The sequence below is a fragment of the Myripristis murdjan genome, chromosome 15 (genome assembly GCF_902150065.1).
Source record: "Myripristis murdjan chromosome 15, fMyrMur1.1, whole genome shotgun sequence".
NCBI lineage: Eukaryota > Metazoa > Chordata > Actinopteri > Holocentriformes > Holocentridae > Myripristis > Myripristis murdjan.
The window spans coordinates 7,848,970-7,919,629 of record NC_043994.1 but is presented as its reverse complement, the minus strand read 5'-3'; the positions used below and the strand labels follow the sequence as shown (position 1 = coordinate 7,919,629).

Genomic DNA, 70,660 nt, shown 5'->3' with positions numbered 1-70,660 from the left:
AACACATCTGCAAACCTATCGGTTTTAAAAACATTCTCACAGTGGCAGCAGTTGCCGCAGGGAAAGCAGCCCATAGGATTATGTTTTTGAAGCCATGTAGTGTTAGGTGTTAAATAGCTGGGGACCAGTTTGTCTTGTAAAGTGGAGGCCCTTTTAGAGACAAAAGCAGGAAGTTCGTGGAACAGAGTTTTCAGAGATGAGTCTGAACAATATACTCAGTATAAATTATCATCAATTAGATTATTCATTTTGTTTTGGGCACCTATATTAGCAAATTAAACCTTTATGTTCTCCAGCAAGACCTTCTTTATTACTTGTTTATTATAACAGTAAAATAACTGTAGCCATCTGTGGAATAATCTCTGGAAGCTATGTGCAGAAAACAAGTCAGTACAACACACTACATCAGGACATTATCATTATCATTTTAAAAAGAGGAAATTAAAAAAGAGTAACAACGACAACAACTACAACAACAATGATATGATACTGAAGTATACACTACTTAAATATTTAGAAATCACACATTTTTTTTTTTTTTTTTTAATTTTAGCCCTCCTTTTAGTTGTAAGTTTAAAATCAATAAAAGTTGAAAACTGTCTTATACTGTTAGCTGTTGTGTTCCACATGAATGTGGCTTCAGTAGAGAAGGCTGAGCAGCCAAATTCAGTAGATCTGTGCTGCACCACACAGCTGTCCCTGGTGGAGGCCCTTGTTTGCCTAATGTGTTCTGAGGACAGCAATAGTCTTTCAGTGGTGGAGGAGCAAATCTGTGGCTAATTTTGTACATCAGAGAAATATTTGCAAGACAGATATGAGCAAAAATCAGAAGATTATAATTTGATATTATTTTGCAGTGGTGACAGTTTGTTGGCTTCCACTGTAAGTGTAATTTTTGACAAACTACACAGAGGCCTAAGTATAGTCTTTCCTGCTTGAGTGCAACAAAATCATAAATAACTTAGCAGTATCAGCTGACAACTGTTTTCTAATGAATTTTAAAGTTTGGGGATTAAACTGGACTGTCTAAGCGACCTTTTCCACGTTTTTTAAATATCAATTGTGAATCACTGATTACCCAATAATGATTCATGATATAATTTCAAGTCTTTCACCCTTAATGAGTATATGAGGCTTAATATAGAAATACATGCACTTGGTCTTGCTGATATTTACGGTAAGACAGTGTTGTGTAAGCCAGTCAGATATACCAACCATAATGTTAGCATATGTGAACCTTCTGTTTTGTGTTGCCATGTAACAGTGTCATCCACATACATCTGAGTTTCCACTTCAGGACAAAGGGTGGTGAGATCATTAACATATAAACAAAAGGATAGGGTTCCCAGAACATATCCCTGGGGTACTCCAGTAGAGCAGTCAATTAATGAGAAATTTGATCCAATTCTCATACACTGCTGTCTCTTAGATAGGGCTCCATCCAATTTAAGCAACTTTCCAAAAAGTTAAATCATAATAGTCTGTAGAGAAGTAAATAGATGTGTAATGTATTTTCCCTTCCTCATGTCTCAGGTTCCTTCCACAAAAAAACTTTATTTGAAAATGCAGATACCACCGAGCTTCCAAGTCCCTCTCTTCTGCAGCTTTTTTAAAAACTACATTATTTAATGATGGGCAATAGATAATGTTTGCGACATCTGGAGCACACTATGTCTCTGGCAGCAGTAGCAGTGTTGGTGGTAGTAAGAAAAATTTAGAGTAGAGGCTAAGAAATGTTTCTCCTTTCTGTGACATCCTATCCCAACAGGTCTCGCTCTAAACAATGGATTTGTATAACATCTCCTTTGACATGGAAGATTTCCACAACATCTCCATTGAGAACGACACTGATGGACTGGAACCTTACTTGTCAACCACCTTTTTTGTGACATCATGTATTGTCAGCTCCATCGGCCTTCCTTTGACCTTACTCGCCATCTACGCTCTGTATTCCCTGGTGTGTGAATTATGATTGAGGTCTATGTTTTTATGTGTTTGCCTGTCTATGATATCTGATGTTTGTAGGATCAGCAAACACAGAAAATGAATGCCTTTAGTTCCACCTCAGCTATCTCCCAAAGTTAACAGAACTACCTTTTTACATCTCAATTTCCTGCAGGTGCAAGAGAACAATGTTGCTCCTGTCTACGTCATCAACCTCCTCATCTCTGACCTTATCCAGATGTGCTGCTTTGTCATCTGGGTGGCACAACCCAAGAATCTCATCATGTTTGTTGTCTCTGGAATTATCCACAGCATTGGATTAATGGCCAGTGTTGGCTTCATGGTGTGTGTAGCCATGGAAAGGTAAATATCTATCTCTGAGTGCAAGAAAGCCAGTGTGTGTACCTATTTATTTATTTTTTAATGTATTTTTTCAAGAATATGTGATGGATCCTCATGCTATGTATCTATTTATCTATTATAGGTATTTGGTCATCACCTGCCCACTGTGGTACCGCTTCAGACGAAACATCAAGATCACGCTAGTGGTCTGTTTCACGGTTTGGGTTTTGCCCTTGATCCTGGGGTTTCTCAGTTACTTTATACTAAAATTTTTGCAACCACATATCCTCCTGTCCATCTACCTCCTTGTGCCCTTTCCCCTGCTCATCTTCTTCCTGGCTGGGACCCTCAAAGCCCTGTCCTCCTCCATTTCTGTCCCCCTTGAGGAAAAACGGCGAATTGTGGGAACCTTGGTTCTGGTGCTGCTTAACTACACACTACTGTTCCTGCCCACAATCATTTGGTACATGTCTGCAGCAATAACTGAAAATTCCGCCTTTGATCACACCCTGCAAATAATTTTTGTTCAGTTCAGTCCCCTTATGGACTTGGTTCTATACATTTTCATGAAGAAAGGGGCTGTAGACAAGCTGTTGGCCTGCCTGTGTCGATGCAGGATGACCACAGAGCAAGAGCAGGGATAGATCACCACTCTGAACAGCAACACTCCACAAATGGTCAGCTCCATGTAGGCAGAGGAGGACAGGGAGAGGGAGAAGAAAGATGGAGTGAAGAGAAAAGAAGCAAATGGAGTGACCGGAGTGACAACCTCCTTCATTATTGACAAATGACAGTGTTACATCTGAAAGCTGAGATGAACATTTTTTGTTGAGGTGGTGTGAAGTTTGAATGTTTTTTTTTCTTGAGCATTTGCTATTTCTTATTCTTTTTACTCCCAATATTTTTATTTAATCTTGAAATGATGTATAATTCCATTTGTAATTCCGTTTCTATTAGGGTTGTCCCGATCCGATCATGTGATCGGAAATCAGGGCCGATCACATGACTGAAGACTCGATCGGGACTCGGATAAATAATATATATACATATGTATATTTATTGTTATTAATTAATTATTAATTATTAATTATTAATTAATCACATTTCAATATATGGGCTATTAGTGATAAAAAAAATAAATGAGAATAAAATACCAACGTTTACAGGCCGGGTCTGTCTGTGACAGACACCACTGACCAGCGCATGCGCGGAACACGACAGCACGCAGCAGTTTGTTTTGAAGCTGAGGCGCGTGATATCAGAGAAGCTCTAATACAGTAGACGGGCTCTGGTGATATGCTGCTACTATCACAGACGGAATCGCGGAATTAGCCAAATAAAACGGAAACCGACTCCAAAAGGCAGATAAACTTTCCAGCTACAGCAGCGCACTGACATAGATTGTGAAACAAAGCGAAGAGGTGCCACTCCGCTGTATTTTCGCTGGCTAAAAGCAGCACACTGGCTTAGCTTGTCTATTCAGAGAAGAGGTATCACTTTGGCTTATTTTTCGATCTATGTTATCACATGCATACTACTGCTCATTCATTGGTAGCTGAATTGTTAGGTCTGTTTGATAAGCAATTTACATTGTTAAAACAAATAATAATTTAACATATTGTTACAGCAAAAAGTACTCTGTCAACCCTCAGGTGAAATAATTACTGATACATCCTCCTATCATTTTTGTTCAGTCATTAATAACATATCATTTCCTGGTTTTATAGAAGTATCGGATCGGGACTCGGTATCGGCAGATACTCAAAATCAAATGACTCGGACTCGGACTCGGGGGCAAAAAAACGTGATCGGGACATCCCTAGTTTCTATGGAAACAGCTAATTGTTCTTATTACCATTATTCTTTTTTTGAAAATGAAATCAAGCAAAAAAAAAAAAAAAAAAAACAACTAATAAAAATCCACATGAATTGCTCTTTGTCACAGGAATACTTTCAACATGGTGACAAAAAATTTGTTGAATGGTATGTATGTTATACAATAAGTATGTAAGTAACCAGAGCCCCAGGCTTAAGTCAACCACACAGACACAGAAGGATCAGACTACAGGTTTATTTATGGATAACAAAAAATAGGTACAGAGTTGAGCTGGTCTCCAGAGACAAGGGACGTGGGGGGATTGTAGCCACCAGTCAAAGGGATGTAGAACAGTCAACCGGCTTTATATTTCTGTGCCCCAAAATGGCTTCTATAACACAAGGAAAGTACAATTAGTTATGACAAACAAAACAAAGTCTGTTGAACCTAAAGAGGGAAAAGCCCCAACAGACCTATAGGCAGCACCAAATGCAGGATTGAACAGAGGCAGGGTGGGAGTCCTGGAGGGAGCACCACTCCATTCTTACTCTCCAGCATAGATCCTTCTCATCAGTTTGATCCTTTAAAGCAGGGGTGTCAAACTGGTGCCATGGAGAGGCTGCAGGTTTTCATTACAACCGAAAACTCCACCAGCTGATCACCCCACCTCCAAGCAGAGAGGAGGAACTAATCAGTGAAATCACCTGGTGGAGTTTTCGGTTGGAATGAAATCCTGCAGCTTCTCGGCCCTCCATGGCACCAATTTGACACCCCTGCTTTAAAACAAGTCCTCATAGTCGCAGCAGTCACAGTACTCTCATCCCCAGTAGCGGTTTTAGGCACGGGCGAACCGGGCAGCCGCCCGGGGCGGCATTTTTTCATGTCACGTGGGGGGCGGCATGAGCGCCAAAAAAAAAAAAAAAAAAAAAAATCATCAGTGCTGCAAAGCAGTTTTCTATAACCGTATTCATCTGAATGTAAGACCAGTGGTGGTTCTGCCTATGTTGCCGCCCTAGGCGAAATTACTGGCTTGCACCCTTTCATGTTACTACTCCAACCCCCCCGCCCCCGCGAGCCGGCCGCGGCACCAGCTGGCATCAGGCCGCTCATCTGTCAGATCCAGCAGACCTGACCGGGTGGGCACGGTACCGGCCGGTGCCGCGGCCGGCTCGCGTGATGCCGACTGATGGTGCCGCGGCACATTGCGGGTCAATACGGTAGGCGATTTTTTTTTTCTCGTGCGCCCCCAAGTAGATTGCGCCCTGGGTGGTTGCCCACACTGCCTATAGCAAAAACTGTCCCTGTATAAGACGATATTTTTTCCATTGAAAATGCCCTGAAAAAACACCCTCCTCTAATATTGGGGTTGAAGCAAATACACATGTATTGTTGCATATGTAAACCAGTAAGGCAGCAATTTCGCCCAGGGCGGCAACATGGGCAGAACCGCCACTGCTCATCCCCTGCAAGGAATGAAACAGACAGAGGCCACCTCATGGTCAGAATCCTTAAAACAGACAAGAAAACAATTCTGTCTCATAAAAAATTCACATTCATTTAAAATTCCCTCTCTCTCCCTCCAGCATCAATCGGGAGTCACCACCATCCACCATCTAGTGTTCCCTCCTCTTCCTCTTCAGCTCTCCTTAAATAGGGAGAGCACAATTGCCAGATAGGCTCAATTGAGTTACCTGCATTTTTGCACGTTCAGCATCCCTGTATGGGCCAGTCCAGTTTCTGCCACTCTTGTCACAAACTGGCACTGGCTCTTTTTAGAGAAACCATACCGCTGCACCCACACAAGAAACACACACACACACACACATACACACACAAACACAAAAAAAAAAAAAAAAACAGAGCATACATAACACCACATACCTATTTCACAAAAACAATGCATGCATCAGGCCAGTTGTTCCTTTTGAGCGGCTGTCATCAGCGGCAAAATTTTAACCAGCTTCAATGGACTATTGTAACTTATTGGAACTATGGCTATCCTTACCTTCTGGCCATATCTTGTATTGGAGTTGGATTCTCACGGTGTGGTTGGCCCATGACAATTTGGATTTGCTCCTCCCAGTGCATTGACAATTTGCCCTCTTTGGTTTGGTGAGTTGTATGCACCAGCACTCTTTCCCCTGGGAGCAAGGGCATATGACATGAAGTTTCTCAACACAAACTGCATGTGTTCATAGTCAGAACTTAGCCACAGAAATACAGGTAAGAGCTCTGTCTTACATAGCACCTGCTGCTAATAATATGTAATTCACTGGCAGATTATTTCCAAATTATAGCCAGGTATTAATAAAGCACATTCGTATGATGACTCAAAAGCAGCAGACCCCCCCAAATGTTCAGCTCATTCAGTTTATTTTAATTTACTTTAGTTTACTTCAATTTAGTTATCTTAGCTCATCTTAGATCAGTTTAATTTATCTTAACTTAGTGTAATGTGCTTTTTATAACCTCTGAGTTGGTGAACTTCATTGACAGAGAGGTGCTTGGTAAAGAATGAAGAGCCACTGAAAAAAGCTTCAAACTTTGTGCTTCTTTTCTAAACCATTTTAGATCAAGTATTAGGAAAACTGTAGTAGTAATAGGAGATTGTCCTTTGGCAAAAAATGACCCCATAAGACATTTGTACAGCAGCTTATTATGACCTATAGCTACATTTTAAAGTTAAGTGACCTAGCGGTCCTGTAAAATAACATTGTGGTGTAATATTAAGGGAGCAACAAAGTCTGCATAAGGAGGCTGGTGTGGTGGTCAACACATCTTACACACAGCTGAGTTCAAATCCAAACTAGAGCAGTGTTTGTTTCTAAGTAGCTTAACATTAGTTAATATTTCAGGACCTTCACCCTTACCTTTTCCTTACCTTAACCATGACAACAAACCTTTCCCTAGCCTTAAAAATAACAAGTATTTTTAGTGGCTAATGGCTAGTGGCTTGATGACTGTTAGTTCGCTGTCAGGTTTAGTTAGGAAGGGGACATAAATGCAGACACCGGAGACAACAGCTCAGTTTAAGCAGTTTATTGTTGGTTAGTGGAAAGTGAAGGCTGCAGGAATCAGCAGCAACACAAACACTATGGGAGTACTGTCAGCAAGATGCGTCTCTACCACTGTAGCTGAGGCAACAGTCTGGCAAAGTCTGGGAGTGGGAGCCAGTGCGCTGATGGCAAGCAGGAGCAGGTGTGTTTGTGGAGCAAGGAAGCAGGAAAGAGATAGACAGACACGCCTAAGCCACACTCAAAACACAGACTGGCAGAGGAATGCAAGGGAGGGGAATACACAGGAAAACCACAAGCCAAACCTATGGCCTGGCACAGACCATAACAGCCTGCTGGTCCTTTGGGTTGCTCTGCACCAAAGAGCTCAAACCATGAGTAAGGGTAACTGAAAAATTACAAACAGGACTAACCATCACGCATATCAAACATTAAAGCCAACCAAAAAAGCATTTTACAGTAAGATTTAAGTTAAGTTAAGGTAAAATTTACAATATAGATTAAAGTCAGATTAAACAGTACAATTTTCAGGCACAAATTGCATTTGCATTCACAAGTTGTAAATTAATCTGAAGAGGTGGTTTATATGAGTTATTTAACAATTCTCTCTAAAGACAGGACTCTCAGTAAGGACTTACTCTAGCATACTACTATTAATTGAACCCTTTAATAGGTGCCCAACATTAACAGTGCACCTGTGAATGCTAGGCTGAAGGTCAGACATAAACTCATCTGATCGTCAGTCGTGGCACAAATGTCTTTTTGTTTTGGGCCATCTCCCCACAAAGTGCATCAATCTAAGGTTCACCATTATTATTGTTGGGTTCATGTTTCAGATTATATAGTGAATTAATGAATTTGACTGCATTATTGCTGGATTTAAACTGTTTTGTACATTTGTAGAAAAACTGCGGAGCTATCGATGACTGGGACTAACTTCTTACTGCACTGGAAGTTCCAGCAGTGCCCATAGTTTGAGCCTGACATTAACAGTGGGCTAAAGCTGGGACCTCAGCAGCCAATGATCCACTGAGTAGGCCTCAAGTGTTCACAGTGTTGGGGCCCCACAACAGCACTATCTAAGACCTCTGCATTGACAGAATTCTCAGTAAGCAGCATAAACATTACCCGCGTCTGAAGATAGAGTTCAAGCATTAATGAACCAAATTCTAAGTTAAAACATGCATGGATATTGTGTTGCCTGCACAGTTGACTGAGAAATATAAATATCCTTATTTTTTTGTAATGAAAGAATTCTTTTTTCTTTCTTTTTTTTATCAACCTACTGCTCTTGATTTAATTAAGTGGCTTTTGATATTCATGTCCTGTATAAGACTTCTACTTACTAAAAAACAAGCAATCATGCCAATGGTGCCAACATGGCTGCAGGCAAATGAGTTACTACATTTCCATCGTCATATTATGTTGCTATATGGCAACATATGTATTTATCATGAATCAATTTTCTACTAAATATTTTTCTAAAACTGGATCCAAAATAATAATAACATTAATAATGATGACAACAACAACAACAACAATAATAATATTAATAATAATAACAATTATGTTCCTGTATCCTGCAGCCTCTCAACATATTCATACGCATATAGAGTTCAGAGCCACAGTTCAGCCACGGTGGTTTAAAAGCAACTAATGTTGAAAACAACTTAGCCTGACAAGACACCTGTTGATAAACAAATTATTCTGTAAACTAATTTTCATATTGTATTGAGATGGAGAATGGAGGCTGCTGGGAAATTATTTAGAGTAGCTCCTGAACATCGGCTGCTTGGATGCAGACAAAGAATCGGTGGACTTTGGTGGATGCAACACGATCAGACTTTGGTCCAGCAGCTTTCAAACTGTAAATATATATTTTATTATTCAGCATACATTCAGTTTTATGCAACTTCTTGCAGCATTATCTGGAGGTTTTCTTTTTACCTGTTTACTCCTGTTGTGTATGTCTGTTATTCCTGTTTCTAACTTAATGTCAAACTTCATAGTTATTTATTTATTTATTGTTTTATTTATTATTTGTTACAACAGTAATAACCAGCACAATGGCAATTCAACCTAAGGGGCATCATGCTGAAATTTGTTATTCAGTATCAGTGAAACTGAGCCTTTTTCCATACGTTTGTATATTGTTACTATTTATAATTCACAGATTGTGACTGTAATTGTTTCTCCCTCCACATTTCTTAGAAGTCTCCCACAAGAATGCTGTGCTAGAAAATGCAGATACTGCTTAGGTGCCAAGTCACTTTCTTCTGCAGCTTTATTAACTCCATTATTGCTAAGCATTGTGGGCATGCTTGTATGAGCTTGTGCTGGCAGGTATTGATTAGAGGCAGAGAAACCCTTCTTCTTTCCCTGGCCTGCTACCTGCTAACATCAGATGGCAATTATCTGCCAGTTCCCTTTCTACTGTGTACAGTACACTATATTACTGTGGGCTGTTTGTGTCTCCTTAAAAATGTGGGTACACTATGTCTCTGGTGGTAGTAGTGGTATTGGTAATAGTAAAACAAGTGTTGACTAAAGGCAAAGAAACCCTTCTCCTTTCCCTTTCCTGCTATCTTAATAACAGGTCTCACTGAAGAACACACATCTCCTTAAACATGGGAGATAGGTACCACAGTGATCCGTATGAGTACTATTATTGGTACCACGGTGATCCGTATGAGTACAATTATTGGTACCACAGTGATCCGTATGAGCACGATTATGGGGACAACAGTGATCCGTATGAGCACGATTACCGCCCTGAGCTGGAGCCTTTCATTTCAAACACCGTACGTGTGACATCATGGATTGCCATCTCCATCGGCCTTCCTTTGATCTTGGCGGCCCTCTGCTCTCTGTATTCCATGGTGTGTATAAAATGATTAAGATCCATGTATTTGTTTAATTGTCTGCCTACCTGTGTTCCTATCATTTGTATAATCTCCCACACACACGTTAGTCCATGTCGTTCCACCTCAGGCTCCTCCTAAACCACTGAAGTCAACAGCACCATGTTTTTACAGCTCTCAAAACCCACAAAATTTCCATCAGATTTCTCTAGAAAGCATCTACATCATCCAAGAGGTTTGTTGGTTACTCATGATCTGTGACAATACTGATTGGATTGTGTTGAAAATCACACTTCCAAGGTGAGATGCTACAGTCAAAGTGACATGTTTGCTGCTGGCTGTCCCACAGTGAGCTGCATCTGTCATGTGAGGTTTGGTTACCGCTGCCTTGCTCATTTTGGACTCCTTTTCCTGCAGGTTCGAGAAAACCATGTTGCTCCAATTTTTGTCATGAACCTCTTCCTCTCTGACCTCATCCAGATGTGCTGCTTTGTCATGTGGCTGGCAGCACCCAAGGATTTGAACATCATTTCAACCTCTGGTCAACTTTACTATGTTGGTTTGATGGCCAGTGTTGGCTTCATGGTGTGTGTAGCCATGGAAAGGTAGATATCTCTTTTATCTGCTGTTAGCCTGTGTGGATGTGTAGGCCAGGATTAAAACCTTATGATGCCCCTGGCCAGCTCAAGGACCCCAAACCCCACCCTGCAACACACAAAACATGCCTATCTGCACAGGAGTGTATGTCCTGAGTGGCAGTCTAATACTTGCTGGCATACTTGTTGGCATACTTGTATTATTTGTATTATTACTTGTATTAAGTATCTGTACTTAATTGTATTTTATATACTTTTTGCTTTCTACTCCATTACACTGAGGAATTGCAATGTACTCCCCCTAAAATTAAATCAGCATTAGCTGTATAAGCTGTAATCTCGGTATAATTTTTGCAAATCTTTTGTGTTCTTCTGTTCTTTAGACAGCAATTTGACAGTGTCAAAATTGTGACTATCACGTACGCCTCCCCTGCACCATCAGCCTTGGTTTAAACACACACTGTGTGTTCTCACATCTAAGAGCCTGGCTGCTGACCAGCGTGTTTCAGCTCAGGCACCCTGATGAAGGCTCTTGGAGCTGAAACATGTTGGTCAGCAGCCAGGTTCTTACATCATGTTTAGTCATGTAACAATAAAGGCTTTTTAACATTTTTTCAGTGCTTTGGATGTTTTTTTAAGTTTGCAAGTCATATTCTACACATGATTTTTATTTAAAAAAAGGAGACAAACATAACAATACATATTTTTCACATTTTTTGATTGATCTTCAGACTATCGTTTTTGTTTTTTTTTGTTTTTTTTTAATAGGTATACAGTCATTGCCTGCCCACTGTGGTTCCGCTTCAGAAGAAACATCAGCTTCTCTCTGCTGATCTGCATCATAGTCTGGTTCATCCCCTTGGTCCACACCTTTCTCAACATCATATCATCTCGTCCATTGAGCCCACATGTCCTCCTGTCCATCTACCTCCTCCTGCCCTTTCCCCTGCTCATCTTCTTCCTGGCTGGGACCCTCAAAGCCCTGTCCTCCTCCATCTCTGTCCCCTCTGAGGAAAAACGGCGAATTGTGGGAACCTTGGTTCTGGTGCTGCTCAATTACACACTGCTGTTTGTTCCCTTGATCATTTTGTTTGTGCAGATTATTACTACTGCTCATGATGATGACTATAATCCTAAACTGTGTTTCATCTTCATTCAGTTGAGTTGGGAACATGAGCTCTTTTCTTCAGCAACATGTGAAACTGTCCCGTTTGATCGTGATGTGCAATTAATCTTCGTTCAGCTGAGTCCCCTTATGGACTTGGTTCTGTATGTTTTTGTGAAGAAAGGGTCTGTAGACAAGCTGCTAGCCTTCCTGTGTCGATGCAGGATGACCACAGAGCAAGAGCAGGGGCAGATCTCCACTGTGGACAGCAACACTCTCCACACAGTCAGCTCCATGTAGACAGAGGAGGACAGGGAGAGGGAGACGGGGAAAGGAGGGGGAAAGTGACAAGAGGAGAGTTTTGTTTTGTTTTATTTTTTTTTTCTCTTGAATGTTTACTACTTGTGCTGATATTTTCCTGACATTTTGTATGTCTTCTTATAAACCATGTTTAACTCTATTTGTAATTCTGGTTGATACAACTAATTTTGATAATTAATCTTATTTTGAATACATACATGAATAAAAACATAAATAAAACAAATCTCTTGGAAAACTCTTGGAATCTTTTTTTTTTTTGCATGGTAATGAAGACATTTCTCAAGGCATATGTCAAAGTGTAATGACTTCTTATCCTGTAGCCCCTCAAAACATAATCTGAATATAAAGTTTAGCACAGCAGCTTTCACTGCTTTATCCCACGGCACGTTCTATCTCTTGGGCCAACTGTTTTTCTCTACTTCTGCTGGACTTGACTTGAAAATGGAAATGGAAATGAAAATGAAAATAAAAATTTGATCACAAAAAAAAAGATAAGCACAGCAGTGCAGGTAAAAGATCAGCCTTGCATTGCACCTGTAGATAATATATTGCATCAGTGTATAGGTATGTGTGTGTATACATGAGTAAGAGCCCTGTCCCCAAGACTCACATTCTCAGATAACTAAACTGCATTCTCAATTACATTTTGAGGGGAATGTAAATTATAATTGGATGGTATTTTTTCTAATGAATCAAAAGACCGTTTACAATCAAATAATCTGAGGACTGCACTGTGAAGAATGCGGGGTGATGGATCATTCAGACAACTGACTTTCACTCACTATAAGCCGAAGTGATACCTCTTCTCTGAATAGACAAGCTAAGCCAGTGTGCTGCTGTTAGCCAGTGAAAATACACCGGAGTGGCAACTCTTCACTTTGTTACACAATCTATGTCAGTGCGCTGCTGTAGCTAGAGAGTTTCTCTGCCCTTTGGCTTGTGCGGTGCCGGTGCAGCTGTTATGTCAAATTCCGCGTTAAAATTAGATTCCGTTTTATTTGGCTAATCTGCACGCTTCACACAAGTCACCCAAATGGCCATTGTATCACTGGTGTTTGCGAGCGCTTGTGTTTTTCGCGCTAGGCGATTCATACATTCCACCACCGCCTAGCCTACAGCGGATGTGTTGCGGCTGAAAGCCATCCTCTCAGCGTTCAAGCAGAAACTATTCACTGCAGTGATTGGTTAATTCCGTTGTCAGTATTTCATGACGTATGGCCCAGTACCCGCCTAACTCCCTCCGGACAATCCAAGCTAGCATCAACAACAGATTCCTAAAGGAGCTGCAGATTGAATATGTCGATGTCCGTTTTTTTCCCCCTTTCCTCGTTCATTTGATCTAGGCGATCGGTGAAAACGTCTAGGCGGTGCGCCTAAGAAATTATAAGGCAGGGAAAACCCTGCATACACTCCAGGCATACACCCCACCACACCCCAGCCCACCCCAACCACACCCAAAGATAAAATGAAACATGGCTGAGCACTAAGGGACCAGATGAGGAAACACCATTCATTCTTTGGGAGCCATCCACACCGGGAGACGCCCTAGCCCCCGACTACAGGGGGCACCACCACAGAGACCACCCCGACCCAGACAGATAGGAGCCCACACCACGGCCATAAGGCCCTGGAACAGGGCCCCCAACCATCCAGGCCAGGACAGCCCCCAGGACGGCACCCCCCGCAGGCAGGCCAGACACAGCTCCCGGTGTGGAGGGCCCCCATGAGGAAAACACTGGAGCTAAAAACTACAAGATAACAGAGTAAAATACAATCAATACTAAACGGAATAGAGAAGAAATAAGTAAGTAAGTAAATAAATAAATAAATATAAACATAAAAAATGAAGTGTAATAAATTAGTGAGTATTAATAAATTAAAAACAATAAAATTAAAACAATACAACAATGCAGGCAACATAAATATGTATTAAAAATAGAAGCAGCATAAAAGAGTGGAAATAGAATCAGATAAAAGCCAGATTAAAAAGGTGGGTCTTGAGCCTGCGTTTAAAAACATCAACAGTCTGAGCGGCAGGCTGTTCCACAGACGTGGGCCATAATAATAAAATGAAGCTTCACCATGAGTTTTTGTTCTAACGTTGGGAACAGTTAAAAGACCGGTACCGGAGGACCTCAGGGTGCGCAAGGGCTGGTAGGGTAAAAGCAGGTCAGACAGATAAGAAGGCCCAAGGCCGTTAAGACACTTAAAAACTAATAAAAGAACCTTAAAATCAATCCTGAAATGCACAGGGAGCCAATGTAGTGATTCTAAAACTGGTGTAATATGAGCCCGCTTTCTGGTCCTCGTCAGCACACATGCAGCTGAGTTCTGAAGTAACTGAAGGTGTGAAATACTCTTTTTGGGGAGACCAGAAAGCAGGGCATTACAATAATCTAAACGACTAGAGATAAAAGCATGCATTAGCACCTCTGTGCTGGCCAGAGAGAGAAACGGGCGCACTCTGGCTATGTTCTTAAGATGATAAAATCCTATCTTTGTTATACTTCTAATATGTGGAATAAAATCAAGCTCAGAGTCGAAAAGGATGCCCAGATTTTTGACACATTGTGAGGGTTTAAAATCCTTTAATTTTGGTAAAGGTTTCTCTCTCTTGCCTTCAGGGCCAATAACTAAAACCTCTGTTTTGTCCTGGTTGAGCTGTAGGAAGTTCTCTGCCATCCATGACTTTATATCTAAAATACAATTTAAAAGGGTATCAAGAGGCCCTGTGTCATCAGGGGACACGGCAATGTAGAGCTGTGTATCATCAGTGTAGCTGTGAAAATTGATGCCGTGTCTCCTGATGATGTCCCCAAGGGGAAGCATGTAAAGATTAAAAAGTATCGTGTGTCCTCTGTTGTGAGTGGGCTGTGTGACATGTTGCGTAAAATCCATACAGTTTAATATATTAAAAAATTCAATAGTAATGGGATCTGAAATGTTATCTATGTGCAAGTTAAAATCACCAGTTATTATGACTGTTATATGAGGAGTGTATAATTGATAAAAGTTCAGAGAATTCACTGATAAAAGAGGAGGCATGTTTAGGTGGTCTATAAATTGTCATACATAAAATAGGGGGACTGCTAAAAACAAATGCATGATATTCAAATGTGGTGTAATTATTTTGTGGAATTTCCTTCGTTAAAATAGAGTTAGAGAAAATTGTTGCAGTCCCACCACCTCTTTTACCACTCCTGTTAGAAAATTAAAAATTATAATTTGGTGGGGAGGCCTCAGTGAGAACAGCTGGTGCATCAGCGCCCAGCCAGGTTTCAGTTAAAAAGAGACAATCAATCTTGTTATCTAAAATCAGATCATTAATAATAAAAGACATGTTTGCTAAAGAGCGAACATTTATAAGTGCCATAGTGAGGGTTGCAGGTGGACTGGTTATCTGTGAATTATTGTTCTGAATATTAACATAAATCAAGTTTTGACGGGAAAAGCGGGGAGGTTTAACAGAAAAAGAACAGTGGTTGTGTAGTGGCCTATTATTTGCGATGACTGGGATGAATGTGGGTTGCAAAGTGGCGTTACAAGTGGTGTTATGGCGTCAGTCGGCAAGGCTGGAGAAATGGTTGGAAAGGTGAGAGGCTAGAACAGAGATTCCTTTATTGTTAAGATGGAGATTGTCATACCTGTACAGATGAGTTTTTTTCCAGAATGAGTCAAAGTTGTTAATCAATCCATAGCCACATGCTGCACAGAAATTGGACAGCCACTGGTTGGCGCTATAGAGGCGGCTGAACATTTCTGATCCTCGTCTAAGGGTGGGGATTAAACCAGAGAAAATGCAAATTTTTCCCAGCCTTTCGGTGGTCTCAGCCAGCAGCTCGTAATCAGCGTGTAGTTTGGTTGATTGTCTGCACCTGAGATCGTTCACACCGCAGTGTACGATGACTGTGTGGGCAGACGGGTGACGGTCAATGATGGCGGGGATGTGTTTGTGTATGTCCAGGATTTTTGCGCCAGAAAATGAATATGTAATGCCATTTGGGATGGGAACAGACCTAACCATGGAGTCACCTATCAGGATGTATTGTGGAGGTTGAGAACGGAAAAGGCTGCTAGCATTAGCTGTGCTAGCAGCCTGAGCAGCGGGGGGGAGATGAGGGCTGGAGGGGGCCAGAGGTGAAGCCGGTCGGTGGTGGTTGGTGGCCCGTGAGCAGGTGGTGCTGGATGGAGGCTGCACCACGGCAGGCTGCGGAGAGGGGAGCCCACTCGCGGAGGATTTACCCAGCTGGCTGTTCTTCGGTCTCACGGTGGACCGGGCAGCCGCCCAATTGGCACCAGCATCAGGTGGAGGGGTGACAGCGCCAGCAGAGCCGCCTTTCCTCTGGCCAGCTCCAGGAGGACCCACAGCGGCAGCGGAAGGCGGGACGGCCATTGCAGCAGCCGCCGCCGCAATAGGAGCCGTGACCGCGGCGGGAGACAGCGGAGCCCCCGTCACACTCACAGCGGCTGGAGGTGGAATAACGTTAGCTGTCGCCATAGCCGCCGACCCCGCAGCCACCAGAACGGCTGCAACAGCAGGAACCGTCACCGTCACAAAGTGGTTTTGTTGCCTAAAATTCACCATGCGACACTGCTGCATAATTAAAGTGAGAAAACCCCATGCATCTCATCCTGATGCCGAAGGAAGTCTTTGGCATCAATATGAGATGCGAAAGGGGCATGACCGAGCTGCAGAATTTGATAACCTGGGGAAGACAATGTGATGTATGTGAGGGCACTATGCTAAACCTTTATTGTGTTTTTGAGGAATAGGTTTTTTTGTCTGTTTATCTAACTTTCTCTAATCTACTGAGTACATATACTTCATGGGGATTATAATTGACTGGGATTAAACTGTGACCCATGCTGGAGGGACATCCTTGACAAAGAATATATGCTATAATTGGAGCTGCCCAGAAATATCATATAAGGCCCCGTTTACACAACAACAGTTCTGATAAAAACAGAAAACGTTTTCCTGTGCGTTTTTAAAAATTTCCATGTTTATACGATAACGCTGTGAGAACGATCCTCGTACACACGGATCTGCAAAAACAACTGAAAACGCTGTAGTGTGCATGCCAGGCCAGTAGGTGGCGGTGTAACTTTGCAATGTAACACCACAGCGTAGCACCGCGCACCTGCGTACAAACAGCTCGATAGTCCACCATTGTTGTTGTTTTCCTGTTTGCGCATGGCTGAAAACGTCATAGTCATGCACAAAGTGGGGCCGTGTCGTCATCGTTTTCACAAGTATTGCGTTTTGCCAGTTGACACGGTGGCGGGGAGAGCGGCATTATCAAAAAATTCCACTCTGGAACCCGGTTTCCAAAGTTTGCATTTTCAAGCACCTAAAACGCAGTTGTCATGTAAATGAAAGGCCAAACCGCAACATAAGTTTACCGTTCTTTGTAAAAATCGTTGTCGTGTAAATGGGGCCTAAGTCCTGGTAATCATAGTCCAGCGGAAAATGTAATAAGGAGAGCCTCAGTCTCGGATATTTATTGTTCCAAATGAAGTTTGAAAAGGTCTTTTTTTTAACAACTGAAAAAGGGAAGGTGGTTGGGAAAGCAGGATTGATTGGAAGAGGTACAGCAATTTAGGAAAAATTGTCATTTTTAAAAGACTGTTACTATTGTTACTATTTATAATTCATGGATGGTGATTGTAATTGTTTCTCCCCCCTCATTTCTTAAAAGTCTTCCACATGAATGCTGTGCTAGAAAATGCAGATACTTCTTAGCTCCCAAGTCCCTTTCTTCTGCAGCTTTATTAACTCCATTTTTGCTAAGCATTGTGGGCATGTTTGTATGAGCTTGTGCTGGCAAGTGTTGATTAGAGGCAAAGAAAACCTCCTCCTTTCCTTGACCTGCTACCTCAACAGCAGGTTTCATTCTGAGGAAGGGAAAAATTTGAAAGATTTGCACAATACCTCATTGGAGAACGACTCTGAGCAACACAAGCTGGAGACTGAATTGTCATTCACCTCAAATGTATCAAAATGGATCACCATCTTCCTTCCTTTGACTCTCCCTGGCCATCTGCACTCTGTATTCCCTGGTGTGTGTAAAATGATTAGCTTCTATGTATTTGTTTATTTGTTTGCCTACCTATCTATATAATCGGAAATTTGTATAATCACCCTCACATGCACGTTAGTCCCTGCAGTTTCCTCACGGCCTCCTCCCAAACTAATGAAGTTAACAGTGTCATGTTTTACAGCTCTCAAAACATTGAATTCCCAGCAGGTTTCTCTAGACAGCATAGGCAACATCATCTAAGAGGTTTGTCGGTCACATATGAGCTTTGTGACAGCTCTGACTGGAGTTACATGGCATATAGTCAATTTTCTATTCAATATTTTTGTTAAAACTAGGTTGATTATAGAAAAACAATAACTGAACTAATCAAGGATTTGGCGTTCAATTTTTAATTGGAGTAGAAAGGTTCAGAAATTGTTTCAGGGGAGCTCTTTTTTTAAAGCTTCCTCCATGCAGCCGACATGGCAAGAATTTATACCACTTTGAAGCCTAATGTGGCATTATGATGTGATTACTGTGATAAACAGAAATAGCTTGTTGCCTGATCGTATCATAAGGGAGAGCAGCTTCTTTATCAGGCCCCCAGATTCTCCGATCTGCCAATAAGATCAGGCTTGGCTCTTTTGGACTTTAATGTTTCATAATCCTGAATTTATTGTTTCTGTCTTTACATTGTTAACTTTGTAAACCACATTTAATTTTGTTTGCAGCTCTGTACCCATAAATATTATCATTATTAGTAGTAGTAGTTGTTTGTTTATGATTGTTTGCCTGTTTGTGTTGGGAGTATGTAAAAAAACAAACAAACAAACAAACAAAAAAAAACGCACAGGTAGTAAGATATCCTAGTGCTAAGATACTAAGTGGAGAAGGGGTAGGAATTAATAAGCCGATGCTTCTTCCTACTCCTTTTCAAACATACAAAGTATCAACTAAAGTGCTTCAGGTGTGATTTATATCATTCACATGTTTGAAATAAAGCCTTCATTCACTCATTCATTTACTCATTCATTCATTCATTAGTAGTACTACCAGTAGTAGCAGCAGCAGCAGTAGTTGTAGATGAACAGAGGCTGCTGGGAAATTATTTAGAGTATCTCCTAAACATCGGCTGCTTGGATGCAGACAAAGATTCGGTGGACTTTGGTGGATGCAACACGGTCAGACTTTGATCCAGCAGCTTTCAAACTGTAAATATATATTTTATTATTCAGCATACATTCAGTTTTATGCAACTTCTTGCAGCATTATCTGGAGGTTCCCTTTTAACCTGTTTACTCCTGTTGTGTATGTCTGTTATTCCTGTTTCTAAGTTAATGTCGAACTTCATGTTTATTTATTTATGTATTGTTTTATTTATTATTTGTTATAACAATAATAACCACCATAATGGCAATTCAACCTGAGAGGCATCATGCTGAAATTTCTTATTCATTATCACTGAGCCTTTTTCCTTACGTTTCTACATTGTTATGTGTATTAGTAATAACCAGCATAATGATCATTCAACGTTGGTGGCATCATCCTGACTCAGGGATTTGTTATTCAGCATCTGTCAAATTTAATGGATTTTTTTTCTATTTTACATTTTCTACTATTTATAATTCACAGATTGTGACTGTAATTGTTTCTCCCTCCTTGTTTCTTAAAAGTCTTCCACAAGAATGCTGTGCTAGAAAATGCAGATACTGTTTAGCTGCCAAGCCCCTTTCTTCTGCAGCTTTATTAACTCAATTATTGCTAAGCATTGTGGGCATGTTTGTATGAGCTTGTGCTGGCAGGTGTTGACTAGAGGCAGAGAGAGACCCTTCTTCTTTCCCTGACCTGCTACCTGCTAACATCAGATGGCAATTATCTGCCAGTTCCCTTTCTACTGTGTACAGTACACTATATTATTGTGGGCTGTTTGTGTCTCCTTAAAAATGTGGGTACACTATGGGCCCTATCTTGCGCCAGACTCCCTAAACCCGCTATTTGCGGATTTAGGATTTAGGAAGAGGCGTTCCCCCGTAAAGTTGCTATCTTGTGCACCTCCCGCTATCCGCAAAACACCTGCGCTACCCGCTATATTATGTATAGGCGTGTTTTGGGCGTTATGCCAGTTAAACCAATCAGTGTGCCAGGTGCCATTGCCTTTAAGGGCAGGCTGCGCTATCCTAAATCCTAAATCCTAAACCCGCGATGGAGAGAGGGAGGTAGATTTTCTCAGGGCTTCTACTGAGGCTAAAGCAAGTTGGCTTTATATACATATTATATATTATATTATAGGCGAGTTAATTCGGGAGATGGAGCCACATGTGTCCAAGTGGACGTGTCACAAGGTTGTACTGATTGAGTAAAATCCCCGGGTCACACACCACACACAAGAGGCAGAGGGGGAACTATGTGTAAACTAATTTATTGACAAGGTAGATTGGGCAAATAAAATATTAAAATAATAATAAAAATATAGCACAGCTGCTGGCTTATGATAAAACAATAAAACGTGCTGGCGTAAGTGTCCAATTAAAACAGTCTTTCCTCTAAACAGTCTATATGAGTAATATACTCAGTCCATTCCGGCGGCATCCCGGTATCAGTCCGACCGTGTGTGTGGCGAGGCTCCGTCGGGGCGCGCATTGAAGCCGCCTGGGCACGCTCTCCTAACAGCCCAAACTTTAGGGATAGCGGATAGCGGGTGGTCCTGACCACCCGCTATCCGCTTTCCCTAAAGTGTGTGCGCAAGATAGCAACTTTAGGGATAGCGCATGAAACACGCCCACGAACACACCTCCAGGCGCAAATGATGCAGTCGGCATAACGGATAGCGGGTAGCGGGTGGCGCAAGATACCGTTTAGGGATAGCGGAAGTTCCTAAATCCGCAATTTGCGGGTAGCGGGTCGTGGCAGCGGGTAGCGGGTGGCACAAGATAGGGCCCTATGTCTCTGGTGGTAGTAGCGGTATTGGTAATAGTAAAACAAGCGTTGACTAAAGGCAAAGAAACCCTTCTCCTTTCCCTTCCTGCTATCTTAATAACAGGTCTCACTGAAGAACACACAGCATCTCCTTAGACATGGGAGATTGGTACTACAGTGATCCGTATGAGTACTATTATTGGGACAACAGTTACCCGTATGAGTACTATTACCCCTATGAGCTGGAACCTTTCATTTCAAACACCATACGTGTGACATCATGGATTGCCATCTCCATCGGCCTACCTTTGATCTTGGCGGCCCTCTGCTCTCTGTATTCCATGGTGTGTATAAAATGATTAAGATCTATGTATTTGTTTAATTGTCTGCCAACCTGTGTTCCTATCATTTGTATAATCTCCCACACACACGTTAGTCCATGTCATTCCACCTCAGGCTCCTCCTAAACCACTGAAGACAATAGCACCATGTTTTTACAGCTCTCAAAACCCACAAAATTTCCATCAGATTTCTCTAGAAAGCATCTACATCATCCAAGAGGTTTGTTGGTTACTCATGATCTGTGACAATACTGATTGCATTGTGTTGAAAATCACACTTCAAGGTGAGATGCTACAGTCAAAGTGACATGTTTGTTGCTGACTGTCCCATTGAGCTGCATCTGTCATGTGAGGTTTGGTTACTGTTGCCTTGCTGATTTTGAACTCCTTTTCCTGCAGGTTCGAGACAACCATGTTGTTCCAGTCTACGTCATCAACCTCCTCGTCTCTGATCTCATCCAGATGTGCTGCTTTGTCATGTTGCTGGCAGCACCCCAACACTTAATTTTGACCTCCACTCGTCTTTATTACGCTGGTTTGATGGCCAGCGTCGGCTTCATGGTGTGTGTAGCCATGGAAAGGTAGCTATCTCTGCTATTAAAGAACCTTTGTGTGTGTGTGTGTGTGTGTGTGTGTGTGTGTGTGTGTGTTGTCATGGGTGTGATATTTATGAAGCGTCTTAAAAGTCAGAATTTTTTATTATTAATATCTATCTATCTATCTATCTATTATAGGTATTTGCTCATCGCCTGGCCAGTGTGGTACCGCTTGAGACGAAACGTCAAGGTCTCTCTGGTGGTCTGTTTCATGGTCTGGGTTATCCCCTCGGTTTATTTCATTCTCCTCTTTTGCATAAAGGATAGTGTGACCCAAGACATCCTCCTGTCCAGCTACGTCCTCCTGCCCTTTCCCCTGCTCATCTTCTTTCTGGCTGGGAGCCTCAAAGCCCTGTCTTCCTCCATCTCTGTTGCCCCTGAGGAAAAACGGCTTATTGTGGGAACCTTGGTTCTGGTGCTGCTTAACTATGCACTGTTCCTGCCCTCGATCATTTTGCTCCTGTATATGACAGTCAATGTTTCTCATGATATAAATGAAAGTGCTAAGTTGTGTTTCATCTTAACTCAGCTCAATTCCCCCGAGTACCCAGATGATGACTTATTTTCAGTGAAATGTTCAAATGCCCCCTTCATCTTACTTCAGTTCAGTCCCTTTATGGACTTGGTTCTGTATGTTTTCATGATGAAAGGGGCTGTAGACAAGCTGCTGGCCTTCCTGTGTCGATGCAGGATGACCACAGAGCAAGAGCAGGGGCAGATCCCCACTGTGAACAGCAACACTCCACAAATGTCAGCTCCATGTAGGCAGACAAGGAGAGGGAGAGAGGGGAAAGGAGATGGGAGAAATTTCACATTGGTGAATCTGTAATCCATACTTTTATTTAGTCCCACCTTAACTATCAGCCTTCCAGAGGGCTGCACACCCTCATGAAAACACTGAGATCATCAGGCAGCACTGTGTTATTTTGTGTGTAGTAAGACTAAAGACCAACGTGCTTTATTTATGTTCTTTTTTGTATGCTGTTTGTGCTTCTATTTATTCCTCACATTTTTATGTCATCTTATAAACTTTATTTAATTTTAATATAGTTAGGGTTAGGGTTTTACTTAAGTTAATTTTAGTTGTATTCTCAAATCCAACCAATTATTATTTTCAATGATATTTTGAAAAATAAATAAAATATATATGTAAAAATAAGAACTTGCTCTTGGAATGTTTTTTTTTTATTATTATTATTGTAATGAAGTTCTCGAGTAACATGTCAAAATATGTTGAATTCATAGCTAGTGTTATCCTGTAGCCTCTCAACTCATAATCTGAATGCAGAGTTTAGTACAGCAATGCAGGTCAGAGCTCAGCTTATGTTAGTGTGCGACTAAAAAAAAAAACAAACTCTGTGTTTCCTTGCTAAATATGACATTTGTAGATCAACTAACAGAAAAATGGGTATGATGAAATCAAACATTACATCTTGTTTTACTGCAGGAAATGTGTGCTAGATTTTATAAGCTGACAAAAAGCAGACGTTTTTGTAGAGCAACAGGAAGCTACTGTGGGAGATTTGATTGACAGATTGATTTACAGTTTATTGTGAGCCATGACTGAATTTTACATAACACTACAATCACTGGAGACTGTACTTCAAAGCGCCTCAGCGGACATTTGATCTGGGATTGCGCTCCTCATTTTACTTTGGTAATGAGTGGTACACAAAACGGAGTGTTTGAGACTGACCCTATTAAACCCTGAAACCTGTATCTCTGATTTGATGGCAGCTGTACATATTCATTGCTCAGAGCATGCTTGGGGTTAGTGACCGTAACTGGTGAAAAAACGATTAGATGCAGACAAAGAGACAGAAAACCTCAGCATACGAAACATTCAAGCTGGGATCCAGCAGCTTCCCACTGTGTATTATGTTATGGAAATTGCTCCTCAATGTTTCAACTTTGTTCCTGAAAGATCACATTTTTCTGTCATTTCAATACATCAAATGGCACTTAAATGCTACAGTACCTTTGAACCTCATTGATGGTCATGGTAAGGACTCCAGGTAATGATGACAAAGCCAGTGTTGCGCCCACCCTTGTTTTATAAAATCCAACCCTGGGAGATGAGATCATATGTATTGCTGAATGTAACAACTAAATTCATGGAGTATCTTTAAGGAGCTTTCTGTAGGTATTGTGTGCTTTTAACTCTGGGATAGCAAGTACTGGCATATCCCATGTTATTCTTTCCCTTTACATGCAAGACAGATTACTGATGTGGCTTTTCCCCTTATAATTTAATAATAGCACAGGGATCAGTACATTGGGTGAATATAATGATCATGTATCATGCAGATAGTATGTATTTTGTTTTGATGCAATGCATGTTCCAGCAAACATGAGACTAGTAGTAGTGAGGTGAGTCGTTCATGCAGAAGTCAGGCTGCAGGCTCTCGAAGGACACCGTTTGGTTGATGAGCTGGCAGGGCGGCAGCTCATAGGCTCCTAATGGAAGTTATTTCATATTGGGACAAAGCGTCACATAGTTCAAACATGAGATGACAAAATACACACAGTTATTTCACTTTGAAGGAATTTGGTGGGCTACTTAATCTGAAAAATGTTGAAATTAAGTACAGGATTATTGGCATTAACTATGTAGAAGCCATATAACCATGTTTACAGCCCCAAAATTGTGATTTTTAGTGCAGCTCTCTGACACACACACACACACACACACACAACACTTCCTCTTCAGCAGTGTGTGTCATAAACTCTCCCAAAAGAATGCAACTCAAGTCACACTACGATACTTAATTTTTCACCTTAAAAATGCATTAAATGTGATAATTATGGTGTTGCTTCATGAGTTTTCAGTGTCAACACAATTATTTGACTTTGATGGGCTACTTAATTTAAAAATGTTGAAATTATGTACAGGATTATTGGTGCTATATTGAAGCCATGTAACCATTTTTTTACAGCTCAAAATGGTGACTTAGTGCTGATTCGCTTTTTTTTTTTTTTTTTTTTTTTTAATTGTCTTACCTCCATAGGCCATGGGCCAAATGGAGCACAAGGCTCCCAGGACCAGGCTGAACATCAGGGAGAACATCCCTCTGCTGACTGGCACAACCATCATCTAAGAAAAGATAGGATAGAGATATCAGTTAGTTATTTTTTAATTTATTTGTTTATTTTATTTCGGTCCATTTAAAAAAAAAGAAGAAGAAAATACATAGTTTACAGTCTAGTCCACTAATAGTGGTACCGAAAAGGTATAGGCTGAAGCCAAAGCTTATTTGGCCTACCCTTTTTACAAGGAAACTATGATATTTATTAACAAAAACAATGTCACAGTTTTAAACCATTATATAAGTAAACTGAAAACAAGTTAAGGGAAAAAGTTTGTGCATAATAGTAATAATCTTAAATTAATCAACAATGGATTAATAAAACTTAAAGCAAAAAAGAAGACACGTTTTGCAGAATGCAACATTCACATGCCACACCCTACTATATGGCCTATCAACCAGAGCATGGCTCCACTCCCAGGGACATCTACCACAGTGCCTCACCACAATCCGTGGCTAGTAGGCCACAGAGCCTGGACGGGTACATACCCAATCATAATCATAAACCACCTGCACACAAGTTCACATAAACACACATCATATATACATATACTCCCACACCCACCCATACATGTGTATTCTGAAACTTAATCATAATGTTTTATATTTATTTAATAGCTTATTTTTGTACATCTTTTTAAATTTTGTGACAGTTGTACACATTTTTAAGTCATGGGGCTCTAGTTTCCCGGCGCAGCGCGGGGTGGCGCAGTGAGGCGAACCCCGCGCAGAGCTAGTTTCGACCGGCGAAGCGGCAGAGGCGGACAGTTTCCAAGTTTCGCAGGCGGAGGTTCGCCGAGATGGGAGTGGTGGCGCAGCGGGGGGAGGTGCCGACAGATTCGGCTTGGCGCAGTGACAGTTTCGTGCCAAAAGGCTTCGCCGAGATGCGCCAAAAGCTCGCCATCTGAAACCACGTCTACTTTCAGCGCAAGGCGGAGCGGAGCCGGCGTAGTGGAAGTTTGGCTGGCTGGCGCACATCACCAAAACCTCACGATCAGCACAAACGGTGCCAATCTCCTTTGATCTGACATCAGTTGTGACGGGACAGTTGATATGGAGATGCTGATTGTGATCGTAGCATTGAATAGTGTTTTTTTCGGTATTTATTGCATTGTTCATGTGCCTGACATTCCGGAAGCCTGCCTGTGAGGTTTTGGTGACGTGTCCGCACTGCTCGCCGGTCTCCGCTCCGCGCCTGTCTCCTGGGCTCCGCTCCGCCTGCGGCAATAGACCTCCATGTCAGCTATGTAAACTTTCATTACGCCTTCACGCAGCGCATTTTAAAGGCAAGGACAGGGGCTCATTTGATTGGTTACATGTGAATCGGCTGTGTCAAACCCACTCCACGCCTTCTCTCCTCCCTTGCGCCGGTAGGAGGGACGGCGGAGTACTTGCGCCACCGAGAACGGCGTGCCAAACTTGGAAAATCCGCCTGGCCATACCCAGTTGGCGAAGCGCATCTGCGCTACGCCCCCGCCTCGCCTGGTCTGCGAAACTAGAGCCCTGTGTCTCTGGCAGCAGTAGCAGCGTTGGTGGTAGTAAGAAAAGTTTAGAGTAGAGGCTAAGAAATGCTTCTCCTTTCTGTGACATCCTATCCCAAACAGGTCTCGCTCTAAACAATGGATTTGTATAACATCTCCTTTGACACGGAATATTTGCACAACATCTCCACTTATGAATGGGAATTTCAGTTGCCAACCACCTTTTCTGTGGCATCATGTATTGTCAGCTCCATCAGCCTTCCTTTGACGTTACTCGCCATCTACGCTCTGTATTCCCAGGTGTGTGAATTACAATTGAAGTCTTTGTTTTTATGTGTGTGCCTGTCTATGATATCTGATGTTTGTAGGATCAGCAAACACAGCAAATGAATGCCTTTAGTTCCACCTCAGCTATCTCCCAAAGATAACAGAACTACCTTTTTACTATTTTTTTTTTTTTACTTGATTTCCTGCAGGTGCAAGAGAACAATGTTGCTCCTGTCTCCGTCATCAACCTCCTCATCTCTGACCTTATCCAGATGTGCTGCTTTGTCATCTGGATGGCAGGACCCAAGAATCTCATCATGTTTGTTGTCTCTTTAATTATCCACGGCTTTGGTTTAAAGGCCAGTGTTCAGTGTTGGCTTCATGGTGTGTGTAGCCATGGAAAGGTAGATATCTGTCTCTGAGTGCAAGAAAGCCAGTGTGTGTACCTATTTATTTATTTAATGTATTTTTTAAGAATATATGTGATGGATCCTCATGCTATGTAACTATTTATCTATCTTTTATAGGTATTTGGTCATCGCCTGCCCACTGTGGTACCGCTTCAGACGAAACATCAAGATAACGCTAGTGTCTGAGGAAAAACGATGAATTGTGGGAACCTTGGTTCTGGTGCTGCTTGATTGAATTTTAGGAGACTGGCTGCGATCCTTAAGCGTTTTGTTCCAAATTCTAGCTTGAAGTCAACATGCTCATGAAATCAAATAAAACAATTTTTTTTTTCATGTCTCATATTTTGAAAATATGAGACATGAAAATATGAGAAAAAGCAATATGTTGAATGCATGTTGAATTCGCATTATAATTAGCCTCTCAACACAGAAAACCAAATACATTTGTACAAAATGTATATCAGTTCACAGCCAGAGTTTAGCCACAGTAATGCCATCAGAGCTCAGCCTTGCACAGCACCTGTTGCTAAAATCTAATTCAAGTTTTGGTGAATTGAGTTGACTTGAGTTTAAGTTTGGCTTAGTTTGGTTTTTAGTTTAGTTAAGCATGCCACTGAGAAAAGCTAACAGAAACTAACAGAAAAATTGGTCGGATGAAATAAAACCTTACTTGTTTTACTGCAGGAAATGCATGTCAGATTTTACAAACTGACCAAGACCGTGTCAGCTGCTCATAGAAAGCAGATGTTTTTAGAGGAACCGGAAGCTGCTGTAGGAGATTTATGACAGGAACTGCTGAAAGACAGAGATCCTCAACATATGAAACATTGAGGCTGTGATCCAGCAGCTTTCAACTGTACAGTTTAGATTTTATTAATTACCACAGGCCAAATGGTAGTCTGTACTATATTGCCCATGAGCTTCAGTGATCGTTACTGTTGTCAGGATGCCAGCTAAAGCCATGAACACTGCGCCATAGTTGCTGAAATAATCATAGCATGTTTGTATGAAGTTGACACAATGCTACTCCCTGAACTTATAATGTACCAGATAGCAAAATCTGAAGCAAAGTGATGCATTTATGTTTTTATTCACATGCTGGGCCTTTTTGTTGTTTTAAACTGTTGAATTTTACCCAAAGGTACTGTTAGAGAATTACAGGTTCATGACTGTTGCATTAAATCATTCTTAAATGTATTTTCATGCCTCCCATACCACAGGCTTTGCTTCATGTGCACTGCAAAAACTTAAATTCTTACAATCTCATTACCAACCTGATCTCACAGAAATCCGTGAAATGAGCACGACCTCTTAACAACGCATTGCGTGCTCCTGGCACATAACCTGTTATAATTATGTGTGGCCACCACAGAAACAGCGTCCACTGAAAGTCAGTTAGGATCCGTGTGGTATGGCCACCACGCAAACGCTGTCCACTGAAAGTCAATTTCATGTGGGTGGTAGTTCATAGATCCCGGAAGTGCAAATTTAATCAAAATAAAATAATAAAATAAAAATAAAAAATCGCCAGTTTTCTAGACTAGGCCTACCATATTGACCCGCATAAAAGACGACCCTGATTTTAAGATGACCCCTCTTTTTCAAGACCATTTTTTGGAAAATAGGCTACTTTTTATATGGACAAAATCTTGTTTGAATAAAAAAGCCACCGGCCTGCATCAGGCGGGTCGGTCGCGGCACCGGCTGGTACCGCGCCCACCCGGTCAGGTCTGCGGGATCTGACAGGTGAGCGGTCAGTGCCGCGGTCGGCCCGCCTGGTGCCATGGCCGGTAGGAGTAGTATCTAACATGGAAGGGCGCAAGCCAGTAATTTCGCCTAGGGCAGCACATAGGCAGAACCGCCACTGTATAGTTTATAATGTCATCATTTTCATATTTTTCTAGTCCACAAAAATCACATTTTAAGCCATTTTGAAATCAATGAACGAAATTTTATTTTAATCTGAAAAACACCGGCGTTACCAAGGCAACGCGCTTCATGCTACCTGGTGACTCCCGGCTTCTCGGCTTCAAAGACGTCACGCCGTGGGTGGTGGTTCATAGATCCCGGAAGTGCAAATTTAATCGGTATTCTGAAAAAAAGGTCTGATTATTAGCCATAACGTTGTAACCACCCAAGGCAGACTTACCACGAGCTATGAGGATGTGTAACGATGGCATGTGTCCACAAGTCCCGTATAATATCAACTTTATTTTAAGAAAACACGTTTTATTTGCGATATCATATCACGGAGAAGCACTACATTACCCATAATCCTAGTGTTTATCAGCGACGTGTCTGAATTGACAGCTTTCATCAATAAAGTCAATAAAATCTAATAAAGTGCATGAAAGTTGATAATGTGCTGATATGTTACGCCATTGAACACAACCCTTTCAGTCAGCGAAACAGAGCGGGTCGACAAACCGTGGAAACACGTCAAAAATAGCACTAACGATTTATATAGTCTATAGATATATATATTTTTTTCATAACACATCTTTACTCGTGGTATAAACATAGGCTACATGCTAAGGTTATGCTTTTGCTGTTGAAAAACTACCGTATGTATGGTTTTTAAACCTAAATTCACAATGTTTATCCTAACCCGGAAGAGGGGTACCAGAACTACAATTCGTGCAGAGTTGCAACACACAGAGCTGTCCTGCGCCATAGCTTTTGTAGTTCTAACATGTTATGTCTATTATATGAAGTGGTGATCACTAATTTTGCAATCTTAATCAAAGTTTTTGGGTGTGGGAAGAACGCCTGAATGGTCAGATTTTAATTTTTTTTTTCTTAAGATAGTGAAATCATGTTTTTTCCATGTTTTGACACTAGTCGGTGGCGCCCCCTATTGGTTTGCCATCGGACATGATAGTAGAGGTCAAGAGCTTTCCAAAAATGTTGACCCCATGTCTCTACCATATTTTGTTGCTGCACTGTAAGCCTTTAAAAGTGTCTCAGGTGCAAGGTTCAAAGGGCACTAGTGGGGAGCAGGAACTGCCCACTGGTCTCACACTGAGATATGTTACTCCATAGGTCAAGACCTTTCAAACGATGTCTTCATTGTTGTTCTGTGACAAAGTTTGATTTTCATCGTGCTCCAAGCCAAGGCTGTCTCAGGTGTACATCTGCAGACCTCTTTTAGGGCCAAGCTTGATAAAATGAGTCAAACTTCTTTAAGGGGGTATGTAAAGGCCAGATTTATTTAGAATATTGATGTTAGTCATATACACAGTCATACTTTTCAATTTGGACCATTTCAAAGCTTATTTTCCCCTTAAAATACTCAGTGTTTCATATTTCATATTTTCCCATTGACTTAATATGGCCACCTGAGACACTTTTAAAGGCTTACAGTGCAGCAACAAAAAATGGCACAGACATGGGGTCAACATTTTTGGAAAGCTCTTGACCTCTACTATCATGTCCGATGGCAAACCAATAGGGGGCGCCACCGACTAGTGTCAAAACATGGAAAAAACATGATTTCACTATCTTAAGAAAAAAAAAATTAAAATCTGACCATTCAGGCGTTCTTCCCACACCCAAAAACTTTGATTAAGATTGCAAAATTAGTGATCACCACTTCATATAATAGACATAACATGTTAGAACTACAAAAGCTATGGCGCAGGACAGCTCTGTGTGTTGCAACTCTGCACGAATTGTAGTTCTGGTACCCCTCTTCCGGGTTAGGATAAACATTGTGAATTTAGGTTTAAAAACCATACATACGGTAGTTTTTCAACAGCAAAAGCATAACCTTAGCATGTAGCCTATGTTTATACCACGAGTAAAGATGTGTTATGAAAAAAATATATATAGCCTATCTATAGACTATATAAATCGTTAGTGCTATTTTTGACGTGTTTCCACGGTTTGTCGACCCGCTCTGTTTCGCTGACTGAAAGGGTTGTGTTCAATGGCGTAACATATCAGCACATTATCAACTTTCATGCACTTTATTAGATTTTATTGACTTTATTGATGAAAGCTGTCAATTCAGACACGTCGCTGATAAACACTAGGATTATGGGTAATGTAGTGCTTCTCCGTGATATGATATCGCAAATAAAACGTGTTTTCTTAAAATAAAGTTGATATTATACGGGACTTGTGGACACATGCCATCGTTACACATCCTCATAGCTCGTGGTAAGTCTGCCTTGGGTGGTTACAACGTTATGGCTAATAATCAGACCTTTTTTTCAGAATACCGATTAAATTTGCACTTCCGGGATCTATGAACCACCACCCACGGCGTGACGTCTTTGAAGCCGAGAAGCCGGGAGTCACCAGGTAGCATGAAGCGCGTTGCCTTGGTAACGCCGGTGTTTTTCAGATTAAAATAAAATTTCGTTCATTGATTTCAAAATGGCTTAAAATGTGATTTTTGTGGACTAGAAAAATATGAAAATGATGACATCATAAACTATACAGTGGCGGTTCTGCCTATGTGCCGCCCTAGGCGAAATTACTGGCTTGCGCCCTTCCATGTTAGATACTACTCCTACCGGCCATGGCACCAGGCGGGCCGACCGCGGCACTGACCGCTCACCTGTCAGATCCCGCAGACCTGACCGGGTGGGCGCGGTACCAGCCGGTGCCGCGGCCGACCCGCCTGATGCAGGCCGGTGGCTTTTTTATTCAAACAAGATTGTGTCCATATAAAAAGTAGCCTATTTTCCAAAAAATGGTCTTGAAAAAGAGGGGTCATCTTAAAATCAGGGTCGTCTTTTATGCGGGTCAATATGGTAGGCCTAGTCTAGAAAACTGGCGATTTTTTATTTTTTATTTTATTATTTTATTTTGATTAAATTTGCACTTCCGGGATCTATGAACTACCACCCACATGAAATTGACTTTCAGTGGACAGCGTTTGCGTGGTGGCCATACCACACGGATCCTAACTGACTTTCAGTGGACGCTGTTTCTGTGGTGGCCACACATAATTATAACAGGTTATGTGCCAGGAGCACGCAATGCGTTGTTAAGAGGTCGTGCTCATTTCACGGATTTCTGTGAGATCAGGTTGTCATTACTGGTTCTCCAGCACATAAAGAACAACATCCCTGCCAGTCTGGACCCTCAGCAGTTTGCATTCAGAACCAATAGATCCACAGAGGATGCCATATCCACTGCTCTCCATTCAGTCTTCACTCACCTGGAGAAAAGCAGCACCTACATCAGAATGCTGTTTGTTGACTTCAGCTCAGCTTTCAACACAATCTCCCCCATGAAGTTGATTGGAAAACTGAACACTCTGGGCATCAGTACCACTCTCTGCAACTGGGTACTGGACTTCCTCACAAACAGACCCCAGTCAGTTCGGCTTGGCAGTCTCTCCTCCTCCACTCTAGTGCTCAACACCAGAGCGCCCCAGGGCTGTGTGCTCAGCCCCCTCCTGTTCACGCTGTACACCCACGACTGCAACCCCCGACATGGAGAGAACTCTATTGTGAAGTTCGCAGATGACACCACCATCATCGGCCGGATTTCCAACAATGATGAGTTCTCATATCGGGAGGAAATCAACCATCTTGCAAAATGGTGCACAGACAACAACCTTCTGCTCAACGTCAGCAAAACCAAAGAGCTGATAGTTGATTTTCTAAAAAAAGAGGCAAAGACACACAACCCTGTCTACATCAATGGAGCTGAGGTGGAGCAAGTGTGCAGTTTTAAGTTCCTGGGAATCAACATAACAGAGAACCTAACATGGACTTCACATATCTCTGCCCTGGTTAAAAAAGCTCAGAAACGGCTGTATTTCTTAAGGAAACTTAAGAAAGCAAAATTCCCACGCCAAGTTCTTGTCAGCTTCTACAAAGGAGCGATTGAAAGCATCCTGACTGGAAACATCACAAACTGGCATGGGATGTGCACGGCCCAGGACAGGAAGACTCTGCAACGAGTGATTAAAACTGCCCAAAACATCATTGGCACCCATCTACCAAGCATCAGTGATATCGGGGAGGTGAGGTGCCTGCGCAGAGCCAAAAGGATCCTAAAAGATAACACCCACCCCAGCCACAGCCTGTTCACCCTGCTGCCATCAGGCAAAAGATACAGAAGTATTCGCTGCCGTACCACCAGACTACAGAGCAGCTTCTTCCCTCAGGCTGTGAGACTACTAAATGCACCATCTGCACTCCTCCATGTTTAATAATTTTATTTTCTATACAATCAATTAATCAATCAAGAGGGAACCACACTTTAATTTCATTATTCAACCTGTTGTATAATGACAAATAAACTTCCTTGTATCCTTGTATCCTTGTATCCTTACTAATTAATTTTTGACTAGAAAAAAAAGGCAAATATTCTTGGTAAGACTGAGTTTTTGCAGTGTAATGAGATGTTGTGATGTAGTGGAATGAAAAAAAAAATCACACTGAGGAAATATCAAATTTAAATATGATGTTAATCTTCTTATTTCACAGTCAAATCATATTTGGTGAGAGAATACTGATTTCCGGTGCTGAACATGTAAAACAAAGTGGACCAGAGAGGCTACTTATAGTGCACACCATTAGTGTATCAGTAAAGTATTTGTCCTTGTTTTGTCTCTATATTCAAAACATTTCAAACAATTACTGAGTTTGAAGTACAGATAGTCACTTTTGATTTTCAGGGTATTTACATGAATAATCTCATTTTGAAATGTTTCTGTTCAGTCTGCTTTTTTAAGGGCATTCTTTTACATGAAGTGATTTCCTGGAGTCTGACATCACCAGACTCAATAGATACACACGGAGCTAGACCGGAACGCCCACAAACGTCACATCCGGTTTTAGCCTGGGTGGAAAACAAAGCCTTAGCGACCATTGAAAACTACGAGCGGACAATGGTTAAGAGCTGCAGTGTTCCGTTTTGCACATTGAATTTTGCTCAAAATCCGGAATTAAAGTTTATACGTTTGCCAAATATAAACACAGAGCTCATTAGAAGGACAAAGTGGTTGCAAGCCATCCGCCGAGAGGATAAATCTGGCTGTCTGTGGAACCCTACCACACCACATGTTTGGGTCTGTGGTCTCCACTTTATTACCGATAAGTTTGTAAACTGCAAAAATGCATTTTGCTTCTTGTACCTGCATGAGTGATGAATAGAACCTTACTGATGCTCTTGATTATTGATAGGTTATTGTTACATGCGCTTATGTAAAGTGCGGTTTAAGGCGTAGCTTTAGCTTAGCTTTCCTCATTCACAACACAGTTGTAGAACAGAACATAACAATGTTAATTTCCTTGCTAACTTACCTTTAATTAACCAGTAAAACTACCTGTGTCATGAGTCTTAGAAGAAAAAACTGACTAAGAGGTGGTCATTGGCAAACATCTGTATTGGTCAGCTCATGTGTCAAAACAACTAGTCTACCTGTAATTCACTCAAATGAGCTCCATAAACATGATTAATTCATTACTGGCTCTTGCTGTTTGATATTAAGGTAAGTTTAATTGAACATAGCTATAGAAAATGTAATAGTGTCTCTTACCAGGTGACTCAATCAGATAGTTGTAGATATCTCCATACGCGACCGGAGGCCATTGCGTTGGATCATCCGTCCAGCAATCGATTCTGATTTTTGACAGGTAGCGTTCTTTGTCGGCTGGCAATAAAGAATCAATGTAAGCCATTAATATTAATTTGAAAATCTCTATTTTATTAGAAAATTGGATTCAAAAATCGTGCTGAATGCATGGGAATCAATGAGAGCAAGCCAATGTTTTCCACCCAGGTGACTCCGCCCCCCAGCTATGACGCGCTGATGACACTACGCCGTGTGTATCAATATATTACAGTTTTTCTCCATTGGTTTGGCTCATTTCTTGAAACAGAAATGACATTCTCAAAATAACATGGACAAAATTGTTCAAAACATACTGGAACTTCTCATTCATTTCATGAAATTGCAAATGGCTTAGTACATGTCTCAATATCTCAGTACATCTTTGCAAATGATTAAGTACAGTTAGCCTACAGTTAGCACAATTCCCAAGTGAATAAATCTTGTTGATCTAAACTGACTGTTGGGTTCTCAGTCTAATGATTGTTCTCTCCAAAACATGTCAGCATCATTTCATTGTATAAGTCATCACATGCACAATAGTCTGTTCAATTGTCAGAATTAGTCAAGAACATAATACCATGAATAATACCATATCTGAATCTCTTGGAACATTTGATAAATTTTTTACAGTTTTTTTCAATCATTTTTTTCAGTATAATGAAACTGGGATCCACTTTGTCGTCATCTTCACTTCCAAACCACAGCAGAAGTTTTCTTTTGCATATGTGTTCATACCTTTTAATTGGATTCACACATTTTTCACGCTCTTTTGCACAACACTTCTCACATGTGTCATTTACATGGCCCTGACTCCATTGACTTCACTATGGTAATCAAAAGCAAAACATCTGCTCACAGCTGATAGAAATGACCTGCATCACTGTGAAATCACTGGTGCACCTGCATCACTGCCCTTTCCACAAATCACCATTCACCAATCAATCAGTATGCACCTACAAAAAAGGGGCGGATAAATTGTTTTCTGTATTTTTTTTTTCAACTCCTTTGAGTTTTTCTGTGTAATAGGGGAGAGTGGGGTAAATAGTGCCAATTTTTACTTAAACTGCCTTTAAAGCAAGGGGATTACAGTAATGCCTCCAACTAAAATATGCACATATAGTTTAGGATGTTGTGCATCCCTAGGAACACTCACTTTGGATCTTATATAAACTGTTTGAGAAATATAGCTTTCGGAAAAAAAGTGGTTTTGTGGCACAACTTGCCCCCGGTGTGGGGTAAATTGTGCCATTAGAGAGAATACACTGGGGTAAATTGTGCCATTGATAATTGAAGTAAAACAGATCATTTTAATCTCACAAATGATAATGCTATATAAAAGCAAAGCAAATTCAATACAAAATTATTTATTTAACATTTATTTCTTATTTTAACAAGATCACAGGCCACTTTTCTATAACAAGGCCTAGCGCCACATGAACACATACCCAGAACAAAATAAAAATTCCAAAATGAGCACCTGAAAATCATCTTCATCTGAATCTGAATAGTTTTGGTGATCAAAGGTAAGAAAATAATGTACAATAACAATAAAATACAATAAAGATATATATAGTATATAATCACAAGTTGTTCCACTGGCACAACTTACCCCAAGGCCCTTTGGCACAAATTACCCCAAGCCCACCATTTTGAAAAAAATGCATCCCCCAGCTGTTTTGAGCTAACATCATGCTAACTGTATAGACTCATGGTGTAGCTTACTAAAGTACTAAAACCTGTGTGAACTGTTTTCAAAGTTTTCTATAATTGTTCAAACACAGCAATCAAAAAACCTTGATCATAGAAATTTTACTTTGGAGGGCAAAAAAATGTTTTTTGAACTTAAATGTGCTTACCTCTCAAGCCATGTGTCTCCCTTCTTTGCAGGATCAGTGAAATGGATGCCTCTTCAAAAATATGTGGTCACATGACCAACTTCTTCTATAGTTTTCTAGATAACAGGGGTGGCACTACTTGCCCCTTGGCACAAATTACCCCACTCTCCCCTACTGTATGTGAATTACAGTATTTCAGTTTTCCCATCAATACAGTAATCAATACAGTAAAATTTCACCTCAAAGTCTTTCTGAGTTTGGATGCAGGTCTTTACTGTAAGTTCACATTTGAATGTGCAGCTCACAGGAGAACCTTGTTCAAACTGATAGTTGTATTTTGTATTCTGCTGTCAACTGTGTTACAGTACAGTAGAGCTGACTGAAGGAATCTACTCATTTGGGCAGAAGTTGAGTTGTTTGAGGGAAATATTGGCTTTTGCTACTTGCTTTACAATATGTAACTATGGAAATTGTCAAAAAAATATGACTGCAATACACACAGGAAAAAGTAAAGTGGAACCTGCTCAGACTGAAAAGGGTGTGTTGCATTTTGGTGTTGAGTATGAAGTGAGTGAGTGGCTGGATTCACTCACCTGACTGTAAGTTGTATTGGGCGGTGACAAAATGTGCTTTTGCTGCATGTTTGAAATGTTTTGTCATGGTAAGAGCCTTTTGCAAACAAAATGTGTTATTTTGGGAAGAGCGCCTCTCATTAGGCCAATGGATTTACTGTTTTGATACAAGGGTTTCTGAGTTGACAGAGGAGGTAAAGCGATTGAAAAAATTGTAATCGTTACAATTTCTTTGGCAGTATGAGTGCAACGTGTGATGTCAAACCTTGGAGGTTACTCTTGCCGTAAAATCCTTTTTTTTTTTTTTTTTTTTTCAGTTTTATACACAATTGTATTCTGTTAGCTAGACAAAATGTGTACAGCAACCACTGTCAGTGAAGGACTGGGCTAAGACTGAGAGGTGGACATGAGGGATATTTCAATGGTCCTCTGCCATAGTGACAACACATCTAAACATTTTGACTTGCAGTGCTTACACAATGCCAAAGGGACGATGCATTTTGGGGGCACTGACTATTGATATGAGAAAGAAACTTCATTCTGACACATGAGTGAACTGTTTTGGGAGAGATATGAGTTTTTGCAGGTGAACCATGGTGTTGTGCTGAACCATCCAGGTTATTTTGGCAAAAGCACCAGGCGTGTTGAGAACGTCCGGTCTGTTTCAAGAAATGAGCCAAAGCAATTGAGAAGGATCTTTCTCATTTTGGGGGCACTGACTATTTCTATGGGAAAGGAATTTAGTTCTGAAGCATGAGTGAACAGTTTTGGGAGAGATATGAGCTTTTGCAAGTGAGCTATGGTGTTGTGCTGAACTGTAAGACTGTTTTGCCAAATGATCTTGAAGTTTTGAGAATGTAATTTCAGTTTCAAGAAATGAGCCAAACCAGTGGAGAAAAACTGTATTCCAAATGTTCATCCAAGACAACATGGCAGTTTAAATTTTACAAAACACAATTTCAAACCAAACCACTGCTTCTACTGCAATACTTTAACTACATCAAGCTGATAATACTTGTGTACTTTTAATGAAGGAGTACAGTATTTTTACATTGCTGTATTGGTACTTTTACTTATGGGACTGAATACTTTTTCCACCATTGCTCAGAGGTGACAAGAAATTTCCCTGCCCTTCCATCCTTGGATCTGACTAATTATCTGGCTCTGACAGCTGTGCTCTTATCAAGGGCCTCAGCAGTCTGTACAGTCTGGCAGCTTCAACAGCATTATGACCTGGCTCAAGATAATGCTCTTCCATTGTCAAAACACAGAACTCATAAAGGTCTGAATCACAGGTAATGTCAGTTTTCCAAAGGCAAGCATCCTCTTTCCCAATGATGTCCAGTCTTTCATAGTCCGCTGGATGGAGGTAATCCCGTGCCTGGTAAAGCTCTGGTGCATGATACATGAGGAAAGGTTTGCCATGATACAAGTCACGACCATTTTCACCTGGCCAGATCCGATGGGTGTTCCACATTCTCACCACAGTGTCTAACTCCTCCTGTAAAATACAGTTTTTCTCAATTGCTAAAACACTAAACCCTATTGTCTGAACCAAATGCTCCATTGCCTGAACCCACTGATTGAATCAGTCACTCTTTTGGCACAACCATAAGCACGTTTCACCTGTTTAGACACAACTTGCCAACACATTTTCATTGTGGTGCACCTGTGTTGCATAATGGTGAGCACAGGTGGCAAAAGTCAAACACAAGTACACACATACTGGTGTCACTGGTTAAACACAACAACTCAAAATTGATCACACTTGTGGCTACAGTTTTTTTTTCAATCGCTTCACCTCCTCTGTCAACTCAGAAACCCTGGTATCAAAACAGTTAATGCATCGGCCTAATGAGAGGCGCTCTTCCCAAAATAACACATGTTGTTTGTATTGCTGACAAAAGCACATTTTGTCAGCAATACAACTTGAAGTCAAGCGAGATAATCCAGCCACTCACTCACTTCATACTCAACACCAAAATGCAACATACCCTTTTCAGTCTGAGCAGGTTCAACCTTACTTTTTCCTGTGTGTACTGCAGTCATATTTTTTTTTGACAATTTCCATAGTTACATATTGTAAAGCAAGTAGCAAAAGCCAATATTTCCCTCAAACAACTCAACTTCTGCCCAAATGAGTAGATTCCTTCAATCAGCTCTACTGTACTGTAACAAGTTGACAACAGAACACAAAATACAACTATCAGTTTGAACAAGGTTCTCCTGTGAGCTGCACATTCAAATGTGAACTTACAGTAAAGAACTGCATCCAAACTCAGAAAGACTTCGAAGTGAAATTTTATTGTATTGATGGCAAAAAATGAAATGCTGTAATTCACATACAATATTAGACAGAAAAAGTGTAATCACGAGGCTACATGTGTTCACGTCGAAGGGGCCACATGTTTTCATCCACATCACATTGTATGTCTTCCCTACGAATACAACGGGGGAAGAACCTCTTAGAATGCCTTATCCGTCCCTGGCATTCGTCAGCTCCAATTTGCTGGGCAGCAGCAAGCATGGCTTCCATCAAACCCATTCGGACATAGGGGTGATGGTCATACACTTTCCATCGCCACGCACTGAAGAATTCCTCAATAGGATTGAGAAACGGGGAGTAGGCCGGTAAGAACTGCACCATCAACTGGGGATGTTCAGCAAACCCATTGATTCACAATGTGAGCATGGTGGAAGGCCACATTATCCCAGATGATGACGAACCTGCCCGGCCTCTGCAGCTCTCTCTCCTCTGGCAAGATCAGCCTCTCATGTAGTGCATTGAGGAAAGTGAGCCGCTCTGAATTGTATGATCCAACAGCTGGAATAGAGCACAGGACACCGTCTGCTGATAATGCCGCACACATTGTGATGTTTGCTCCCCTCTGTCCTGGTACTGTTATGGTTGCCCTGTGCCCAATGACATTCCTTCCACGCCTCCTCACTCTGTTCAGACTGAACCCGGCCTCATCAACATAAATGAAAATATGGTCCCCTTCAGCTTCAAGTTCCATGATTCTCTATATACCACACACACACACACACACGCACGCACGCACACACACACACACACATAATGATTATTCAGTGTGAATGTCATAAAGTAGTTTCACAAAGCATTACAATACTACAGTTCTGTAATATCCTTACCTGCACATAATGATATCTGGCCTCCTTCACATTGGCTTCATTCCTCTGGAAGGGAACCCTGTATACTTGCTTCATTGCCATATGATGTCTTTTTAGAACCCTGGCTATAGTGGATATACTGGCATTGTTTGTATTTGCAAAGGTGCCCTGATCATCAATAACTGCAGCCTGAATTTCACGGATCTGATGGCATTGTTTGCCACTACCATGTCCACAATGGCAGCCTCCTGCTCTGCACTGAACCCCCCCCCCCCCCCCCCCCGCATGTAGCAGCCTGTTGATTCTATAAGGAGAGATGAGAGAACAATCACAGTACTTCGTTAAAGACAGTTACAGTGCTGTAATGTAACATGTTTTCAGTATTGTATGTATACAGTTATAGCACATTACTACTGTAACTTACCGGTTCTGATTTAGAAAAATTCGAACAATGGAAGCAACAGTGCTCTGCCTTACAACTGGTTGAACGCATTGTCCTGCCTCTCTGTAGGACAGGCCATGATTGATTACATGGTCTATGATAGTGGCCCGGATTTCATCTGAAACTTGTGTTCGCTGTACACCGCCAGCACGCACACCTCTACCACATACACCACCACGTTCACGCACTCTTGCTCGGACACCTCCACCTCTTATCCTCACTCGCCTTCTCACTTGCTCCAGACCTCTGGGATCCATGCTTGCCAACAGCAACACAAAACTGCCCCTTTTTGTAGGTGCATACTGATTGATTGGTGAATGGTGATTTGTGGAAAGGGTAGTGATGCAGGTGCGCTAGTGATTTCACAGTGATGCAAGTAATTTCTATCAGCTGTGAGCAGATGTCTTGCTTTTGACTACCACAGTGAAGTCAATGGAGTCAGGGCCATGTAAATGACACATGTGAGAAGTGTTGTGCAAAAGAGTGTGAAAAATGTGTGAATGCAATTAAAAGGTATGAACATATTTGCAAAAGAAAACTTCTGCTGCGGTTTGGAGGTGAAGATGGCGACGAAGTGGATCCCAGTTTCATTATACTGGAAAAAGCGATTGAAAAAAACTGTAATGATGTGAGGGAACATATATAAGCCAGTTCAGAGAGCACTGCTTTGTGAGGAACTACAATGGATAGAAATCTGAGAGGAGGAGTTTCTGTGAGAGGTGGTCGAGGAGGTCGAGGAGGTCGCGGTGGTCAGCGAAGACAAAGAACAGTAATATCTGATGAAATCAGAGCTACTGTGATTGACCATGTTCTTGTCCATGGTATGAGCATGAGGGAGGCCAGACAAAGGGTACAACCAAACATCAGTAGATTCACTGTGCCCACCATAATCCGAAGATTTAGAGAAGAGAACAGGTAACTACATTTTTTTGACATTATAGTGTGTAAATGTTGACAGCAATTACTGTATGACTATACTATATACTGTACCACAGTATAATGTAAGTAAATATATGTTTCAGTACATCACTGTGCCAATGTACTGTAGTATTGTAATGGAGGGTTAGGCTAACTATTTGTAGGCCTAGAATTCCATGTATATTTTTGTACTTTAGTTTTACGTAGGCTTACTTTATACAAGTGCTACAGTTTTTCTCAATTGCTAAAACACTAAACCCTATTGTCTGAACCAAATGCTCCATTGCCTGAACCCACTGATTGAATCAGTCACTGTTTTGACAAAACCATAAGCATGTTTCACCTGTTTAGACACAACTTACCAACACATTTTCATTGTGGTGCACCTGTGTTGCATAATGGTGAGCACAGGTGGCAAAAGTCAAACTCAAGTAAAGCACTGGTGTCACTGGTTGAACACAACTCAAAATTGATCACACTTGTGGCTAATGATGTGAGGGAACATATATACGCCAGTTCAGAGAGCACTGCTTTGTGAGGCCCTACAATGGATAGAAATCTGAGATGAGGAGTTTGTGTGAGAGGAGGTCAGGGGGTTGAGGAGGTCGACCGAGTATGGAGAAATGATGCTGTGGCTGAGTAATGCACTTCTCATTTAGATAGATAGATAGATAGATAGATAGATAGATAGATAGATAGATAGATATACTTTATTGATCTCAACCAGGGAAATTCTGGTGTTCCAGCAGCAACAGTAGAAACATATAATAAAGTTAAGTAAAATAGAATAAAGGCTAAATATATACAATAAAGACTATAAAGACTAAAAACTAAAAATATAAACAAATGAATATGAAAATGAAATATACAGATGGAATTAAGTATATACATGATTGCATAGATAAGGAGAGTTAGTATGAAACCACGAAACCAAGAACCAAGTGGCAGAACCCGACGCCCGGTACTGGGATTCAGGAACTAACCGACTTGATTCGGCCTCTTAAGGAATCACCACTTCCCCTCCAGTCTGAAAAACAGTGTGAATGTATTAACCTAGGATTTAATATATAGATAATAAATAATAAATAAACAGTTAAGGTGCTGGGTAATGGATAATAAATAAACAGTTAAGGTGCTAGGTGATGTATAATAAATAAAAAACAGTTAAGGTTCTGGGTAATGGAGTGTTACAGTTTTTCTCGATTGCTAAGACACATTTCTTGAAAGTTGCTCTCCTTTTCTCTAACCTGTGAACACAAAACCCAATTTTCAAGCTACATTCACAAAACTTCAGACTCCTCTTGCAAAACCAAACTTTCACCTCAAAACAGTTCAATCTGTGCGCAAAACTGGACTATGTTGTCAAATTGTGCCCAGAGCCAATTAAAATAAAAAAAAACAACTACTGAGCAGTCACTAAACACTACATAGAAAAATAGAAAACACAATGCTCAGGACATGAAACTGTAGAAATAAATGTTTATTGTTCATACATGTTGCAAAACAAAAAACTTGTGGATTTAGCACTTGTACATAGTAAAAAAAAAAAAAAAAAAGTACAAAAAACAAATCTTGTGCATTTACACATAGCACTTGCACAGTACAAAAACAAACAGAAATATTATGCATTTAGCACTTGTATACAGTAAGCGTACGTAAAAATAAAGTACAAAAATAAACAAATGAGAAGTGTATTACTCAGCCGCAGCATCAATTCTCCGCACTGGGTCAGGCCACAGGACTTCATCCACATTACAGGCCACATTTTGTCTGGCCATTTTGTCTGGCAGCCCCTGGCATGCCATATCCAGGCTTGGCATGCCTCCACACCTATGTCACCACAGGCTAGTTCCATAGCTTGCAGGAGATTTACCCTGGTGTAAGGTTGGCGGTCATATACCTTCCACCGCCATGAGGAGAAGAATTCTTCAATGGGGTTCAGGAAAAGGGAGTATGGTGGAAGGAAAAGATTGATAAAACCTTGGTTCATATTGAACCACTCTCTAACTTGGAGGGCTCTGTGAAAACTCATATTGTCCCAAACAACAACATAGATGGGATGCTCATCCTGCTGCTCTAACAGAGCATCTCGCATGTGATTGAGGAAAATAAGGAGCTGGTGAGTGTTGTAGGGCCCCAGGTTGGCATGATGGTGGACAACCCCATGATTGCTGATGGCAGCACACAATGTGACATTGCCACCACGCTGCCCAGGGACACCAACAATGGCCCGTTGGCCAATCACGCTATGGCCCCTCCTTCTCCTTTTGGTGAGATTACAGTTTTTTTCGATTGCTAAAACACGTTTTTCAAAACTGTACGTTTTTTTCAAAACTGCACACACAAAACTCCAAACATCACACACAAATTGCTAAACCCTGGCATCCCTTTGCAAAACAACTCTTTGCCATCAAATCTCTTAACATGTTCACAAAATGGAACTCATGTTTTCATTTGGTAAACACAGCCATATTTTCACATGACACACACATACTATTCATTGAATAAACACAACTAAGCTTTTGGCTGAACACTACCAAGCATGTACAGAACACAATTGAAAACACAATTATAGAAATGGAACACACTGATCAATGACAATGCCCACTTCTCTCATACACAAACATAAAACATCACACAAATTTTTGATTGATATTCAGACTATCGATTTTTTTAATTATTATTTTTTATTTATTTATTTTTTTTTATATAGGTATACAGTCATTGCCTGCCCACTGTGGTTCCACTTCAGAAGAAACATCAGCTTCTCTCTGCTGATCTGCATCATAGTCTGGTGCATCCCCTTGGTCCACACCTTTCTCAACAACATATCATCTCGTCCATTGAGCCCACATGTCCTCCTGTCCATCTACCTCCTCCTGCCCTTTCCCCTGCTCATCTTCTTCCTGGCTGGGACCCTCAAAGCCCTGTCCTCCTCCATCTCTGTCCCCTCTGAGGAAAAACGGCAAATTGTGGGAACCTTGGTTCTGGTGCTGCTCAATTACACCCTGCTGTTTGTTCCCTTGATCATTTTGTTTGTGCAGATTATTACTACTGCTCATGATGATGACTATAATCCTAAACTGTGTTTCATCTTCATTCAGTTGAGTTGGGAACATGAGCTCTTTTCTTCAGCAACATGTGAAACTGTCCCGTTTGATCGTGATGTGCAATTAATCTTCCTTCAGCTGAGTCCCCTTATGGACTTGGTTCTGTATGTTTTTGTGAAGAAAGGGTCTGTAGACAAGCTGCTAGCTTTCCTGTGTCGATGCAGAATGACCACAGAGCAAGAGCAGGGGCAGGTCTCCACTGTGGACAGCAACACTCTCCACACAGTCAGCTCCATGTAGACAGAGGAGGACAGGGAGAGGGAGACGGGGAAAGGAGGGGGAAAGTGACAAGAGGAGAGTTTTGTTTTGTTTTATTTTTTTTTTCTCTTGAATGTTTACTACTTGTGCTGATATTTTCCTGACATTTTTTATGTCTTCCTATAAACCATGTTTAACTCTATTTGTAATTCTGGTTGATACAACTAATTTTGATCATTAATCTTATTTTGAATACATACATGAATAAAAACATAAATAAAACTAATCTCTTGGAAAACTCTTGGAATGTTTTATGCATGGTAATGAAGACAATTCTCAAGGCACATGTCAAAGTGTAAAGACTTCTTAGCTATTATTATCCTGTAGCCCCTCGAAAGATGATCTGAACATGAAGTTTAGCACAGCAATGCAGGTAAAAGCTCAGCCTTGCATTGCACCTGTAGCTAATATACTGCATCAGTGCATATGTTTGTGTGTATACATGCGTAAGAGCCCTGTCCCCAAGACTCACATTCTCAGATAACTAAACTGCATTCTCAATTACATTTTGAGGGGAATGTAAATTATAATTGGATAGTATTTTTTCTAATGAATCAAAAGACCGTTTACAATCAAATAATCTGAGGACTGCACTGTGAAGAATGCGGGGTTATGGATCAATCAGACAACTGACTTTCACTCAGGCATCCCAGGGTTGACTCCAGTGTGAAGTGACAGAGGTGTCTGCTTGTTGCAAACATTATATACATTACATTATGGTACCTTACCATAATCAAATGGATTTTATGCCTACACTTAACCTTTGCCTGAAATTAACAAAGTGGTTTTGTTGCCTAAAATTCACCATGTGACACTGCTGCATGATTAAAGTGAGAAATCCCATGCATCTCATCCTGATGCCGAAGGGAGACTTTGGCATCAATATGAGATGCGAAAGGGGCATGACCGAGCTGCAGAATTTGATAACCTGGGGAAGACAATGTGATGTATGAGGGCACTATGCTAAACCTTTATTGTGTTTTTGAGGAATAGGTTTTTTGTCTGTTTAACTAACTTTCTCTAATCTACTGAGTACATATACTTCATGGGGATTATAATTGACTGGGATTCAACTGTGACCCATGCTGGAGGGTCATCCTTGACAAAGAATATATGCTATAATTGGAGCTGCCCAGAAATACCATATAAGGCCCCGTTTACACAACAGCAGTTCTGATAAAAACAGAAAACACTTTCCTGTGCGTTTTTAAAAAGTTCCATGTTTATACGATAACGCTGTGAGAACGATCCTTGTACACACAAATCTGCAAAAACAACTGAAAACGCTGTAGTGTGCATGCCAGGCCAGTAGGTGGCGGTGTAACTTTGCAATGTAACACCACAGCGTAGCACCGCGCACCTGCGTACAAACAGCTCGATAGTCCACCATTGTTGTTGTTTTCCTGTTTGCGCATGGCTGAACACGTCATAGTCATGCACAAAGTGGGGCCGTGTCGTCATCGTTTTCACAAGTATTGCGTTTTGCCAGTTGACACGGTGGCGGGGAGAGCGGCATTATCAAAAAATTCCACTCTGGAACCCGGTTTCCAAAGTTTGCATTTTCAAGCACCTAAAACGCAGTTGTCATGTAAATGAAAGGCCAAACCGCAACATAAGTTTACCGTTCTTTGTAAAAATCGTTGTCGTGTAAATGGGGCCTAAGTCCTGGTAATCATAGTCCACATCTGTCATACGGAAAATGTAATAAGGAGAGCCTCAGTCTCGGATATTTATTGTTCCAAATGAAGTTTGAAAAGGTTTTTTTTTTTAACAACTGAAAAAGGGAAGGTGGTTGGGAAAGTAGGATTGATTTGAAGAGGTACAAGAATTTAGGTAAAATTGTCATTTTTAAAAGACTGTTACTATTGTTACTATTTATAATTCATGGTTGGTGATTGTAATTGTTTCTCCCTCCTCGTTTCTTAAAAGTCTTCCACATGAATGCTGTGCTAGAAAATGCAGATACTTCTTAGCTGCCAAGTCCCTTTCTTCTGCAGCTTTATTAACTCAATTTTTGCTAAGCATTGTGGGCATGTTTGTATGAGATTGTGTTGGCAAGTGTTGATTAGAGGCAAAGAAACCCTCCTCCTTTCCTTGACCTGCTACCTCAACAGCAGGTTTCATTCTGAGGAAGGGAAAAATTTGAAAGATTTGCACAATACCTCATTGGAGAACGACTCTGAGCAACGCAAGCTGGAGACTGAATTGTCATTCACCTCATATGTATCAAAATGGATCACCATCTTCCTTCCTTTGACTCTCCCTGGCCATCTGCACTCTGTATTCCCTGGTGTGTGTAAAATGATTAGCTTCTATGTATTTGTTTATTTGTTTGCCTACCTATCTATATAATCGGAAATTTGTATAATCACCCTCACATGCATGTTAGTCCCTGTAGTTTCCTCACGGCCTCCTCCCAAACTAATGAAGTTAACAGTGTCATGTTTTACAGCTCTCAAAACATTGAATTCCCAGCAGGTTTCTCTAGACAGCATAGGCAACATCATCTAAGAGGTTTGTCGGTCACATATGAGCTTTGTGACAGCTCTGACTGGAGTTACATGGCATATAGTCAATTTTCTATTCAATATTTTTGTTAAAACTAGGTTGATTATAGAAAAACAATAACTGAACTAATCAAGGATTTGGCGTTCAATTTTTAATTGGAGTAGAAAGGTTCAGAAATTGTTTCAGGGGAGCTCTTTTTTTAAAGCTTCCTCCATGCAGCCGACATGGCAAGAATTTATACCACTTTGAAGCCTAATGTGGCATTATGATGTGATTACTGTGATAAACAGAAATAGCTTGTTGCCTGATCGTATCATAAGGGAGAGCAGCTTCTTTATCAGGCCCCCAGATTCTCCGATCTGCCAATAAGATCAGGCTTGGCTCTTTTGGACTTTAATGTTTCATAATCCTGAATTTATTGTTTCTGTCTTTACATTGTTAACTTTGTAAACCACATTTAATTTTGTTTGCAGGTCTGTACCCATAAATATTATAATTATTAGTAGTAGTAGTACTACTGGTAGTAGCAGCAGCAGCAGTAGTTGTAGCTGTAGTAGTAACAGTAAGCTCACAATGAAACTTGGTTCAGATGAATTTTGCTCTTGGTCATAAGAATGTCTTTAGCATGCTTCTATATCCTGCAGCCTCTCAACATATTCATACACATATAGAGTTCAGAGCGACAGTTCAGCCATGGTGGTTTAAAAGCAGCTAATGTTGAAAACAACTCAGCCTGACAAGACACTCATTGATAAACAAATTATTTTGTAAACTAATTTTCATATTGTATGGAGATGAATGGAGGCTGCTGGGAAATTATTTAGAGCAGCTCCAGAACATCAACTGTTTTGATGCAGACAAAGAAACGGTGGACTTTGGTGGATGCAACACGATCAGTCTTTGGTCCAGCAGCTTCCAAACTGTAAATATATATTTTATTATTCAGCATGCATTCAGTTTTATGCAGTGACTTTTGCAACATTATGTGGAAGTGCTCCTTTTACCTGTTTACTCCTGTTGTGTGTGTCTATTATTCCTTTTTAACCCCTTAAATTAATGTCTGACTGCACTGTTATATATTTATTTATTGTTTATTATGTGTATTAGTAATAACCAGCATAATGATCATTCAATGTTGATGGCATCATCCTGACTCAGGGATTTGTTATTCAGTATCTGTCAAATTTAATGGATTTTTTTTCTATTTTACATTTTCTACTATTTATAATTCATTAATGGTGACTGTAATTGTTTCTCCCTCCTTGTTTCTTAAAAGTCTTCCACAAGAATGCTGTACTAGAAAATGCAGATACTGCTTAACTGCCAAGTCCCTTTCTTCTGCAGCTTTATTAACTCCATTATTGCTAAGAATTGTGGGCATGTTTGTATGAGCTTGTGCTGGCAGGTGTTGATTAGAGGCAGAGAGACCCTTCTTCTTTTCCTGACCTGCTACCTGCTAACATCAGATGGTATTTATCTGCCAGTTCCCTTTCTACTGTGTACAGTACACTATATTACTGTGGGCTGTTTGTGTCTCCTTAAAAATGTGGGTACACTATGTCTCAATACTACCCTGCCTCTCCCCTCCTACCTTCCCTGACCCGCTCTCCCAATGACAGGTCTCTCTGAAGAATGGAAGGTTCGTACAACACCTCCAGTGACAAGGCTTCATACATCACCTCCTTTAACGACAGTGAACCAGATGACTACTACTATTTGCCCGAAAGTGATTTCCCATATCACACAGATGACCCCTACTATTGGCCCGAAAGTGATTTCCCATATCACACAGATGACCCCTACTATTGGCCCGAAAGTGATTTCCCATATCACACAGATGACCCCTACTATTGGCCCGAAAGTGATTTCCCATATCACACAGATGACCCCTACTATTGGCCCGAAAGTGATTTCCCATATCACACAGATGACCCCTACTATTGGCCCGAAAGTGATTTCCCATATCACCCAGATGACCCCTACTATTGGCCCGAAACTGATTTCCCATATGAGCCAGACCGCTACCTTTCAGAAGCTGTACTTGAGGCGTCATGGATTGTCATCTCCATCAGCATTCCTCTGATTTTAGTGGCCATCCGTGCTCTGTATTCTCTGGTGTGTGTAAAATGATTAATATCTATATATTTGTTTATTTGTCTGTCTGCCTGCATGCCTATCATTTGTATAATCACCTACATACACATCATCAAGAGTTTTGTTGGTTACACATGATCTGTGACAATACTGATTGGAGTCCCAGGAAACATGCAGAAATTAAGCATTTCAGCGTCACATTTTTCAAAATCACACTTCTAAAGTGAGATCCAGCCATTTCAGATCAAAGTGACATGTTTGTTGCTGACTGTCCCACAGTGAGCTGCATCTGTCATGTGAGGTTTGGTTACCGTTGCCTTGCTGATTTTGAACTCCTTTTCCTGCAGGTGCGAGACAACCATGTTGTTCCAGTCTACGTCATCAACCTCCTCATCTCTGACCTCATCCAGATGTGCTGCTTTGTCATGTTGCTGGCAGCACCCCAACACTTAATTTTGACCTCCACTCGTCTTTATTACGCTGGTTTGATGGCCAGCGTCGGCTCCCTGGTGTGTGTAGCCATGGAAAGGTAGCTATCTCTGCTATTAAAGAACCTTTGTGTGTGTGTGTGTGTGTGTGTGTGTGTGTGTGTGTTGTCATGGGTGTGACATTTATGAAGCGTCCTGAAAGTCAGAATTTTTTATTATTAATATCTATCTATCTATCTATCTATCTATCTATCTATTATAGGTATTTGCTCATCGCCTGGCCAGTGTGGTACCGCTTGAGACGAAACGTCAAGGTCTCTCTGGTGGTCTGTTTCATGGTCTGGGTTATCCCCTCAGTTTATTTCATTCTCTTCTTCTGCACAATTGATAGTGTGATCCAAGACATCCTCCTGTCCAGCTACGTCCTCCTGCCCTTTCCCCTGCTCATCTTCTTCCTGGCTGGGAGCCTCAAAGCCCTGTCCTCCTCCATCTCTGTTGCCCCTGAGGAAAAACGGCTTATTGTGGGAACCTTGGTTCTGGTGCTGCTTAACTATGCACTGTTCCTGCCCTCGATCATTTTGCTCCTGTATATGACAGTCAGTGTTTCTCACGTAAAGAATAGCGCTAAGTTGTGTTTCATCTTAACTCAGCTCAATTCCCCCAAGTACTCAAATCATGACTCATTTTCAGTGAAATGTTCAAATGCTCCCTTCATCTTACTTCAGTTCAGTCCCTTTATCGACTTGGTTCTGTATGTTTTCATGATGAAAGGGGCTGTAGACAAGCTGCTGGCCTACCTGTGTCGATGCAGAATGACCACAGAGCAAGAGCAGGGGCAGATCCCCACTGTGGACAGCATCACTCCACAAATGGCAGCTCCATGTAGGCAGACAAGGAGAGGGAGAGAGAGGAAAGGAGATGGGAGAAATTTCACATTGGTGAATCTGTAATCCATACTTTTATTTAGTCCCACCTTAACTATCAGCCTTCCAGAGGGCTGCACACCCTCATGAAAACACTGAGATCATCAGGCAGCACTGTGTTATTTTGTGTGTAGTAAGACTAAAGACCAACGTGCTTTATTTATGTTCTTTTTTTGTATGCTGTTTGTGCTTCTATTTATTCCTCACATTTTTATGTCATCTTATAAACTTTATTTAATTTTAATATAGTTAGGGTTTTACTTAAGTTAATTTTAGTTGTATTCTCAAATCCAACCAATTATTATTTTCAATGATATTTTGAAAAATAAATAAAATATATATGTAAAAATAAGAACTTGCTCTTGGAATGTTTTTTTTTTTAATTATTATTATTGTAATGAAGTTCTCGAGTAACATGTCAAAATATGTTGAATTCATAGCTAGTGTTATCCTGTAGCCTCTCAACTCACAATCTGAATGCAGAGTTTAGTACAGCAATGCAGGTCAGAGCTCAGCTTATGTTAGTGTGCGACTAAGAAAAACCATAAACTCTGTGTTTCCTTGCTAAATATGACATTTGTAGATCAACTAACAGAAAAATGGGTATGATGAAATCAAACATTACATCTTGTTTTACTGCAGGAAATGCGTGCTAGATTTTATAAGCTGACAAAAAGCAGACGTTTTTGTAGAGCAACAGGAAGCTGCTGTGGGAGATTTGATTGACTGATTGATTTACAGTTTATTGTGAGCCATGACTGAATTTTACATTACACTACATAACACTACAATCAATGGAGACTGTACTTCAAGGCGCCTCAGCGGACATTTGATCTGGGATTGCGCTCCTCATTTTACTTTGGTATTGAGTGGTACACAAAACAGAGTGTTAGAGACTGACCCTATTAAACCCTGAAACCTGTATCTCTGATTTGATGGCAGCTGTACATATTCACTGCTCAGAGCATGCTTGGGGTTAGTGACCGTAACTGGTAAAAAACCGTTTAGATGCAGACAAAGAGACAGAAAACCTCAGCATACAAAACATTCAAGCTGGGATCCAGCAGCTTCCCACTGTGTATTATGTTATGGAAATTGCTCCTCAATGTTTCAACTTTGTTCCTGAAAGATCACATTTTTCTGTCATTTCAATACATCAAATGGCACTTAAATACTACAGTACCTTTGAACCTCATTGATGGTCATGGTAAGGACTCCAGGTAATGATGACAAAGCCAGTGTTGCGCCCACCCTTGTTTTATAAAATCCAACCCTGGGAGATGAGATCATATGTATTGCTGAATGTCATGTTGAGCGTCAGAGCTGGACCCACAATGCAGACAAAAACACAAAAGATGGATGCAAAAGCGTTTATTGCAAGGCTGTCTTAGCTGGTGCTGGTGGTTATTGCTGGGCGGTGAGGAGATGTAGAGAAACCAGGGAATATCCAGGTGAGTGTGAGGAAGCAGGCCCAGGGTCCAGTGAAGTGGTGGCAGGAAAAAACAGGAACAGATGACTAGGACAAAAAAACAAGACAAATGATATCAGGTAACCAGATCAAGTGCTGCAAAGAGAATCTTTCTAAGATATAATGGGCCAAGGTGTACTACCACAGAGGTTAGCAAACAATCTGGCGAGGAGTGGAGAGTTGGACCAGGCTTAAATGCAGGGAGGCTTGATTGCAGATGGCTGGCAGGTGGGTTGATTGACGAGGACTGGCAGGTATGCAGGTGGGTGTGTCGCAGCTCCAGACAGACAGACATAGAGACAGGGAAAAACCAATACAAAAAAACGGGGAGGAACCACTAGGATCCTGACAGCTGAATGTAACAACTAAATTCATGGAGTATCTTTAAGGAGCTTTCTGTAGGTGTTGTGTGCTTTAACTCTGGGATAGCAAGTACTGGCATATCCCATGTTATTCTTTCCCTTTACATGCAAGACAGATTACTGATGTGGCTTTTCCCCCTATAATTTAATAATAGCACAGGGATCAGTACATTGGGTGAATATAATGATCATGTATCATGCAGATAGTATGTATTTTGTTTTAATGAAATGCATGTTCCAGCAAACATGAGACTAGTAGTAGTGAGGTGAGTCGTTCATGCAGAAGTCAGGCTGCAGGCTCTCAAAGGTGCAGTCGGATGTGTCCAAGGCACAGCGGCCACAGTAGCAGCTCAAAGCCACAGGGTAGGTGACGATTGGGTCCACTCCCAGAGGACAGTCGGGGAGCTCAAATGTCTTGTAATGCAAATCCTCGTATGTGCACACATGCTGGTAGACGTTGCTGAAAGGTATCTTGATGACAGGGTCCTGGAAGGAGGAACAGAAGTAGATGTTTCTCTGTGGTGACTCAGCCATCGGTGTTCTGAAGATTTTGTGCGCATCTTACATCATTCATTAACTCAGCAGCCATATTTGACTGAATTGAGAAATGCTATGGACTGCCTTTGGACAAAACAACAACAACAACACTGACTTTGGTGAGGGTTGAGTAGAGATGAGGCCAAATAACCCAATAAGGTTCAAAGCAAAGGCTTCTGCAGCTGGTTAGAAGGGAATATCCACAAGGTTCGAGATAAGACCTGGTCCCACACATGATTCACCTGTCCAATATGTTACCTTATGTTTGCAGTCAACTTTATATTGTAAACCTTCATCTCCACTTCTAATTCATACTAACTGACAGAATCAGTCTCACTCTAATGTTTCATAATCTTTGACAGTCTGTCCAGTAAACTGTGTTTACAAGATAATGCTGCAGAACTATCTGGAACTGATAATAATGCAACTTGAAATAGGCTTTATTTTAAAACAAAATTGTTTTGTTTTCAAATATCAGATATTTAGTGTCAGTGTTATGTACCTTTCAACCAAGAGCAGCCTTTGATTAGAGCTGATGTAGCTAATTTGGCTCCAAGTCTTTGTTAATCTCTTGATGATATTAAAGACAAATTTGAGCAAATACATTTCTTGTCCAAACACCAGTTGAGACAACCATAACTGTTTGACTGTGTTTCACACTATCTGTCCCACCTGTCCACCCCAACTACAACTTAGACTAAATCAAATATGTCCAACTCTGTTAAATGACAGGGGGACCATATTGGTTTACCACCTATCTGACAAACTGACTCATTAATACTGAATTAATGAAAAACAGAAAAACAGGGCAGATTTTTTTTTTCCATGAAACCATTTCTCAGTATTCTGAAATAATCATCTTATTAATTCAGAAAAGCAGGACTGATTTTCTTTCCATATTCAAACTTCTTCAAAAGTCTGAGATAACTGTGGGAAAAAAGCAGAATGTTGTTTTTTCATGAAACCTTTTAGCAGAATACTGAGACAAATGACAGAAAAAAGGGCTTTTTTTCTCAAGTGAATGCATTACGCTTCTGTAGAAACCACATAGTTTTAATGGTAATCCATAAGTGCAGCATGACTCATGATACCTTAGTGATGCAATGGCCGCTGCAGATGGTGGTTTCCACTGGGTGGCACCTGGGACAGCCCTCCTTCTCCACCGACACCGTTTGGTTGATGAGCTGGCAGGGCGGCAGCTCATAGGCTCCTAATGGAAGTTATTTCATATTGGGACAAAGCGTCACATAGTTCACACATGAGATGACAAAATACACACAGTTATTTCACTTTGAAGGAATTTGGTGGGCTACTTAATGTGAAAAATGTTGAAATTAAGTAGAGGATTATTGGCATTAACTATGTAGAAGCCATATAACCATGTTTACAGCCCCAAAATTGTGATTTTTCAGTGCAGCTCTCTGACACACACACACACACACACACACACACACACACACACACAAACATACACACACACACACACACACACAACACTTCCTCTTCAGCAGTGTGTCATAAACTCTCCCAAAAGAATGCAACTCAAGTCACATTACGATACTTAATTTTTCACCTTAAAAATGCATTAAATGTGATAATTATGGTGTTGCTTCATGAGTTTTCACTGTCAACACAATTATTTGACTTTGATGGGCTACTTAATTTGAAAAATGTTGAAATTATGTACAGGATTACTGGTGCTATATTGAAGCCATGTAACCATTTTTACAGCTCAAAAATGGTGACTTAGTGCTGATTCGCTTTTTTTTTTTTTTTTTAATTGTCTTACCTCCATAGGCCATGGGCCAAATGGAGCACAAGGCTCCCAGGACCAGGCTGAACATCAGGGAGAACATCCCTCTGCTGACTGGCACAACCATCATCTAAGAAAAGATAGGATAGAGATATCAGTTAGTTATTTTTTTTATTTATTTGTTTATTTTATTTCGGTCCATTTAAAAAAAAAAGAAGAAGAAAATACATAGTTTACAGTCTAGTCCACTAATAGTGGTACCGAAAAGGTATAGGCTGAAGCCAAAGCTTATTTTGCCTACCCTTTTTACAAGGAAACTATGATATTTATTAACAAAAACAATGTCACAGTTTTAAACCATTATATACGTAAACCGAAAACAAGTTAAGGGAAAAAGTTTGTGCATAATAGTAATAATCTTAAATTAATCAACAATGGATTAATAAAACTTAAAACAAAAAAGAAGTCACGTTTTGCAGAATGCAACATTCACATGCCACACCCTACTATATGGCCTATCAACCAGAGCATGGCTCCACTCCCAGGGACATCTACCACAGTGCCTCACCACAATCCGTGGCTAGTAGGCCACAGAGCCTGGACGGGTACATACCCAATCATAATCATAAACCACCTGCACACAAGTTCACATAAACACACATCATCTACATATACTCCCACAACCACCCATACATGTGTATTCTGAAACTTAATCATAATGTTTTATATTTATTTAATAGCTTATTTTTGTACATCTTTTTAAATTTTGTGACAGTTGTACACATTTTTAAGTCTTGGTCTAGTTTATTCCATAAATCAACCCCTTTTACTGATAGACACCTGCCTTTTATGTTGGTCCTCACTCTTCTTTTCTTAAATATACACATCCCCCTAAGTGCATACTGGGACTCCCTGACTTCAAACAGCTCCTGCATGTAGGGTGGAAGAGTATTTTTTTGTGCTTTGTACATGATTAGAGCGGTGTTTAACTTTACAAGATCTTCTAGTTTGAGCAATTTAGTGTTAATGAAGAGTGGGTTGGTCGGTGACAGATTGTCTCTTTGATTTATTATTCGTATTGCTTTCTTTTGTAACATATAGATTGGTTTGATGACTGTTTCGAAGGTGTTTCCCCATAACTCTACACAATACAGTAGGTATGGCAGTATGAGTGAGCAGTACAATACGCGAAGTGAGTTTTTATTTACTAAATATTTCATCTTGTACAGTATTGCAACTGATTTTGATATTTTTGTTTTAATGTTATCTATGTGTGGTTTCCAACTGAGTCTGTTGTCTATTATAAGTCCCAGAAATTTATGCTCATAAACACGTTGTATTTCAACTTCATTGATTATTAATTTGACAGGTGTATTAATTTTCCTGTTGGAAAAGATTCTATATTTCGTTTTAGTTAGGTTTAATGATAATTTATTGACGTCGAACCACTTCTTGAGTATCTCTAGTTCTCTTCCCACTACATGCAGGAGCTGTGCAAGATCTTTCCCAGAGCTATGTAGACTGGTGTCATCAGCAAATAGCACACACTTGAGCAGTGGCAATGCTTTACATATGTCATTAATGTACATGATGAAAAGCTTGGGGCCTAAAACTGAACCCTGTGGAACTCCATGTGTTATTCTTAACATATCCGAGTTAACATTATTCATATGGACAAACTGTTTTCTATCATTTAGATAGCTTTCTAGCCATGCATGGGCGACACCTCTAATACCATACCTCTGCATTTTATTAAGAAGTATTCTGGGGAGTCATGTGGGGCATCGTCCGGAATGGCTGTGTAGCAGAGAGCTCCGCAGAGCTAGGCACAATAAACCCCCTAAGAAGTATTAAAAGTTGTCGTAAGTGACCCAAGACGTAGTCTGATACTAAGGGGAACAACCTGGGAACATGCCTGATAGAAAACCAGCCGCGCGAGGTGAGAAGAAAGATAGTAAAGATGCAGCATCGGCAGAGGAACCTCAGGATGAGGTAGCCATGGAGCTAGCTAGCATAAAGACCATGCTGCAAGGCATCGCGTCGGATATAGGTGAAGTGAAAGGGAGCTTGGCTTGCCTACAGACCACGGTTCAGCAGCTTGGAGGGAGACTCACAGAAGCTGAGACTCGCATCTCCAATTTGGAGGACGGATGCTGCACGAGGGAGAAAACGCTTGGCCAAGTTGGGAAAACTGTGGAACCGCTTAAGGAGAGAGTCAACTATTTGGAAGATGCAGGACGCCGCAATAATGTGCGCATAGTTGGTGTTAAGGAAAACTCAGAGGCAGGTGACATGGAGAAGTTTGTGCGCACATTGTTGGAGGAGTGTCTGGACATGGAGGCTGACGGAGGATTTGAAATCGAAAGGGCGCACAGGTGCGGACCCAAGCCGAATGCAGATGCAAAATTCAGTTGGCACATCCTGGTTAAATTTCTCCGGTTCAGCGCAAGGGAGGCGGTGCTGTGTACCGCACGAGAGAAGGGATACACCGAGTGGAAGGGCCAGCGTATCTTCTTCAGTCAGGATTTATCCAGAGACACGATACAGAAGCGCAAAAAATATGACGAAGTCAAGCGCCAACTCCGGAGCATGACAAATGTGTCATACGCCATGCTGTATCCAGATACATTGAGGATCACGGTTAACAACAAGTGTCACCTTTTCACTACACCTGCGGAGGCGAAGGCTTTCATCTCAACATTACGTTGACACTGTAATGAGACGTTGAACTGCTGCTGGAGTTAGACTGTGGACAACACAATCCATTGGAGTATATTGTTTCAACATACAGAGCAAGGTATGGCTCAATGGACAAAATGACTAGTTGGAAAGTATTTTCCCCCCATACCTGAAGGGCACACACACTTCATTTTGATTGGTTTTGATCTCCTTATGATCACCTAAAGACGCAATGTCCCATAGGGCTGTTTTGTTTATAATGCTTACACTGTGCAATGCTTTAAGTGTTACTCAGGTCCAACACAGAAATATATCTCGTAAGGGAAAAATGGGATGGAAACGGACTGATATTGGTTGGACATTTTTATTATTTTGGTTGACAGAAGTACAGTACACACGTGTACGAAGATCAGCACCTTGACTGGCTTGTTTTCTTTACTATATATATCATTTGTGTGTCCATTTTGCAATGCTGCAAGGCCATATCTCACATGGGATTGATAAGAGAATTGAAAACGAAAACGGTCTATTTAATTTTAAGAAGAAAGGGGTGGTATAGGGCTGAGTCAGATAAAGATAATATTGATTGATTTGAATTATCCTACAGTGGTTATGTCTGAAATAAGGGTGTTACGAGCATATTAGAGGAGGGGTGATGGGGTGCTTAGCAACCGGGCACTTATAGCCTCACGGACCTATTATGGTCTGTTGTTTTTTTCCTTTAAGGTTTAAGATGACATTTAACCTGGGCCCGTTGGCTAGGTTGGTTTGTCAGTTACTGGTGTTATTTGTTCTGTTCTTTAATGTCTTTCTTTTTCTTTTTTCTTCATGAGTCTTTGGCACATTCTGATTTCACTGACTGCTTATCACAGCCGATGTCCATTAGAAATGTAGAACAATTAATACCATGACAGGGATATTAAAAATAGTTACATGGAATGTGAAGGGAGCAAATCTTGCCGTTAAAAGAAAGAAACTTCTAATATATTTGAAACAAAAGAAGGCAGATATCGCCTTTTTACAAGAGACACATTTAGATGCAGCAGAATCAAAAAAGTTACAGAGGGACTGGGTCGGTCCGATTTTTCACAGCACATTTTCATCCAGTAGAAGAGGAGTTATTATTCTAATTCGTAAAACTGTGGCCATTACAGTGTATGACGAGAAATCAGATACAGAGGGAAGGTGGGTTGCAATTGATGTGGACCTAATGGGTAGGAGATGCTCTCTAGTAAACATATATGCCCCTAACACGGACTCTCCAGAGTTTTTCTATAACCTACATGCAGTAATACAGAATTTTGGAAATAGTGACATTATATGATTTATTTTGATTTGATTTATTTATTTATTTGAGTGTCATGCACCTTCTGGTGCCCAGCCCATATGGGCTTACAAGACACTAGATAACACAGAAACAAAGACAAAGATGACCATATAACACATACTATTGTGGATACAATGTTCTCTGTCTTCGATGCCAAGCATCTTCCACAAAATTTGCCAAAGCAAAAATCTCCACATTAAAAAACCAACTCATCATATCAGCTTCGGACAGCCAAAACAAATCAGGATTTTTCATCTGGGTCCTTTCGAACAAAACATTTCTCAGATCACAGTATAGAGGGCAATGAAATACAAAATGAAATGGTAACACTTTATAATAACTATCCTTTATAAACAGTTAATAGATCATTCACAAATTATCTGTTAAGAAATTAATAATCACTTATTAACAGTTAGTTAACTATTTACTAACTCTTTGGTAATTATTAAGAAACTCTCTTATTATTAGTTAACAGATCATGAACAAGTTATTAATAAATGACTTGTTAACTATTTGTTAATAATTAGAAACTTACTAAGAGTAAAAACTGTGAATGCCTTAAAAATAGTCAATAGATCCAGAACAAGCTATTGGTAAACAACTTGTTAACTATTTGTTAATAATTGATAAACAACTTATTAAGAGTAAACATACTATGCAGCGTATGTCTTATAACTAGATAATAGATTATGAACAAGCTATTAGTAAATGACTTGTTAACTATGTGTTAATAATTGGTAACAACTCAATAAAAGTGAACCAGATATGCTGCCACCTGCCTTATACCTAGTTAATAGGTCATGAACAAGCTGTTAGTTAACTACTCAAAAGCATGTTTAACTGAGTAACAAATTATTATTTTAAGATTAGTAAATACATTTGTTAATACCATGTTTGAGTTATAGATGTTATTGGGACGTTATTCTAAAGTTGCAACTATTCCTCATTTATTAACATTTATGAAGGTTATTTTGTGTTAATGAATTGTTAATTAATTATCAACAACTACTTTATAAATTATCAGTTAATGTATTTGTTAATACCATGTTTATGAGTTACAGGCATTATTTGGACGTTATTCTAAAGTTGCAACTATTCCTCATTTACCAACATGTACTAACATGTACTAACAATGTGTTGACCTTGTTACACCCATTTACTGTTATAGATGCTGTATTTTACCAAAGAAGCACCACAGATGAAATTGTGAGCACTGTGTTTAATATTTATAAACATTAAAACAAGAATCAAGGAGAAACCACAGGGCATGACGATAAGCCCGCCACTCATCGCTGATTATCACAGATCCCACCCTGACATGGTGAGCTATGAGTGGGATGAGCTCTCTCCTGGTTCTCCTCTCCACCAAGCGCAGTACAGGCTTTCTCCTACTATGGCTCACACCCAGCATCCCAAACACCCACTTCCTCCTCTTCCAGCCACCAGCCATTCGTCCACGTCCATACTGTTGATAGATACAACATATTTAATTTATTTCTATGATTTATTAATTTGTAGAGGGCAGATTAAAAAATGCATGAACTGTCACATGAATCTCATAATCCATAATTTTCTAGACAAACTATGTGGAGTTATACTTTGAACAATTAAAATGAATGGTCATTTAAACTGTAATTTGCATTGAGATCTGGCCAACAGTGCTTACCTTTCTTTTATGTCTAAAGTGGCTCTCATCAATAGCCACAAACTGCCTCCGTCCCCCGATGCACTGGCCTCTTCTTAGCATGTATTCATCCATTGCATTAATACAAACATCTCGCAGCTTTTGAGCCATCTTGGATAAGGTTGCTGAGCTACCAGAAATGTCGTCCGCAATCATGTCCACTTGGCGTAGACGCAGGCCTTGTGCAAATCTGACAGAACAAGGAAATTACTTATTAGCACAGTTTCAGTTTTGGTTTGGGGGTGTTACTAGTATACTATAGATCTACTGATTGAAAATACTTTAGGAGAGTTTATAAAGACCTCTACCAATGAATTGGAGTCTAATAAAACTGTAGGCTATTTGTAAAATTCAATTATCTTACTTGCCAGAGCCTATAGAAAGGAGAGCCAATAGCTGCCATTGATTGCAGTATGTCAGAAAGCAGCATGTTTTGATGTAGTTATCATATAAAATTTATTTTTGATTGGTTGGCTGTGTTTGTGTGTGTGTGTGTGTGTGGGTGTGTGGGGGTGGGGGGGCAGTTTTAAGGCACATCTATAATAATAATCATCATCATTATTATTATAATGATAATTATTATTATCACTCAAGTCAGGAAATGCTCCTTAAACTATTATCTAAAGCTTTTGTACACCTACATAGTCTGCACAAATTGTTGGACACAGCTATACACAGTTATGTGTGTATTTTTCTTGATAGATTAACCCTATCCAGAATAAGCTGAATTCATTTAAAGTCTAAGCGTTTAGGCCCAATGTCAACTTACCTGTACACAAAGCGCATCCAGTTGAAGAGGGAGACTTTTGACTTGCTGAAGATGGACTTGTGTCTAATTGACCTCTTCAGTTTTCTCCCTCTGTGGCTGCGATGCTGGCAAACCCTGAAAATAAATAAATAAATAAATAAAATAAAAATAAGATTGACAGGGACAAGTTGCTCATAGAGGTAGAAAGTTAGCTAGGCCTACCAAGTAATGCTATATTTATAAACAAGATATTAATTATCAGAAACACATGGGTGCTCTTGCTAATTCAATTTACTGTATTTTCATTTTGAGCCAAAATGGGGAGAGTTTTATTGTGGTTTCATTTGAATTCTGAGCCAAAGTATGTTCTCATTACAAACAATAGAAATTAACTTACCATGCATAGTTGTCAATACAAGCCGATTCCTTCATTTCCATCTTGAGCTTGCATTCTTTGCATTTCATTTTTCTTTTTAGAAGCTTTTTCTTTTGAAGCCACTTGATCATTTCTTTGTGTCTTCTTTTAGATGTAGTACTGCATTCAACAGGCCCTCCCTCTTAGCTCACTGGCTAAACCAGGCATTTTTATAGGATCTGTGACTGGATGCCGACAGGTTTGATTAACCTTTTCTCCTCTACTTTATGTTATTTATTCTAAATATCCCGCCAAGTAATGGGATTTCATGGAGCAGTTGTGATTGGACGATCAAGAAAAGAGGGCGGGCTTTATAGGTCACCTGCTCAACGTCGCGCACCAAGTTCAAGGCGCTTGTTTCCGTTCGCCTACTCACTCACCCGCCTGAATACGCGGTCAGGAAAAGTGTTGCTCCAATGGCCGCGACAGGGACAAAGAGGAAGAAAACTGCAGCAACAAATGTTAGGATGGCGAACACTGCAGCTGCAGCAATGGATGACAATCATGACGGTAGGTATGGTATGATTTTAGTGAGACATGCAGATATTTTCACTTGGGCAGGCATACTCGTGTTAGTTTACAAGCTAACGTTAGCTAGCTGGAAATATTAGCCTAACATGCTGTGCGCATATCGCGTCTTTTGCGAGCACACTCTTTGTAAGGTAGGCACGACAGAGGCGCACCCTTCAAAGCCGTGCGCCTAAGCCAAGCTTTTTGTTTTTTGTTTATTTTCCCTTTCTTTTTTTCCCCCTGCTAGCCTACTAGCGTTAATTTTAGCAGCTAGCATTACCCTTGTAACTGCAATTCAAAGGCTTATGTGTGTGCACGTGCATGCGTGCTCGCTTAGATATATATGTCTGTTACATGTACTATTAATGAGCTGGGCAATTGTAGAAATCAAGAGACTTAGGCAAATATATTTTCTCAAGTCAGTCAACTTCACATAATAGGCCACTCTTCATGGTAGTGGTGGAAAACAGCCAAAATAGTGTTGTCAATTCTGCGGGTCAATGCTTTTATCACAGAACTATGGCTTTTACTTAATACTATGGGGTCTACAATCACTGCACCTCCTTTTAATCCACCAACTGGAATTGGGAAGTGGAATTCCGTTCCACTGGGTAATGGGTTCTCCTGTTGCTGGTACCAACTGCTTCAGAACACATTTGCGTCTATGTTGTGCGCACTTACACTCTTAAAATAACAGTGATACACTGAGCCATTTATTTGCCGCCTGAGACCAGGCTTTTGCTGGTCAAAGGTGTAAATGCTCTTAGCTAGAGTGGGCAATGCACAAGACAGTAATGCGGCAGGAATGCAAAGACAATTGCTAAGCTTAATTACTTTTAGTTTCTTCAGTTCCGATTCTGACATTTTTCACATGAATGAATAAAATATACCATTTCAGTTTAATTGCTATAATGTACAAAAAAATAAAATGATACATACAGTAAACAACTAAATTTTTACTTGTAGAAAAAATGTGTAGAATATATGCAGTCCTGATTATTCTTTGTATATTTCCTAAGCTATTTAGCTTTTATGATTGGAACTTTTTTTGTTTGTTCCAAGAAATTGGTCTAAGTAAGTAACACATACCTGTGTGAAAAGATATTTGCACACCTGACAGTGTTGCATGGGTTTTCACTTAGTTTTATGATTGTCACTTAACTATTTATATTGTGTTTTTGATACAGATGCTGGAGGGACAATTGACTCGTCCTCTGATGATGCATCATGCTCCTCCGACTCCTCTTTGTCCTCTTCATTTTCTGAGTCATCGTCATCAAGCTCTTCATCCTCATCAACCGATTCAGACAATGAAAGAAAATCCAAGAAAAGAAGCGAGAAGAAAAAGAGGGGCCACCACCATAAGAAAGACAAGAGGGACTACCACCACAAGAAGAACAAGAAGGAAAAGAAGAAGATGAAAGGGAAGAGAAAGTGCCAATATAGCAGACAGAGAGGTAAATGTAACAAGAGGAGGGCAGTTAGGCTGTTGCCTTTCATCGAAATTCACTGTTTTGACCCCAATATAGGTTCTTGTTTGATACGTGTACATCCGCTGAGATTATTTGTTTATTTATCTTGGGAGTCTTGTGCATGTGTTTGTTTAATACAAAATACAAGCCAGCAGCTAACACTAGCAGCTAGTGGAGATCCGGACTATTAACACTGAAACACTCTAAAAACGTATGTTCAAACTCTCAAACGCTTCGTATGGTATAATCAGAGTTTCTTTTGTGCTAGCTGAGCTAATAAATCATCAATAGTCCCAATGTAGCACTGTTCACAATCCAGAGATAGTCCTGGGTAGTAAGGGGATTGGGGGGCATATCTGGATCCGCCCTTTTTGCTCTGTGCCTACCCCACCCACACAGTCCTCTCACCTTTTTCACCCAGTTTGCATGTCTTGTGTGTGTGTGTGTGTGTGTGTGTGTGTGCGCCTGTGTCTGTATACTGCTTGTATATTTGTTTTATTGAATCAGATTTCTTCGTTTCAGCACGTCATCCCAAAGAGGCCATCAAGAGGTACCAGAAAGTCCTTAAGGCATACAAGAAGGGAAGAAAGCTGAGTGCAGCATACAGAATGGTCGGTGTCGACCCAGACACCGTCGTTGCCAGTGCCCCAATGTGTGAGCTGTATGTGGTACAGAGAGCTGCTGGGTGCTTACACACCACAGCAACAACTGCAAGACTTTGCAAAACAATGTTTGGAAGTTTTGATCAATGATCCAGACCTTTTGAGGGATGTTGAAAATCAGAAGAAAAAAGGGAAACTGATTCCTCTGTGTAAGAGAGCTTAGGGGTAACTTCCCCAGGGCCAGGTTGGTCATTTAGAGATGGGATGGTGCCCGAGAGCAGTGGTTCTCAACTTTTGTTTTGTTGTTTGTGACTTTAGTTTGACTGTTAGAAGTTAATGAGTTTAAATATATCCACGAATGATGTCATCAGGGGACACAGAATCCTTGTGTGTGATATCACTGGAGCACATATTCAACTCATTAAAGGTGCTCTAAATGGTTTTAAATATTTGTTTCTTTTTCTTTTTTTATGCAAGTTAAATAGGTCTCCATTTTGGCAGCCATCACTGATTATAGAGTGGTTTGTCGGTAACATGGGTGTTGTATCTTTATTTTATTGATACAGTATTTCATTTAATAGTTCATTAATGCAGTAGTTATTGAGTAATTCATGTGGTTAAAAAGGTAAACTATTTACAAGGAGTCATTTGTTTTATTTGGTTAGTTTAAGTTGATTTACTGTAAACATTGACTGATATAGACCACAAGGTGGCAGTAGCGTTCTATGCATTGACCAAAAGGTCACGAAGAAGAGTGTTGCTCTGGCTAGACAGAAAAAATGGTGAAGATGTTTTCAGTAATGCAATGCCGTGCATATATTATTCTGTAATGCCGCAAGTTTGTTTAGTAAAGTTCTGAAAGAAGAAAACGAATTCCCGGTCGTTTTTATAGAAGCTACAGTTAAGTCCCCACATTTTGGTGCCGAAACCCGGGACTTTTAGATTAACTTCAGAGGAGTTGGCCGATAGCTGTAGCTAGCTTACCAAGCTAAAGACGCGCCGGGACAAGATGACGGAACAATTACAGAGACTGAAACAACGGCGAGGAGTGTTAAGAGCCTCCACCACGAAGCTGCTGAGGAATATAGAGGAGGAAACGGGCAAGGATAACGTGAGTTGTGACCGCCTGCGAGAGCTGCTGTCCATGTTGTCGGCTAAAGAACAGAATCTCCTGGAATTGGATCAAGATATTGAAAGTGAGATACCGATGGACGAGCTGCAAGCGGACTTAATAAAAACAGTGGATTATCAGGACAATGTTAACTTATGGAAAGCCCGTGCAACAAGGCTAATTGAAAGAGAAGAGGCAGCGGCGGGCGGGCGGAGCCCGCCTCGGCCGAGCGATGTGAGTACACCCCCAGACAGACTGACTAACAGGCCGTCAGTGAAGTTACCAAGGCTGTACATAAATAAATATGACGGTGAAATATCGATGTGGCAAGAGTTTTGGGACCAATTTGAGACTGCTATCCATGATAACAGGGAGCTGAACAAAACTGAAAAGCTGACATATCTCAAGTCATATCTCGTGGGTCCCGCAGCAAAAGCCCTAGCAGGGCTAAAAATAACTGAGAACAATTATGACACTGCAATAGAGATGCTTAAGGACAGATTTGGAAGAAAGGACCTGGTAGTGAGTGCGCACATGAATAAACTGCTCAACTTAACTCCAGTTAAGAAATCTTCAGACATTGCCGCCTTAAGACAGCTGTATGATGAGTGTGAAGTCCAGATTAGAGGCTTGGAGTCACTAGGAGTAGTTTCGGATACATATGGAGGATTGCTGTGCCCCATATTACTCCAGATGATCCCAGATGACCTTGCTATTGCTTACACACGTCAAACAGATTCAGGGCATGAGCTGAAGGTCCAAGAGCTTGTCACTTTCCTACAGCGGGAGGTTGAAAGCAGAGAGCGTGCCATGCACTTAACCAAACTGGGAAGCCTTAACAAAGACCCACAACCTGCTCAGCAGCAACGTCACAAACCAGATTCATGGAGTGGAAAATTCAGAAAACCAAACTTCCCGTCAGCTGCAACTCTCCACACAAGCAACTCAAACTCTCCTCAAAGCTGTTTATTCTGTGACAGTACAAGCCATAAATCAGAACTGTGTACAGATGGTACAGTCAGCATGCGAAAGGAAAGGTTGAAGAAAATGGGGAGGTGTTTTGTGTGCTTGGGACAACGACATCTTGCTAAATTCTGCCGAAGCAAGGGTGTCTCATGCAGCAAGTGTGGACGGAGACACCAACTCACGATGTGTGATAAGGATGAGCAACCTGAGCCCCCAACCACTGCTCAAGAGACAACTGACGCTGTCATTTCTTCTGTGGCTCCCCACACAGTAAACACAAGCAAAGAAAAACCACATACAGTTCTGCTACAAACAGTAACAGCTTGGGCAGAGGGACCGAAGGGGAGGAGAAAGGTGCGCTGCCTGATGGATGGAGGGAGTCAGCGGAGCTTTGTCCTGCAAAAACAGGTAAAGACACTGGGGTTACCTGTTGTGAAAAAAGAGACTTTAAAACTCCACACCTTTGGCAGTATCAGCCCAGCAACAAGGCAGCACAGCATCGTGAAATTAGTCCTGCAAAATATTAGCAACAAAGAGCTAAACATTGAGATTGAAGCTGTTGAAACACCACAAGTGAGCTCCGCCATCATGCAGGTTCCAGGAGAACAAATCAGGCGTCAGCTAGAGAAAAAGGGGCTGCCATCAGCAGATGTTTCAGGCAGCGGTGGTGAAGATTTGGAGCTGTCAGTACTGATAGGCGCCGACCACTATTGGAAAATGGTGTCTGGCAGAGTGGAAAGACTATCAGAGTCCCTGGTTGCTATAGAAACCATATTCGGCTGGACAATGCAAGGACCAGTTTCCATGTCAAGCATGAGTGAAGCTTCATGCATGAAGATTTGCATCGAGGAAACCACGCAGGTTTCTGACCAGTTACGTGCATTCTGGGAAATAGAGTCCCTGGGCATCTCCAGCAAAGATGAGGAACGAGTTGATAACGATGCGCAGAAAAACTTTGACAGGTCAGTCAGATACAATCAAGGGCGATATGAAGTCGAGCTGCCATGGAAACAAGATGCACCTGAACTCCCAGACAATCTGAGAATTGCCCGGAAAAGATTTGAAGGGCTGAAACGAAAACTGAAAGCTGATATGACACTGTTCAAGGGATACAGTGATGTGATTCAGGACTATCTTCAGCAGGGAATATGTGAAGATATCCCAGACACCTGTCACACAGCAGGCACTGAGAACAGCACTGTAATGTACTACTTGCCTCACCATGCTGTAATAAGAGAGGACAAGACAACAACTAAGCTGAGAGTTGTCTTCGATGCTTCTTCACATGAGGACGGCTGTCCCTCTCTTAATGACTGCCTGCTTACTGGACCAAATCTAAACCCAGACCTCCTAACCATCTTAGTGAGATTCAGGCTGCACCCAATTGCATTCATGGCAGACATCACTAAAGCATTCCTGCAAATATCTGTTGCTGACAAGGACAGAGACGCTTTGAGATTCTTGTGGCTCACAGGACCTCCTGATGCTGAGGACACCAAACCACGCACCCTAAGAATGGCTCGTGTGGTGTTCGGAGTGTCATCAAGCCCATTCTTGCTTGCAGCTACAATCAGGAACCATTTGGAGAAATACAAGAAAAGTCACCCACAGGCTGTTAACACTCTGAAAGACTCCCTGTATGTTGATGACTTTATTGCCAGCTCAAGCAATGTTGAAGATGCTTATGCACTAACTGCACAGGCGAAGGAGATCCTGTCCACAGCTGGCATGAGCCTCTGTAAGTGGACAACAAACTCTGCTGAGCTGAAGGCCAAGTGGCTGCGAGAAGGTTTCGAGTTCACTCTGGAACCTGAAACACACGGCTGTGTGTTAAAGGTGCTTGGTCTGGTATGGAGGCCAGAAACGGATGATTTTGTTTTCAACCTCAAGCATCTGATGGACATTTTCAAGGAGAGAGAGAACACAAAGAGGAGTGTCCTGCGGTCGTCAGCTAAGGTGTTTGATCCCATGGGATTTCTGACGCCATTCACCATAAGGGTAAAATGTCTCTTCCAGGACATGTGGCAAAGGGGCATCAGCTGGGATGAGGAGCTGCCAGACGACCTCACTCAAAGGTGGCAGCAATGGTGTGTGGAACTGCTTCAGCTGCATCAGATAGCCATTCCCAGGTGGTATGGAACCGACAAACTGCAAAATGGACAAGGCCAAGTTCTTCATGTGTTCAGTGATGCAAGTGAGAGGGCCTATGGCGCAGCAGCGTATCTCCAAGGACAGACAGCTGAGGGAAAAACTGTAACTAGACTGATAATGTCCAAGTCAAGAGTTGCACCCATTAAGAAACTCACCTTGCCACGTCTTGAGTTAATGGGAGCTCTGATTGCAGCAAGGATGGGAAACAACCTGTTAAGGGCGATGAACATACACACAAGCCAAATCTGCATGTGGTCAGACTCCATGATAGTCATCCAGTGGATCCGCAGCTCAGCGCGAAAATGGAAACAATTTGTCGCGAATAGAGTGACAGAGATACAGTTACTGACTCCACCAGAAGCCTGGTCACACTGTAGTGGAAAATCAAACCCAGCTGATCTAACCACAAGAGGTCAAACAGCCTCAAAACTGAAAGAAGAGAAACTCTGGTGGTCAGGACCCTCATTTCTGAGCTCGTCAAAGCAGTCAGAGCTGTCAAACGAAGAGCTCTGTGAAGAGGAAATACAGGCTGAGCTCAAGTCGAGCCGCATCACAGTCCAGCTGAATAACACAGAAAATACACCACCGCTGATAAAGTTGGAGAACTACAGCAAACTGAGGACTGTACTCAGAATCACAGCGTGGATAAAACGATTCATCCACAACTCTCTCTCAAAGGAAAAAAGACGAGGAGAGCTAACAGCCGAGGAGCTGGCTCAAGCTGAAAGACACTGGATTTTGGAGGCACAGAATCAAAGTTTCCAGAGGGAGATAAGTGAAATAAGGGCCGGACGAGACATACACAAAGACTCAAAAATCAGAGACCTTAAACCGTTTCTCGATGAAAATGGTTTAGTCTGTGTGGGAGGGAGGCTGCAAAAATCAGACTTCAGCTTTAGTGAGCAGCATCCATGGATTTTACCTTCCAATCATGGTCTTTCTGAAATGTTGATTAAACACAGCCATGACCAAGTGATGCACTCAGGAATAAGAGACACTCTGGTGCAACTAAGAGACAAATATTGGATTCCCCGAGCCCGACAAATGGTAAAACGGATGATTGCATCTTGCACTACTTGCAAAAGATTCAGAGCAAAGGCTATGCAGCAGATAACTGCACCCCTGCCAAGAGATCGGATCACAGAATCACCTCCCTTTGAAACTGTAGGAGTGGACTTTGCCGGGCCCCTGTATGTTAAGAGCAAGAGCTCCGGAGAGAAGGCATACATAGCATTATTCACCTGTGCAGTTACCCGTGCAGTCCACCTCGAATTGGTGTCGGATTTGTCAACAGAAAAATTCCTCCTGGCATTCAAAAGATTCGTAGCCAGACGAGGTCTTTGCAGAGTTGTCTATTCAGACAATGCCCGGACTTTCAAACGAGCTGATCAAGATCTCAGAGCACTCTGGAAGGCCATCAAGGAACCTGAAATGCTTAAGTACTTCTCCAACAAGGGCATCACATGGAAGTACATCGTTGAACGAGCAGCTTGGTGGGGGGGGTTTTGGGAGAGACTGGTCAGATCAGTGAAGACATGTCTGCGAAAGGTAATGGGGAGAGCTTCACTGAGCTTTGAGGAGCTATCATCTCTACTAGCAGAGGTAGAGGCAACAATCAATTCAAGACCACTCACCTTTGTCTACAGTGAACCAGAAGAACCTCAGCCTCTGACACCAGCTCACTTCCTAATTGGAAAACGACTATCCTCTCTGCCATCCAAGTCTTTTCATGCTGCCAAACAAACTTTCAACTCCAGCCGAGAGGAGCTGACTAGAAGATGGAAATATCGCCAGCGCCTTCTCACCGACTTCTGGATTCGCTGGAAAAGGGAATATTTACTGGAGCTGAGATCTGCCCACACCAGAAACATTCCACGCCCCACACTTCTAAAGGAGGGTGATCTGGTACTCTTCGGAGATGACAAACTGCCGCGCCAGATCTGGAAAACTGGGATGGTCA

The 70,660-nt window shown here is 41.1% G+C and overlaps 7 protein-coding genes across 8 annotated transcripts; 6 read left to right on the top strand and 1 right to left on the bottom strand.

Moving 5' to 3' along the window:
- Positions 1–1,792: 1,792 nt before the first annotated feature.
- On the top strand, positions 1,793–2,930 carry LOC115372881 (mas-related G-protein coupled receptor member A4-like). The gene is made up of 3 exons (XM_030071041.1): positions 1,793–1,957; positions 2,120–2,307; positions 2,429–2,930. Exons 1-3 carry the CDS (start codon positions 1,811–1,813, stop codon positions 2,928–2,930), a joined length of 837 nt encoding a protein of 278 aa, XP_029926901.1. The 5' UTR covers positions 1,793–1,810.
- A 6,997-nt stretch (positions 2,931–9,927) lies between these two features.
- LOC115372670 (G-protein coupled receptor 4-like) lies at positions 9,928–12,004 on the top strand. Its single transcript, XM_030070736.1, has 4 exons — positions 9,928–9,995; positions 10,395–10,582; positions 11,342–11,706; positions 11,809–12,004. Exons 1-4 carry the CDS (start codon positions 9,993–9,995, stop codon positions 11,976–11,978), a joined length of 726 nt encoding a protein of 241 aa, XP_029926596.1. The 5' UTR covers positions 9,928–9,992; the 3' UTR covers positions 11,979–12,004.
- Positions 12,005–21,093: 9,089 nt separating this feature from the next.
- On the top strand, positions 21,094–22,764 carry LOC115372880 (G-protein coupled receptor 4-like). The gene is made up of 6 exons (XM_030071039.1): positions 21,094–21,279; positions 21,676–21,857; positions 22,011–22,334; positions 22,374–22,384; positions 22,424–22,622; positions 22,719–22,764. The coding sequence occupies exons 1-6, from the start codon at positions 21,094–21,096 to the stop codon at positions 22,762–22,764; spliced, it is 948 nt and encodes a 315-aa protein (XP_029926899.1).
- A 3,813-nt stretch (positions 22,765–26,577) lies between these two features.
- On the top strand, positions 26,578–44,944 carry LOC115372879 (ovarian cancer G-protein coupled receptor 1-like). The gene is made up of 5 exons (XM_030071038.1): positions 26,578–26,739; positions 26,916–27,025; positions 27,066–27,110; positions 44,308–44,632; positions 44,699–44,944. Exons 1-5 carry the CDS (start codon positions 26,578–26,580, stop codon positions 44,942–44,944), a joined length of 888 nt encoding a protein of 295 aa, XP_029926898.1.
- Positions 44,945–49,102: 4,158 nt separating this feature from the next.
- Positions 49,103–52,435, top strand: LOC115372878 (proto-oncogene Mas-like). The gene is made up of 5 exons (XM_030071037.1): positions 49,103–49,585; positions 49,912–50,093; positions 50,255–50,592; positions 50,683–50,874; positions 52,341–52,435. Exons 1-5 carry the CDS (start codon positions 49,103–49,105, stop codon positions 52,433–52,435), a joined length of 1,290 nt encoding a protein of 429 aa, XP_029926897.1.
- Positions 52,436–52,997: 562 nt separating this feature from the next.
- Positions 52,998–55,165, bottom strand: LOC115372487 (gonadotropin subunit beta-2-like). The gene is made up of 3 exons (XM_030070426.1): positions 55,072–55,165; positions 54,374–54,492; positions 52,998–53,231 (listed from the first exon to the last, which is right to left on the bottom strand). The coding sequence occupies exons 1-3, from the start codon at positions 55,163–55,165 to the stop codon at positions 52,998–53,000; spliced, it is 447 nt and encodes a 148-aa protein (XP_029926286.1).
- A 6,939-nt stretch (positions 55,166–62,104) lies between these two features.
- LOC115372697 (ADP-ribosylation factor-like protein 6-interacting protein 4) lies at positions 62,105–64,898 on the top strand. Of its 2 annotated transcripts, none has more exons than XM_030070788.1 (3): positions 62,105–62,398; positions 63,586–63,855; positions 64,393–64,898. In XM_030070788.1, the coding sequence occupies exons 1-3, from the start codon at positions 62,305–62,307 to the stop codon at positions 64,620–64,622; spliced, it is 594 nt and encodes a 197-aa protein (XP_029926648.1). In that variant the 5' UTR covers positions 62,105–62,304; the 3' UTR covers positions 64,623–64,898. The 2 variants fall into 2 exon arrangements, 1 of the variants encoding a protein (XP_029926648.1); XR_003929466.1 differs by lacking the exon at positions 62,105–62,398 and adding an exon at positions 63,455–63,472.
- The last annotated feature ends 5,762 nt before the right edge of the window (positions 64,899–70,660 follow it).

Bases quoted from the DNA above. Each gene is read 5' to 3' on its own strand.
- LOC115372670 (XM_030070736.1), top strand. The intron at 10,583-11,341 runs GTAGATATCTCT...TTTTTTTAATAG, and splicing joins GTGTGTGTAGCCATGGAAAG to GTATACAGTCATTGCCTGCC. The intron at 11,707-11,808 runs CTAAACTGTGTT...TGCAATTAATCT, and splicing joins TCATGATGATGACTATAATC to TCGTTCAGCTGAGTCCCCTT.
- LOC115372878 (XM_030071037.1), top strand. From the start codon at position 49,103: ATGGAAGGTTCGTACAACACCTCCAGTGACAAGGCTTCATACATCACC. The intron at 50,593-50,682 runs GTGTTTCTCACG...ACTCATTTTCAG, and splicing joins GCTCCTGTATATGACAGTCA to TGAAATGTTCAAATGCTCCC. The intron at 50,875-52,340 runs GTAGGCAGACAA...GGCGGTGAGGAG, and splicing joins TCCACAAATGGCAGCTCCAT to ATGTAGAGAAACCAGGGAAT.
- LOC115372879 (XM_030071038.1), top strand. From the start codon at position 26,578: ATGGATTTGTATAACATCTCCTTTGACACGGAATATTTGCACAACATC. The intron at 27,026-27,065 runs GTTTGTTGTCTC...TTTGGTTTAAAG, and splicing joins GGACCCAAGAATCTCATCAT to GCCAGTGTTCAGTGTTGGCT. The intron at 27,111-44,307 runs GTAGATATCTGT...TTTTTTATATAG, and splicing joins GTGTGTGTAGCCATGGAAAG to GTATACAGTCATTGCCTGCC.
- LOC115372880 (XM_030071039.1), top strand. From the start codon at position 21,094: ATGGGAGATTGGTACTACAGTGATCCGTATGAGTACTATTATTGGGAC. The intron at 21,858-22,010 runs GTAGCTATCTCT...TATCTATTATAG, and splicing joins GTGTGTGTAGCCATGGAAAG to GTATTTGCTCATCGCCTGGC. The intron at 22,623-22,718 runs GTCAGCTCCATG...ACTTTTATTTAG, and splicing joins AACAGCAACACTCCACAAAT to TCCCACCTTAACTATCAGCC.
- LOC115372881 (XM_030071041.1), top strand. From the start codon at position 1,811: ATGGAAGATTTCCACAACATCTCCATTGAGAACGACACTGATGGACTG. The intron at 1,958-2,119 runs GTGTGTGAATTA...AATTTCCTGCAG, and splicing joins TCTACGCTCTGTATTCCCTG to GTGCAAGAGAACAATGTTGC. The intron at 2,308-2,428 runs GTAAATATCTAT...TATCTATTATAG, and splicing joins GTGTGTGTAGCCATGGAAAG to GTATTTGGTCATCACCTGCC.
- LOC115372697 (XM_030070788.1), top strand. From the start codon at position 62,305: ATGGCCGCGACAGGGACAAAGAGGAAGAAAACTGCAGCAACAAATGTT. The intron at 62,399-63,585 runs GTAGGTATGGTA...TTTTTGATACAG, and splicing joins AATGGATGACAATCATGACG to ATGCTGGAGGGACAATTGAC. The intron at 63,856-64,392 runs GTAAATGTAACA...TCTTCGTTTCAG, and splicing joins CCAATATAGCAGACAGAGAG to CACGTCATCCCAAAGAGGCC.
- LOC115372487 (XM_030070426.1), bottom strand. From the start codon at position 55,165: ATGATGGTTGTGCCAGTCAGCAGAGGGATGTTCTCCCTGATGTTCAGC. The intron at 54,493-55,071 runs GTAAGACAATTA...AACTTCCATTAG, and splicing joins TTGGCCCATGGCCTATGGAG to GAGCCTATGAGCTGCCGCCC. The intron at 53,232-54,373 runs GTATCATGAGTC...TCCTCCTTCCAG, and splicing joins GCGGCCATTGCATCACTAAG to GACCCTGTCATCAAGATACC.